At 38.2% G+C, this 72,089-nt stretch overlaps 5 protein-coding genes across 6 annotated transcripts; 3 read left to right on the top strand and 2 right to left on the bottom strand.

Moving 5' to 3' along the window:
* Window positions 1–12,473: 12,473 nt before the first annotated feature.
* Window positions 12,474–13,439, top strand: LOC113505992. Its single transcript, XM_026888858.1, has one exon. The coding sequence runs from the start codon at window positions 12,474–12,476 to the stop codon at window positions 13,437–13,439; it is 966 nt and encodes a 321-aa protein (XP_026744659.1).
* A 16,465-nt stretch (window positions 13,440–29,904) lies between these two features.
* On the bottom strand, window positions 29,905–30,813 carry LOC113505991. Its single transcript, XM_026888857.1, has one exon. The coding sequence runs from the start codon at window positions 30,811–30,813 to the stop codon at window positions 29,905–29,907; it is 909 nt and encodes a 302-aa protein (XP_026744658.1).
* Window positions 30,814–33,401: 2,588 nt separating this feature from the next.
* Window positions 33,402–35,573, top strand: LOC113506111. Its single transcript, XM_026888964.1, has 4 exons — window positions 33,402–33,577; window positions 33,873–34,005; window positions 34,928–35,042; window positions 35,187–35,573. The coding sequence occupies exons 1-4, from the start codon at window positions 33,528–33,530 to the stop codon at window positions 35,519–35,521; spliced, it is 633 nt and encodes a 210-aa protein (XP_026744765.1). The 5' UTR covers window positions 33,402–33,527; the 3' UTR covers window positions 35,522–35,573.
* Window positions 35,574–35,943: 370 nt separating this feature from the next.
* On the bottom strand, window positions 35,944–37,638 carry LOC113506110 (putative nuclease HARBI1). The gene is made up of 5 exons (XM_026888963.1): window positions 37,439–37,638; window positions 37,121–37,311; window positions 36,877–37,012; window positions 36,625–36,766; window positions 35,944–36,490 (listed from the first exon to the last, which is right to left on the bottom strand). The coding sequence occupies exons 2-5, from the start codon at window positions 37,255–37,257 to the stop codon at window positions 36,072–36,074; spliced, it is 834 nt and encodes a 277-aa protein (XP_026744764.1). The 5' UTR covers window positions 37,258–37,311; window positions 37,439–37,638; the 3' UTR covers window positions 35,944–36,071.
* Window positions 37,639–39,576: 1,938 nt separating this feature from the next.
* Window positions 39,577–45,823, top strand: LOC113506050. 2 transcript variants are annotated; one of them, XM_026888908.1, is made up of 2 exons: window positions 39,577–40,995; window positions 45,443–45,823. In XM_026888908.1, the coding sequence occupies exons 1-2, from the start codon at window positions 40,669–40,671 to the stop codon at window positions 45,692–45,694; spliced, it is 579 nt and encodes a 192-aa protein (XP_026744709.1). In that variant the 5' UTR covers window positions 39,577–40,668; the 3' UTR covers window positions 45,695–45,823. The 2 variants fall into 2 exon arrangements, with proteins under 2 accessions (XP_026744709.1, XP_026744710.1); XM_026888909.1 differs by having other exon boundaries at window positions 45,242–45,823.
* The last annotated feature ends 26,266 nt before the right edge of the window (window positions 45,824–72,089 follow it).

Genomic DNA, 72,089 nt, shown 5'->3' with positions numbered 1-72,089 from the left:
GGGCCACGAAACATTTCCGACCGTATTTATATGGACATAAATTCGACATTTACACTGACCACAGACCGTTAGTTTGGCTATACCAACTTAAAGAACCTAATAGCAAGTTAACACGTTGGCGTTTGCGCTTGCAAGAGTATGACTTTTGTGTCATATATAAAAATGGGAAACAGAACGTGAACGCAGACGCGTTATCTCGCATTAAACTTAACGCATTAGGAGCCGATGAACCCGACGATAGCTCAATGGTTGTTAACGTAGACGAGAAAGAAAAAAGACTCCAAAGCTATTTGGAAGACGTGACTAAACAAATTACTGACATTTCAAAACGACGAAGTACTGACGACTCTAAGACTATTTCAATATCTGACTCCGAAAGAACGGCGACAGCTAGTCCTATAACGATTTCAGACATAGATACGGTTGAACAACCATCAAATTATCCCATACCATCTGAATCTACTTCTACTCAAACAATTCATTCGGCTAAAGATCTTGAATCTCACGGAATACCTATCCTAAACGAAGCAATAGATACAAAGCCAAACCAGATACTTATTTTTAGCTGGTTCCGTAATGAAACCCAGGTGAAAGATATATCTAGGGACAAACAAAAAGTATTGGAGGTATTTCTGCCCCTACACAACCTTGAACTTATTAAAGAATTTTTATATAAAAGCCGAAAACTAAATACTTCATTTACTTTGAGAATCCTGAACATAGAAAAGATTTCAGTAATATTATTGTTTCGTTATTTAAAAAGGATATGGTTAACTTCTACGAATGTACTGAGCGTGTAGTTTATATTGAGGATGAACAGGAACAAAGAGCTATTGTGGTTAAGCTACATGAAGGCAAGACCTGCCACCGCGGTATTACAGAAACTATCAAACGAATCCGACGTACTTATCATTGGCAAAATATGAACGAAACCGTTTCCGCCATCATAAATTCCTGTGAACAATGTAAAACTTCTAAATACGATAGAAGACCTATCAAACCGGTACTCCAACTAACACAGACGCAAAATGCACCATTTCAAGAAATCTTTATCGATTTGTTTACGATAGAATCCAAATACTATTTGACCTTAATTGACGCCTTCAGTAAATTGGGACAAGCCATAGAAATTCCTTCACGGTCAACACCAGAAGTGGTTAGAGCACTTATGAAATACTTTTCCTTTTACGGTATTCCTCAGAAAATAAGTTCAGATCCTGGAACTGAGTTCAACAACGAATTGCTAAAAGAACTGACAGATTTATATAAAATTAAATTACACATAGGTACACCCAATAACCCGAATTCTATGGGATTGATAGAACGTTTTCACTCCACAATAATAGAACTGTACCGATTGGCAAAATATGAAAGAAAATTTACAGATGCAGCATCTGTAATGACATATTCCGTTATGGCTTACAATAATACTATACACAGCGCTACAGATTTATCACCATTCGAAGTTGTATTTGGTCACACCGAATTAAATTCCACATTTGACTCTGAATTTGACAAAGCCTACAAACAACAATTAATTAAAGACCATAAGAAAAGAACCCAATCACTTTATAAATATCTTTCAGAAAAGTTAAAAACCCAAAAAGAAAACATTAAAAATAAGCGAGGCGGCGAATCAGGACCAGCTTTAGAATCAGGACAAACAATTTTTGCTAAAGCTGTTAACAAAAGACAAGCCAAGGACAAGCCTAGGTTCCAAAAAGCTGTCGTAACTGGACAGATAGAACGCAATATTGTTCCAATAAAACTTAAAGATAGGGACACAAAAGTTCCAATTAAAAATATAAAACGTCCTCCACAGGTGGTGTTTACTCCTGGTGATATGGACAACGACGAACCAGGCTCTTCCAAACCAGCATCCCCCAAACCAGGCCTTTCAAGCAGTAAAGATTAATCAAAACCCTGGTATTCTCCCGGTGAAGTTAGGTCAGGCGTTTATACAGCATGATAAATGGTCAATAGTTAAAATATTCAACCTTACAGGCATCAGTACCGATCTTTCTTTCAATGTCCAAAAATATTCTGAATTCAGTAAAATGATACACCCGAATAAATCATACGCGGATGAGTTCATGAGCCTTAAAACACAGGTAGAGTATATTCGAAATGAGACTCTAGAAAAATTACGAGAATTAATCCCTTCCAAAAGATACAAACGTGGGTTAATAAATCCTTTAGGCTCTATAATCAAAATTATAACAGGAAACCTTGATCATGAAGATGCAGTTAGGTATGACGACATAATTAGTAACATTCAAACCAGAGAACAAGCAATTTCTAATAAATTTACTGTGATATCTGAAATGTTGGATCACTTTCTGAACTCTACCGAAACAATCGACGAAAATACTAAGAAAATTAATACACGAATAAAACTAATTGAAAATCTTCTAAAAGACCTTACTGGAAAAGAAAATCATTCCGTCTATATGACCTTTGTAATTGGATTACTTAATCAATTTATAGTAAACTTTAGAACTATCTATATAAAACTAAGTGAAATAGAAACAGCCTTAGCATTTAGTAAAGCGTCCGTTTACATAAGTCTGTTATTAATTCTGCTGAATTATTAAATTTGTTGAAACATATTGGCAAATATGATAATTTAATGTATTCTGCAAATGAACAAAATTTAATGAATATAGAGGAATCATTGTCTGTAAAATCTTAACGAAATAACGTTTATTATAGAAGTTCCACTTATTGATAATGTTACTTATAATTATTATAAATTGTACTCCCTTCCTATGTCCAACGATTCCAGTAACCATACCTTTATTGTTATTCCTGAATTTCCTTACCTATTAGTAGAAGGTGTTCGATACCGCCCGATCGAGCAACCGTGCCAGGAGATTACAGCTAAAGAATACCTTTGCTCTGAAAATAAACTGGTTCAAAATGCGGAGGATACCTGTATCGAACAACTCATGAAGTATCACCATAACCTCTCACGTTGTTCATCACGCCAGGTAGAGTCTGAAAACCTGAAAATCGAAAGAATTGCCCCAAATAGTTGGATAGTATATTCCAAATATTATAAACTCATATCTCAAACTTTGTGACAATGACGATACAAAGGAGCGTATACGGGGAACATACATTATAACCATAGGAGAGCCAATGCGATGTCTCCATAGGACACTATCCAAATCCAAAGGCGGCGTTCTTACTCCCTACAGACGAGAATATATGCCTAATGCCCATCATTAACTACCTGATTTACGGGAACAAACCTCAGATGCTGTAGATATGGAACCTGTAGACCTAAAAGGGAGTTAAATTGGATGATATTCGACATCTGAACTACATACTGAAGAAAAGTGTAACCAGTGTAAAAAGTGAAACAAGTGAAACAATATAGTGTCGCCATTTACTCGTTGTACGCGATCGTCATTTATTGTCATTAGTTCGTAATTCTGTATAAGTACTCTTCTGTAAATAAAAGCAAAGCTTTGTAAAGAAGCAGGATTGTCATTCTAAAGAAATTGAAAAACAATCTGGCACACCTGGAGGAAAATAGAGTTAATCAGAGACCCTTATTATTAGTGGGTTAACTCCATTATTCTCAGTTTAAGTGATTTAATTGTAATCATATATATTCAGTATGTAACATCTTGTTCAAGGGACTTTACGAAGTTCTCGGGAAAAACGCTGCTTTTCCGATAACTTCCGGTTCCAAGGGGGGAGGAGTTATATTCCTAACCCATCAGTGTAGCAGAGCCTTAAGCTCTCACGCTGCGGTAGAGCCCAACGCAGCACTTTTTCTTATCAGTCGGCCCGCCCGGGGCGACTTGTTATTGTAACTATAGTCCGTAAGATAGTCTTAAGTTTCTATTGTATTAGAATTAATTAATAAATATGTTTTAATTAAGCAGTCTTACACCAAACTCTGTGAGCTCGGGGTCGTAAATAATAAATCTTATTTCGTCTCTTTAAATATTAATTTTTATTTCTATTTTTAAAAAGACAATTTCCCGCTCCCGAAATCTAACTACCTACGAATTGGTTTTGACAATTTATTTCGATAATAACAAACATTGGTTTCGTTCAAAAACAAATAACCACCTGTCAGCATATTATTTTGAATTGTTAAAATCTGATTAACGTTGTTAAATCATCATTGTTTATTAACGATAATTATTCTTGTTAATATTGATTAACTAAGCCAAATGTAAGTCTTGTTAGATTTTGATAATGATAATTTGATTGGTAAACACGTGGCGGAAATGCGCCATTGGACAGAGTTATTGTGGAGGGAATGCCAAAGTGGGGCATCGCCCTATATAAGACCAAGCATTCGTTTGTGCTGGCAGTCTCATCTTCGGATCTGACTCCATTGAGAGCACTAGCTCCCGACAAAACTGTCGGTTTACCCGGTTACAGCTCTGCTGTATATTTTACATAGCTGTATTGCTGCTCCTGAGCCGATACACTTTGTAACCACTTTTGGGTGGCTTTGCCACTGTACGAACAGTGACCTTGTAGGTCTGTTCGGAGACGTACTTGTAGTACGTATTATCCTATGTGTCCTAGCTAGTCTATTTAGATTATTATTTTTAATTTGTGAAGTTGTTAATCACTGTAAATAAATTCTTGGTGTATTGATTTTATCTTGTTTATCCCACGAAAATGGGGACTCCCAACCCTGGTGATACGCCGCTCGGCGGTCCTTGATCCTACATATATATATATGTATGTAACATGTTAAAAAAGGTATAAAATTATCCTATAAGTATGCTGATTAATTATTATTATTTATTATTACTAGCCTGGAATGTCCCACTGCTGGGCAAAGGCCTCCCCACTCTTCTTCCACTTGTCTCTGTCATGAGCCGCGAGTGACCAGTTCGGTAAGAACGAATCCAGGTCATCCCGCCATCTCCGTCTGGGTCTGCCTCGCTGACGTCGGTTTTGTGTCACGGACCATTCAGTGGTAATTTTTGCCCATTGGTTGTTTGGCATACGACAGACGTGACCAGCCCAATTCCACTTCAACGTAGCAGCTTTATGAGTAACGTCTAAAAATTTGGTTGTGGCACGGATCTTAGTATTTCTTATTCTGTCCGTAAGTTTAATGTTAAGAAGACTCCGTTCCATTCCTCTTTGGCAAACCTCGAGTGCGGACCTCTGCTGACAAGTCAAAGACCATGTCTGTGCGCCATACGTGAGGATCGGGAGAATGCAAACGTCCATGAGTCTCTTTTTGAGGGATAGAGGAAGTTTTCCCTTCATAAGATCTTTCATAGACCAATAGCTTTTCCAGGCATTTTCAGTGCGTCTTGCAATTTCTTTCTCTTGTCTTGCCTGGAAGGAAACCATTTGACCTAGGTAGAGATATTCATCGACGTAAGCAATCTCCGCACCATCTAACGATATTTTGTGGTGAATGCTGTTAGTCATCACTTTGGTCTTGACATGTTCATTCGAAGTCCAACCTCGAGACTCGCCTTGCTAAGATCTTCAAGCATTTTATTTAACTCGCTGGCTGAAGAAGAGAAGAGAACAATATCGTCGGCAAATCGAAGGTTGGACAATATCTTTTGGCCAACGATAATGCCTCGCCCTGCCCAGCCTGCTGCCAGCTTCTGAAAGACATCTTCTAACACGGCTGTAAATAGTTTCGGAGACAATGGGTCTCCCTGTTTAACACCTCTATCTATGCGAAATGATGGTCCTGTAATAGAATTTATTTTGATTGCTGCTGTGCTATTTTTGTAAATATTTTTCATTATTTGAACGTAAACTTTATCGATTTCCTGTTTTTCTAATACTTCAAAAATAGAACTGTGTTTAACACTGTCAAAAGCCTTACTGTAGTCAACAAATGCCATGTAAATAGGGAGCCGATATTCTGTATGTTTTTCTATGATTTTATTGATGGAGTGAAGGTGGTCGGTTGTGGAGAGGCCACGACGAAAGCCGGCTTGTTCTGGAGGTTGAAATCTGTCAAGAGGCGCCGAAATGCGGTTTTCGATAGATTTAATAAATGCCTTGTATAAATGCGACACCAAGCTGATAGGGCGATAATTCCCAATATCTGTTTTGTCACCTTTTTTGTGAAGAAGAACAATTTCTGCGTGGCAAAATTTGTTTGGTAGAATTCCAGTCTTAAAAAATATTGTTGAAAAATTTGTAACATGTTGAAGAAGGACGGGCTCACCGATCTTTAAAAAATCTGTGGTTATTCCATCTGCACCGGGACTTTTGCGATATTTCATACTTCGTAGCGCCTCATGTATTTCTGTAGCAGTAAATGGCAAGATGTCTTTGAAGTATGAATTATCTTCGGTATTCTTTGTTGCCTTGCTGTTTGAACAATCGCTGTACAAGTCTTTATAAAATTCAGTACAAATATCTAAAATTTTTCCTCTATCTGTGTGTTTTCTTCCAGAGTGATCTTTCAGACACGTTATTGTTGGACTTCGTTTGTTGGAAATACCCTGCATAGCCGATCTAAGCGATGTATGTTGTTCTAGAGCTGATTGAATGACATGGGTGTTATGCTGTCTTATGTCTTTACGAATACTCCGTTTGATTTTCCGATTGATTGCCTTATATTCGGGAGTATACATTTTAAGTTTAAGCCTATCGTTAATCAACTCTTTTGTATGGGGACTAAGTTTTCTGGTTTTATCTTTACTAGCTTTCATCTTGTAACTAACTTTTTTTATTGTATCCTTAATATGATTATATTGAAGATCGATATCGTCATCATTTGTCTCATTCAATAAACTGAAACTATTTGATAAATCAAAGAGAAACTGTTTTTGATTGGCTAGAAGTACGCTTTTATTTACATGTTTAATAGAGCTGTTAATTATTTTGGCACGTTTAATATTAGTGGGAAATTTTAATGTACTTCGTAGAGGTCTATGGTCGGAGCTAAATTTAAAATTATTAAGAATCTCTACGTTTTTAACTAGTTGTTTCTGGTTTAAGAAGCAAAAATCAATTTCATTTTTTGTTATTTTATCTGGAGATAGCCATGACCATCGACGCTGGGGTTTTTTATAGAAGTAGCTGTTTCCTAGACTTAGACTTTGACCGAAAGCAAATTGTAGAAGTCTCTTGCCGCGGTCGTTTCGTAATCCTAATCCATGAGGCCCCAGTATATTGGTGTTATCATATTCTTGTCTGACACCAACCTTAGCATTGAAATCGCCTTGTACAATCGTCTAAGTGCTTCGGTTCCCATCGTACGCTTTATTTAAAATGTCATAAAAATCTTAAATTTCACTGTCAGAATGAGCTATGGTTGGTGCATAAACTTGAATTACTGTTAGGATGTTGTTCTCAGCTATTTGGAATCTAAGAGCAGCGACTCTGTCAGAATATGACTTAAACTCCAAAATATGGTTCTTCCATTTTTTGGAAATCAAAAATCCTACTCCGTATTTACTTCCTGTCCCTCCACTATAATAAAATATACTATGGTTTCTCTCCAATGTGTCTTCACCGTCTCTTCTTACTTCAGCTAGTCCAATGATATCCCACTTAATGTTATCTATTGCATTTTCTAGTTCGGTTAGGCGTTCTTCAGTTCTAAGTGTTCTTGTGTTTAATGTTAAAACATATAGTGCATCGGAATCCTTTAAACGTGCTTTGGTCGTCTGACAATTCAAATGCACGACAGTTTTACGTCATATCGAGGACCGATATGACGGTATATGCTGATTAAATATAATAAAAATTACACTATGATTTTACCTATTCAATTGAACTAAGTAAAATTACATCTTAGTGGTGAGTCATTAGTTGTTTGTGCAGTAGTATTTAAAGAGCGGGAGCTCAGTGAAACGTTCAGTTGCTGCTCGGCTAGCGAAGAAGTAACATCTAAGGTACGATATTATTCTGATTATTTAATTGTAATTTATGTACTGTAGAATGTATGTATTGGTAACAGTTACTTGGTTGTTTATTTCTTTTTTTTTATCAAGTATAAGTATAAGCCTAATGATAACAGCTATATAAATTGCTAGTGAACATAAATAAATAATGTATTTATTTTATAAATGTGTTTTGCTTATTTACCTAGCTATTTCCAGAGTTGTTTAATGTTAATAATTTATATACCTAATTAAACCAAGAATAAATATACTTTCTATCTATATCAAGGGCGTATCCGGAGGTTGGTTGATGCGTAGGTGATGGTTGATTAGGTGACAGCTGACTGGTTGATGAAAGTTGACAGCTGACAGCCTGATGACAGATGACAGCCAGCTGACAGATGACAGTTCGTTGACAGATGACAGCTAGCTGACAGATGACAGCTTGATGACAGAGGGCGCGTCTTCAATGACGAACACAGGGAGTTATAGCCGTCTCGATTGTTGCTGTCTCTTTCACACACACTCAGAGATGCTTGCTGCGTTCTGCGCGCCTGGTACTTTTGAAAAGTATTGAAATGATTTTCGAATTAAAATTTAATATTTAAATGCTAATTATAAATGCGGTCCGGAGGGAAGGAATACGAGGTCAATCCTTACAACTGATATTGTCATATTTATCATCTAGACAGCAAAAAGTAGGCGTGAACGCCAATGACCTCCCGTTTATGATGGCCAATTTAACCGACATGATTTTGTTCGCGGATGATACCTCTTTCATTTTTAAAGTTGACAGGAAAGCCTTAGACGTCACTAACATAAATAACACTCTCAATTTACTATCGGATTCGTTTGCAACGAATAATCTATTTCTAAACGCGTCCAAAACTAAATGCCTAAAGTTCTCAGTTCCAAATGTTCGGTCTCAATCAGGTTTAAACGTAATGTTAGACGATAAATAACTGGAATGGGTCAATGAAACGGTTTTTCTAGGCATATCAATAGACTCTAAGTTACAGTGGGGTGCTCACATCTCAGCACTGTCTCGAAGGCTAAGCTCGGCTGCTTTTGCGGTCCGAAGCATAAGACAGCTTACTGATGTTCCCACTGCTAAGTTAGTTTATCACGCGTATTTCCATAGTATTATACCATACGGGATTTTACTGTGGGGATCAGCTGCCGATATTGATTCCATTTTCATTTTACAGAAACGCGTGATAAGAGCAATCTACTGCATGGGCCCGCGAGAATCCCTAAGAGAAACTCTTAAAGACATTAAAATTCTAACGCTTCCGTCGGTTTATATTATGGAGAATATAATGTACGTTCGAAAAAACCTTTATAATTTCAATGTAAATAGTGATTTCCATAATTTAAATACGAGAAATTAATAAACTTACGGTTCCAAGATTTTGGTTATCTAAAACCAACACTAAATCGTTCCTAGGGAATTCTATTCGTTTTTATAATAAATTGCCTAATAATATTACTTGTTTACCTTTTAGCAAGTTCAAAATGAGCGTAAAATCGATGCTGATTAATAAAGCTTATTATAAAATTAGTGATTATGTAGATGATAAGCGCGCTTGGTCTTAGTATTGTCTCGGTACATGTGGCCTCCCTGGAGGTTGACTAGATCAATTTTGTCGTACTTGCTATTATTAGTTGCCACGTCTTTATTCCTGCAGGTTTTGACATGCCTTGACATTCCTGTTAAGGATTTCATTAGGACTACATATTATTTCATCATCTCAGCCTATAGCAGTCCACTGCTGGACATAGGCCTCTCCATAAGTTCTCCAGCGCGACCGGTTCATTGCCACCTGCATCTAAAGGGACCCAGCGGTTTTCACCAGGTCGTCGGTCCATCTGGCAGGTGGCCATCCCACGCTGCGCTTGGTGGTGCGTGGTCTCCACTCCGGAACTTTTCTGCCCCATCGGCTGTCCGATCTTCGCGCTATGTGGCCCGCCCATTGCCACTTCAGTTTGCTAATCCTACGGGCCATATCGGCGACTTTCGTTCGTCTACGGATCTCCTCATTTCTGATTCGATCCCGCAGAGAAACGCCGAACATAGCCCTCTCCATAGCTCGCTAAGCGACTTTAAGCCTGTGGAAAAGTCCCTTCGTGAAGCACCACGTCTCAGAGCCGTAATTCATCACTGGTAACACACACTGGTTGTACACCTTTGTTTTAAGGCACTGAGGTACTTTGGACGAGAAAACGTTGTGCAGTTTACCGCACGCTGCCCAGCCGAGTTGGATCCGTCTACTGACTTCTCTCTCGAAGTTGGACTTACCTAACTGGACTACCTGTCCTAGATAAATGAATTCGTCTATAACTTCAAGAGCCGAGTTCTCAACAGTGACTGTGGTGGGTCTAACATGGACGTTGAACATGATTTTCGTTTTTTGCATGTTCATTTTGAGACCAACTTGTTGAGATACTCTATTGAGGTCTCCGAGCATTTGCCCTAGTTCTTCCAGCGATTCTGCCATAACCACGATATCGTCGGCAAACCGAAGGTGAGTGATGTATTCGCCATTTATATTAATGCTTCGTCCTTTCCATTCCCGAAGCTTGAAGGAATCCTCTAGAGCAGCTGTAAACAGTTTCGGAGATATGACATCTCCCTGTCGTACTCCTCTTATTAAAGGGATTTCCTTCGTGCAATGCTCCTGTACTCGGACTAACATGGTGGCGTTACTATACAAACACTTCAACACTTCGACGTACCGATAGTCAATACGGCACCGCTGGAGAGACCTAAGGACCGCCCAAGTTTCGACGGAATCGAAGGCTTTAATGATAGTCCACAAACGCCAAGCATAGTGGCCGATTATACTCTTCGGTCTTCTGTATAACCTGCCGCAGCCGTGGTCTATGGTACTATAGCCTTAACATAGTACGTATTGTTTGATATATTATGTAAAATATTCATTTTGCTTTTTTTTTGTTATGCTTTAAATATGCCTCGTAAATGCATCAACAGTGTAACCCCAGTAAAATTTATTTTTCTCCATTGTTGGATTTATTATTATAATATATGTTTTTTATCATTTTACAATTTTACGCTGTTCTTGCATAAACATAATATTTGTAAAAATAGTACAATTTTTACAAATATTATGTATACATTTATTTTTTAAAATAGTAACTTATGAAGTTTCTTCCGGTTCTTCTCCATAAGAGTGACACTTTGGAACCGCGCAACGAGAGCCATCACCTTAACGTTTTGAAAGTGCCTGGAAAACGACCTACTTGAAATAAAAAACTTTTGATTTTGATGTCTATGTCTACGTCTTGTCTATATTCATAGTCAGCCAAAATTGACTGGCTTTCTTCAAACTTTCCTATAAAACAAATCAAACATGAGTTTTTTTACATTGGATTACGCCTTACATTAAATGCAATATGTTTCGTAGACTACACACTTTTGGTTCCCATTTTGTTAAAAAATATATATGATGGATGGTCGGCTCCATCACTGTTTAAAAAGGGCGAGGTTAGCGTCGCTGACGTCACGTTTTTTGACTATTTTCCATCTTCAAATCAAAACACTTTATTTACTTCAAACAACTTTTATTTAGTGACGTAACAATCAGTATAAATACAACGGCATAAAAGGAATGGCACAGTGTGACGGAGATGTGTTCCGTCCGGCGCACTGAGCCGCTCTGAGCCCGTCGCCTCTATTTATACCGACCGACGTGCTCGAAGCACATGTCCGAGTTTTTAGGTTATGATTTAAAGTTTATAATTATTTTGATAATCTTTTAAATTAGTTGAACAGATAATTAATTGAAACGGATAATTAATTGAAACAGATGGAATAGAATATTTATTTAATGTTGTTACAGGTATAACAAAAAAATAACAGGTGCCAAAAGGGTGTACATTATTGATATACATAGGTGCAATCACAATGAATTAACAAATTAAATAAAAGTACTTGACTAAAATAAAAATCACTAATAAACACAATAAAGGAACAAAATTTGTTAGAAACAATAGTAAAATTATCTGCTTAATAACATTTCTCTGTTAAAAATCGTTAATGCTATAGTAACATTTACTAACTAGGAACATTTTGAGGCTTTTTTTGAATAATTTATCATTCATTATTGATGTGTTCTCCGCTCGATGCGCCTCGATGTGGACGTGTGCAAGTAATTTGTTGAACTTTTGCTTAAAATTCAAGTAATTAAATTTGTGATTGGTGGATAGTGTCAAATCGTATTCCTTGTCTAGCTTGTGGAGTTTTTATGGACGGACTCCTCCCAGTGGGTGGGACTAGAGAGGGACAGCTCGTATTCCGGTGTTTTCGATTTGAAAAGTGAAACTGTTGTGTTGGGCCAGAGTGCCGTGATTTGATCCTTGGCCCTGAGAATCGACGGTCGGGTGTTGTGCGCACTGAACCAGTTGAACACGTAGCGCGCGTCGCGAAATACCGGTCTGTGTGTTGCAAGCGGCTACGAGTGCTACGACGGGCTACGACCTCACCACGCCCCCTTGCTACGCGTAGCAGCCAGCTTAGCGCCTATAAATTTCTGTGGAGCAACTAATTGCGCCTGCGCAACTAACAAGAAATTAATCCTAGGCGCTTGCAGAAACTGAAGTCACAAGATGTCAAAAATTACTCGTACGCCCCCGCCGACTCCAAAACCTCAGCTGATGCACACACATTCGAAATCGGATCCAGACTTGCCATCCGCGATGGAAGAAACTGCCGAGCAGAGTCGGAATGTAACATCACGACATAAACGCCCACGTATTTTCGGTTCTCCATCAGATGACCATGATCCTTCTAAGGCATTTTTGACCAACTTTAAAAATGAGTTAATGGTAATGCTTGAAGACTGGAAGTTGGAACAACAAAAAACCTTATCTCAATTGGTTACCGATGTCGCTCACTTAAAACTACAATGTTCCAATATACAACATAGCAATAATGAAATCGAGAAAAAGATTGTATCATTGAATCAAGATTACGAGGAGGCTTTGGCCAAGGTATCTCAACTTGAAGAGACACAAAAAGAAAATAGTAATTGCATTAGCAATCTTGAAAAGCAAATTCAAGAACTTCAACTTAAGTGTCGATCGTCGGCAATTGAAATTAGAAACGTACCAGTAATGCCAAATGAAAAAATAAACGACCTTCTTCAGATTGCCTCGTGCTTGGGACAGACTATCCAAATGGATCTTTCTAGTTCCAATATCCGTGATATTTATCGGTTGCCTGGAAAACCTGGCCTCACTCGCTCTATACTAGTTGAATTCTCAACGGTATATTTCAAAAATAACGTTTTAAGTGCAGTGCGCACTTATAACAAAGAGCGCAATATCAGGGATAAGTTGAACACAGAGAACATTGGCATTGCTGGAGAATGCAAACCAATCTACGTTGATGAACATCTCTCTCCAACTACAAAGAGGCTTTTTTACCTTGCTCGAGACTTCGCGAAACGCAACAGCTACGATTTCTGCTGGATATCTAACGGAAAAATCCTAATACGAAAAAGTTGTGATACAAAGGAAGTTCACTTCGTGAAGACAGAACAGTGTTTGTTGAAATTGGAATCCAAGCAATGACTATTCATCCCAAATTTGAACTCGAATATTAGCGTCAGTAGTGATCATTGTAGCTTTTCTCTTTTTTATAAAAAGTTTCTTTTCTATAATAAGTTTTTGAAAATATTTTTTTAAAATGTTCCTGTAACTTATACATTCTTAAAAAACAAGTTCAAACATGTAAATTTCTAAGTGACTTTAGCCAATTACACTTTATAACTGTAATAATTATATATTCTTATAGTGAGATATGTAACGTGACTGATATTTCCGTGTATATGCCACTGCAACGTAAACCTATAGTATTGCTTAATCATTTAAATTGCATCATTCTTTATTATCGCTTAAGGCAGGTTTCGTTGCTCTCTAAAGATAACTGTTACATCAAAAATGACTGATAACATAAATATTATAGCTAATGACATTGATGACTTCAAAGTAGCATATTCCCACATTTGTTCACCAAATGAATGTTCTGAGCTTGTCGAAAATCCTAACACTACTTTAAAAATTATACACATTAATATAAGGAGCATCAATAAGAATTTCGATCAGTTTGTGTGTATGTTATCTATGATAAATTTTAATTTCGATATTATAATCCTTTCAGAATGCTGGTTAAAAGGGGCGGCTTCACCACCTCATCTTGTTAATTACTCTTTTCATGCTACAACGAATCACTTAATACAAAATTATGGTGTTGTGATATATGTAAGAAATGGACTTGAATACACAATATCTGAACCATCTTTTCGGGATGCAAATTGTCTAATATGTACTGTGGGTAATACTGCAATCGTGGGCCTCTATCGGTCACCATCTTATTCGGACCTAAGCAACTTTTATGACAGTTTAGAGACGGTGATGTGTACTTTGAAATCATTTAAAAACGTGGCCATGATTGGGGATCTCAATGTTGACATTAAGGATAACAACAATGTTGATCGAAACTCTAGTGAATACCTTTTATTTACTGCATCTTTAGGATTGCTATCAGCACATGTGTTTCCGACTAGGCTTGGTAACTGTCTCGATCACATTTTAATGAAGACGGACACAACTGTAAATACAATAGTACTTGAGACCCATATTACAGACCATTTACCTGTGATCCTATGTCTGAGGTATCACAATAAAATATACAATAATACTCAAAAATTTATAACGCGCTTAGACTATGCTTCTATTAAGGAAGATATTGACAAATATGATTTCAATTCCATCATGAATGAAACTGATGCAAATAAAGCTGCTGATAAATTGATTTCGGACATTCAAAATGTGGTTTCTAAGTACACAACACAGAAAAAAACCAGTAGGCGCACGCGCATTTTGAAACCATGGATCACTGAAGGAATGCTTCGTCGTATCAGGAACCGAGATAAAATGCATCTTAATGTTAAAAAAAATATCAATAACAACATTCTTCTCATAACATATAAAAGATACCGCAATTTTTGTAATACCCTTCTTAGAAAATTAAAACGTGAGTATGAAAAAAATCAATTTTGTAAAGCTCAGAATAATCCAAAAGCAATGTGGGACGTTATAAATTCTATCTCAGGCAGGAAATGTCAGTCACCGTCAGCAACAGAACTCTTGCGACTAGAAACTAGTGCGAAACTCTCTGCGAACCGGGTCAATCAATATTTAGTTAATATTGGAAAAGACCTGGCTTCCAAGCTAGTTCCTCCTGATTCTTCGACCGCTAACAACTTAGGAGTGATAGCTTCACAATGCAACTCACTTGGAATTGAATCGGTTAGCGAAGATCAAGTGTCAGCGATCATTGCATCGCTTCGGAGTAACTGTGCAACTGGCTGGGATAATATCCCAGCTTTAGTGCTTAAACTTTCACAGAAAGTCTTGGTAACACCCATTACACACTTATGCAACCTTTCAATATCTACCGGTGTGTTCCCAAACAGCTTAAAAAAAGCTTTGGTTACTCCGGTGTTTAAGGGTGGGGACAGAAAGCTTGTGAGGAACTATAGACCTATTTCTGTCTTGAGTGCCTTATCCAAAATCCTAGAAAGAATACTCAATAATTGTTTAACAAAGTATCTCAAAAAATTTTCCATAATATCCGATAACCAATTTGGGTTTCGATCTGGCATATCGACTGAAGATGCAGTAACAAACTTCAGTAATGCAGTAGTTGATTGTTTAGATAAAGGATACAAATGCTATGGTATATTTTTAGATATATCGAAAGCGTTTGATACGGTTTTTGCACCAATACTTTTATCTAAACTAGAGCTTATCGGGGTTCGCGGTCCATCTCTAGATATATTTAGGGACTACCTATCCAATCGCTCTCAGGTAGTTAAAATTGATGATGTTATTAGTGAGGAAGAACAAATCGAATACGGAGTCCCACAGGGAAGTATCCTCGGCCCTACACTATTCATAATCTATGTCAACGACTTGTGCAAGATGAAGCTTGATAGTTGCAATATTTTTACATACGCCGATGATACAGCCTTATTAGTCTATGCGAAGACCTGGTTAGAAGCCAAATCCTTAGCTGAGGCTAACCTGAGAAAAATAATGATATGGATGTCTTCAAACTTACTTACTCTAAACATAGACAAAACTAAATTCATACGTTTCTATCTCCCAAATTCTCCTACACCACCAATTGAAACCACAACAATCACGGCTCACTATTGCAACAAAACCTCAGCAACGATCTGTTCTTGTCCGCCTTTAGCAAATGTTCCCTGCATTAGATATCTCGGTGTTATGATTGACGAAAGATTAAATTGGCGCACTCAAATTGAAACTCTTACCGGGCGTGTTAGAAGATTACTTTATATCTTTAAAAATCTTCGTCATTCTGCCGATCTATCAGTTATGCACACAGTCTATGTTGCCCTGTGTCAATCTATTCTCAGTTATTGCATTCCTGCATGGGGTGGTACTTATAAAACTCTGTTTCTACAATTAGAAAGGGCCCAGAGATACCTTCTCAAAGTTATACACTGCAAACCTCGTCGCTACTCAACTACAGATCTGTATAAGGAATGCCAGTTATTGACTGTTAGACAATTATTCGTCCTTCGCACCATACTGCGGCGACATTCACAACTACCCCTTAGTAATCAAATTTTACAAAAAAGACGGGGTGCTCTTGTATGTTCTCCTGTTGGATGTAGGACCAGTTTCGCATTACGTCAATATAACGCACTGAGTTCTAGAATTTATAACAAAATTAATAATAAAATCTCACTGTATAAATTAAATAAACATAACTTGAAGATTAAATTAACCCATTGGCTTAAGTCTTTAAATTATAATGAAACAGAGGAACTCATAGTATTTGTAAAGTAAAATATAAGTACCTAAATAGATCTACTGTAAGTAATCAATATTGCACAAAACTTTTAATGATATTGAAATTGTAATAGCATTAGAGAGGAGAGCCGCCGATTCCCGAAATACGAGCTAGTCTCAGTTTGGGAATCAGTGTGCTATTTTTAATTACCCCACTGTACAATTAATATGCTTATCTTTGTGTTGTGTTGATTTGCTTATTGTACTTTTGAAGGAAATAAATTATTAATTATTATTATTATTATTGGTTTTGGTATCTTATTGTAAACGATTGGTGCCATACAAAAGACACTTTTATGTAGTAAGGCCGTGTTAGACATCTTTACACATAATTTTTGGCTATCTCGCCTGTTTCTATTATTTACTTCAGAGAGCCTCTTAAACAAATTTGGATTAGATTTAACAAAGACCGAGATTTCAGAGATATACAGAAGGCAAAGTTAAAATATGGTGCTTAATAAAGAGTGGTCTACGTAGAGTCAATGGACTGCATTTGAAACATTGACCTGATACATTTTTTTTGCATTTTAAAAATTACATCTTTATTGGTCGAATTTGCCCAGAAGATGATACCATATCGTAAAATTGAGATGAAACTACCATGGTAAGCTGTTATCAGAGCTTCTGTGTTTAAAACTGGCACAAGTTTTGATAAAAGGTAGGCTGTTTTGCCTAGCTTTTCGCTTAGGTTATCTAAGTGCGCTTTCCAGTCTAGTCGTTGGTCAACAGTTAAACCGAGAAATTTTGATGACTCTACACGACATAGACTGTTGTTTTTGTAATTAACGATTAGGTTAGGAGGCACGATTCGTTGGCTGAAGTGCATTAATTTAGTTTTCGAGCGGTTAATTTTTAAATTATTATTGTCTAACCAAGTGATAATGGACTTAAGTTGTTCAATGCAATACGATTGAACACGTTTTGCTGACCCAGCAATCGAATACAGTCGCACTAAGTGCGCAGCGATAGCCAGTGCAGTTTCGGACAGCAAACCGGGCGCATTCGTAGCATATCATTAGCCATCTAGCTCATTTAGCGTAGCGTTTAATATAGCATTCTATCAATAAATCTCTCAAAGATATTCCAGCGTTTAATTCAATCGTAGCTAGTCATACCACTTAGGTCGCGACCCCCACATTTTGGTCCTTCGAGCCGGATACAAGGACTTCGCGGTCGGAAAATTCGTTAATTCGGGTCTAACGGCAGTGAAGTGGACTTGTGTCTGAACAGTGACTATTGACAAGCAGTGTTTATTATCTTAGCAGTGAACTTTGTGGTAGACTCCAGCAGCAGCAAGTATTGAATTTCAATAGTCAGTACTGAAAACAGCAGCGAGCCTACAGCTCAAAATATCAGCATCAGCAATCACTGACGGGAGGCGCAACCTTCGTCAGTCCAGCAGCGAATAATCAAGTAAGATCGTTCAATTATAATATTTTTGTAGCACTCGCACGAAAATGGAGCAAGTTCTGTACCTCAGTCAGACCGAGATTGCAGAGAGCATTAAAAAACTTATTATCAACTTTAAAAAGGATAGCGTAGAGCGTAAGACCTTTGATTATTGTAAGCGTAAACTTGAATTACTCGAAGCATACTGGACTGAATTCCAGAAAAATCACGAGAAGCTAATTCCTTACGAAGTAACGAACCATAAGTACTTCGTCAATTCAGAGTTTGAGCGTAGCCAGGACCTTTATTTGACAGCTAAACAACTAATCGGTCAATGTCAAGAAGAGTCCATCCAGCAAGGTAAGCGGTCGCCATATCCTCAACCAGAGCAGCAAGAAGCAGCCGGCACTTCTCTCACCCAGCCGGAGGCACCAGCTATAGCAGCAACCCCATCGTTTCAATCGAGGGGATCATCGAGCAAGCTTGACGACATGCTCCATAAGCAGTCGATAAATTTCAAAGCTTTTATTCGAGCCGTCGGAAATATAGACATAGAGTCACTAACCGACAAATGGGAATTTGAAGACTCCCTTCAGATTCTACAAAATCGCTGGAATGCAATTGATAATCTTCATTGGGAAATTGTCGGGGAGTCGGAAGAAAATCCCGCTTACGAGTCCCACTTTAGCAAGCATGAAAAAACCTTTAACAGCATGAAGAAAGCTATCAACTCGAAGATGTGGTCTACGTCACATCGCGAGAAATCCACTCCGAAAATGGACATCCCAGTATTTACGGGCAGCTATAACCAATGGGTGTCATTTAAGGATTTGTTTAATGAAGCTATCCACAAAAATACCTCATTATCAAACGCTCAAAAGATGCAATTCCTAAAAGGAAAAGTCAAAGGTGAAGCAGAGCGTTTGATACAACACCTGCCTATCAGCTCAGATAATTACATTATCTGTTGGGAGATTCTTAATCATCGATATGATAATAAAAGGCGTATATTTACATCTCACGCGAATGTATTTTTGAATCTTCCTAATATACAGCAGCAATCGTTTTCAGCCATCAAAAAATTGCATGACGTCACGTTAGAGAGCCTTCACGCCATTAAGAACTTAGGTGCCGACATTAGCACATGGGACCCTCTACTTGTGCATATTTTGTCGTTGGATAGTGAATCTTATTCGGAATATATAGAGTCGTTAAAAAGCCCGCGCGAGCTACCAGTATTACAAGATTTTTTGACTTTTCTAGAGAATAAGTTCACCAGCTTAGAAACAGCGCGTCGGCGACAAGATAGCGCACCAAAGTCGCAATCATCTTATCAACAGGATGGTGTATCCACATCATTTTCAAATAACAAGAAAAATAATTATTATAAATCAAACGATTATAATTGGAAGCAAGCAAAACCAGTTGCGAAATCGTTACACGTGTCAGCAACCAAGTGTCCACTTTGTTTTGATGAACATAATTTGTCCTATTGCGAAAAATTCCTTGCTATGTCAAAGGAAATGAAACTTAAAACTGTTAACAATCATCAACTTTGTATTAATTGCCTATTTAATCATAATGGAAATAACTGCTATTCGACAAAAAGATGTCGCAAATGTCATGGAAATCACCATACAGTATTGCATGAATGTTTTACTCAGCAGAAACCAAACTTTACGTCCGGTCCGACTAAGCAACAATCAAATTACAAAAAACAAGAGGAAAATAAACCTCAAAATAATAGCAATGGTGTTCATGCATCGCAACGAGAGGTTTCTGAAATTCTTTTAGCAACAGCTTTAGTGAGGGTGACGTCAGCAGACAGCACACAGCTAGTTTTAAGAGCACTTATTGACCAAGGGTCACAACTATCATTAATTAGCGAAAGAGCAGCACAGCAACTTGGATTAGAGCGACGGCAATTTAATGGATGTGTATATGGAATCGGTAATATGGACAACAAGAAAATAACTGCAAGGGCATGCTAAGCATTACATGTCAATCAATGTATACCAGCTTTCAATTTAATACTGACGTTTTAATTATGACTAATCTCATTAAAAACCTGCCAAATCAGTCGTTTGAAAAGCCTTGTTGGTCACATTTAGAGCACATCAACTTGGCAGATCCGGAGTTCAATAGGAGTCGCCCAGTAGACTTACTACTCGGGGCCGACGTTTACGCACTTATCATGTTAAGCGGTATGATAAGGGGTTCAGACACATCTGCGCCTCTAGCTCAGCAAACTCAGCTTGGATGGTTATTGTGCGGTGGCGTTAAAACTTTTCATTGCAACGTCGTCCTAAACAATATAGCGGATATTCATGAATTTTGGCAGATTGAGGATATTCAAGAGCAAAGTGAAATGTCATCTGAAGACCAGGAATGTTTGGAATATTACATGTCAACAACCAAACGTTTAGACAGCGGTCATTACGAAGTTAGAATACCTCTGAAACAACAAGCAAGCGAAAAGTTAGGATCATCCAAGGAGATGTCTTTAGCACAGTTTCGAAACCTGGAAAGAAAATTTAGCAAACAAGAACAATTAGCACAGCAATATAAGCAATTTATAAGCGAATATGAGCAATTAGGTCATATGAAATTAGCAACTTCCAGCAGTAAGCTACTTGAATGTTTCTTACCTCATCATTCGGTTCAGCGGGCAGACTCTTGTACCACCAAGCTACGTGTTGTATTTAACGCGTCTGCAAAAACATCTTCAGGACATAGTCTCAATGATCTTATGCATAAAGGGCCTAATTTGCAAAAGGACCTGCAAGGTTTATTGTTGAAATGGAGGGTATACCGTTATGCGTTCACGGCAGACATTGAGAAGATGTTTCGTCAGATTTATGTCAGTCCAGCAGATCAAAAACTTCAGCAGATCGTGTGGCGATCACATCCCGGGCAGCCAATCAGAGCATATCAATTAACTACAGTCACCTACGGTACAAAGGCTGCACCGTTTTTAGCAATGATGACGCTGCGTCAATTAGCAACGGATGAACAGCATAATTTCCCTCAAGCAGCAAAAAGCTTAAGAGAAGACTTTTACACTGATGATCTCGTTTCCGGTACCCATACTATTGAAGAAGGAATATGCAATATAGCAGAGCTAAACATGTGTCTTAGCAGCGGAGGATTCGTGTTGAGAAAGTGGTCAGCAAATGAAAAAAGGTTATTGGAAAAGATTAACTCATCTCAGCAAACTTTACCAACAACATCGTTCATTTTTAAAACCGAAAACACAGGGAAAACTTTGGGATTACGTTGGGACCCCACCACGGATGAATTCAGTTTTCAATATACCCTGTCAGCAGAAACAGCAAAGCTTACGAAAAGAGTGCTCCTCTCAGAAATATCCAAGTTATTTGACCCGTTAGGTTGGTTAGCGCCACTAACTACTAAGATGAAATTATTATTTCAAAAGATTTGGCTAGACACAAAAATTCAATGGGGTGATGAAATTCCAGATGACATAAAAAGCGAGTGGGTCAAATTAACTGAAGATTTAGCTTATATAAATCGGATCAGAATCCCTCGTTGGCTGCAAAGCAAGCTTGACACGGTAATTCAAATCCACGGATTTTGTGACGCATCCACAAAAGCGTATGCCTGTGTTGTGTATGCCAGAATCGTTTCAGCGAAGGAAGTGTCAGTGGTACTAATCGCAGCGAAAACAAGATTAATACCGAAAAGCAAGACCGTATCGTTACCGCGACTAGAACTCTGCGCTGCAGAGCTGTTATCAAGACTCATATCAAAAATTACTAGCTGTATACACAACATACAATACGAAGTGTATGCCTGGAGTGACTCAAAGGTCACCCTTAGCTGGATACAGGGTAGCCCAGAACGTTGGAAGCCCTTTGTATCAAACAGAGTAAGGAAAATTTGCAGCATAATATCACCGGACGATTGGCGTCACGTATCAACAAAAGAAAATCCAGCAGACTCAGCCAGTAGAGGATTATCAATGTCACAGTTGAGTGAAAATTTGTTGTGGTGGCGAGGCCCAGCTTGGTTATCAACACCCAACTTTAAGCCTAAGCAAGACAAAGCTGAGTATACGACTGAAGAAGAGCTCAGGTTACAGACAGCAACTGTTCAGCAATATAGCCCGCAAAACAGCATAATTGAAGATTTACTAAATCGTCTCAGCTCATTCTTAAAAATAAATCGTATTATAGCATGGTTATTGCGTGCATTTGCACCGAAATCTAAACAATCGCCGTCGTATCTCACGTTACAAGAACTAAGAAAAGCGAAATTAATCATAATTAAATACGTGCAACGCGCGGAATTTATATCGGATATTGAAAATTTATTGCACAAGAAAAGGCTTACTTCAGACAGCAAGCTATTGAATCTCAATCCTTTTCTGGACAACAACGGCATATTGAGAGTCGGCGGACGTCTGAAAAATGCAAACATCAGTGCAGAGATGAAATATCCTATAATAATACCATACAGCGGGCGGTTAACAGAGCTTCTTATACAGCAAGCACATGAACTTACCTTTCATGGAGGAGCTCGACTTACCTTGTCTTTATTAAGACATAACTATTGGGTTATCAAAGGTACTCGAGCCACCAAAAAGCAGCTTCGTAATTGCGTGACGTGTAAAAAACAAGAGCCGAGAAAACTGCACCAAATAATGGGAGATCTACCTGATGTTCGATCTAACCCAGCACCACCTTTTTATAACACTGGAGTTGACTTCACCGGGTCGATACGAGTGAAATCCAATAAAGGTAGAGGCATAAAAACATCTAAAGGATATATCGCCTTGTTTATTTGCATGGTTACGAAAGCGATCCATATAGAGTTAGTTTCGGATCTAAGCAGCGCATCTTTCATAGCAGCATTACGTCGTATGGCGGCACGGAGAGGATCTCCGAAGCACATTTACTCAGATAATGGCACAAACTTTGTAGGCACCAACAAGATTCTCCAAGAGGAGCAGCAGCAGTTAGAGCAAATTTATAACGACAGCTTTTATAGAGAAATAGCCGAGATGAGTATAGAGTGGCACTGGAACTGTCCTTCTTGGCCAAGTGCGGGGGGAATCTGGGAGCGCTCAATAAGGAGCCTGAAGCAACATTTAAAAAGAGTAATAGGTGATCAAGCCTTGACCTTCGAAGAATACAGTACTATACTCTCTCAAATTGAAGCGAGCCTTAATTCAAGGCCATTGTGTCCTTTATCTGACGATATTGAAGATATCGATTTTCTCACGCCAGCACATTTTTTAACAAGCCGCGCTGGTCTAACTATTATTGAAACGCCACAGGATGCAAGAACACGATGGTATTTATCACAGAAAATATTTAAGGATATATGGAAGCGTTGGAAAACGGAGTATCTATGCCAATTATCTGTACGAAGCAAGTGGTTTAAAGCACAGAAGAATTTAGAAATAGAAGATATGGTCACAATACATGATGACAACTTCCCGGCTGGAAAATGGCCTGTTGGTCGTGTGGTGGAAGTCCACCCTGGGAGGGACGGAGTTGTTCGAGTAGTAACTTTAAAAACAAAAAATGGGTATATAAAGCGTCCTATCTTAAAGCTATCTATTTTACCTATAGCAAAAGAAGAAGCAAGTAAGCAAAAGCAACAGAAAAGCAAAACAGTAAAACAGCAAAGCATTGAAGCAGAATCGGGATTAGACAAGAGCGAAGATAAACCGTCAAATACTTGTCCCAGAATCTTTAGCATAGCACTAGCATTACTATTTTTCATGACCATATTAACACCCACTGAAGCGTCTTACAAATTTACATCATTTGAAAACAATCAGTCATTGTATTTTGATCCTCTGGGTCAAATGCATCTTATCCGCGATGAGTGGAAAATCGTGACTTACTACAATATGTCTCCATACTGGCAGGGAGACAAAGCTATAACAATGTTTACAAATTATCTCGAGCAAACCTGCGGGAAAATACAAGAGCAGAGTCATTGTCAAATCATCATTTTACAAATACAACATGAGTACAACGAACTACATTATTACAACCAGCTGTTGCTAGATCAGCATTTTAGAGCGCGCTCGCGAACCCGACGCGGGCTTATCAATGCTGTAGGTTCTATAGCAAACACATTGTTCGGAGTACTCGATCAGGATTTCGCGGAAAAATACAAGCGTGACATTGACCTCGTGCGTAGTAATATAGGTCATCTAAGTCAGTTATATAAGAATCAAACATCAGTAATAGAAGCGGAGTATAATATTTTGAAGAGAACAGAAGATACTATTGAAAAGCAACACAAGATGATAAACAAGCATTTGAATTATCTAGATAGCGTCACCAATACATTGCAGAAATAAATTGATGTGATGTCTATTCAGCAAGAATTTACTTTAGCAGCGGTAGCTACGATCAGTATGATTCAAAACTTAAAGCGAATGCAAGATTCTTCTCTTGATACCTTGACTGACATATATCGTGGTCAGATCAATTTGCATCTTTTGCCACCGAAACAGTTACGTGAAGAACTACAAATTGTGTCGGGTCAAATCTCAAAAGAATTATCTCTGCCAATCGATGACATCCAGCTTAATCTTCCCAAGATCTACAAACTATTGAAAATCAAAGCAAGGATGAGTGAGGAGTATTTCATATTCGAGATTACCTTACCACTAATCAGCAGAGATACATTCCAGCTATATCATGTAATTGCTGTACCTGTTCAAATTAATAAAAGCATGATCAGTGTCAAGCCAGCATCAGACTACGTCGCGATCAACCTTAGAAGAGATTCTTACCTATCAGCGAGCATTAGCGATCTTCAAGGTTGTGAATATCAAGACCAATCTTACCTTTGTCGTTTGCAGGGACCTATCAAGAACCTCGATCACGATGAAAGATTCTGTGAAACAGAGAAACCTTCGAGCTGTAGATTGACCAAATCTAGCTGTCAAAACAAATGGGTTCAGCTACACGATTTTTCTACCTATTTGTATTTCTGTTGCGATGTAAACTCTTTGAGAGTTATATGCGACGATGTAATAGAATCACATCAAGTCAGCAAGGCCGGACTTATTTACCTTAGTAAGCAATGCATTGTAAAAGGTCGGGATGTTACACTTTATTCTTACCAGCAATTAGAGAATACGCTTACACTTCAACCAAATATACTCGTAGGAAAGCTAACGCCTATACATCATTTGGTCAAAGATATTTCGCTCCCTATCCAAAATCTTGATGAAGCTAACTTTGAAAAGGTACAGATGAATGAGTCTCTAAAGCATCTCGGTGAACAAATTAAGTCTATGAAAGAATCAGCTCAGCAGACAGAGATCCTGACGACACATGATATACATCATTATGCTTTGTCGTATGGGTTATTAGCAGCAGCCATCGCAGTGTTCCTGTGGTTCCTGAGGAGGCGAGGACGACGAGCCCTTAGCTCGCCCGAACAACAGCGTGACGAGAGTGTACCTACCAGTGTGAGTGTGTGCATAAACCAATCTGACCAGAACCAAAGCTCTAGTGTAAGTGCGCGAGATCTACCCCAACCCGAGATGGGGTCAAGTGTGAGTGATAGTGTTCGCGGACATAGCTTTACCAAACGGTGGTCTAGCATACGTTTAAAAAAGCGAGACATATCGACGTCTCCTATCGCGAAAAGACAATCGGTATTTACTATTGAAGACTCAACCGTTTGAGCATATAGTTTTTAGTCGCTAGCTTGTAAGATTTTATTGTTCTTTCACCTTGTGAATCACTTACCATCCAGCATTGTTTTAACCTTCATTAGCATTTAGTTCATCACACTCACGTAACTTCCTTTCTTTGTACTAGCTAATCTCATCTCTCCCCCTTGGGAGTATGTTCAATGCAATACGATTGAACACGTTTTGCTGACCCAGCAATCGAATACAGTCGCACTAAGTGCGCAGCGATAGCCCGTGCAGTTTCGGACAGCAAACCGGGCGCATTCGTAGCATATCATTAGCCATCTAGCTCATTTAGCGTAGCGTTTAATATAGCATTCTATCAATAAATCTCTCAAAGATATTCCAGCGTTTAATTCAATCGTAGCTAGTCATACCACTTAGGTCGCGACCCCCACATAAGTGTTTTATTTATTTCAGCCTCATATGTGGATTTATTTGTACAATCGATAGTCACGGTACTATCATCGGCAACAAACACATAAGGTGCGGGGTAACTTTTGGTAGATCGTTTATATACAATATAAATAATAGGGGTCCCAGGACGCTACCTTGTGGTACCCCGTACATCATAGTACGTTTGTTAGACCTATAAACTATTTCCTTTTATGTTTTTATATCAATTTTGACAACTTCGGTAAATTGTTTCGGTAACAGCTGAAGGACATTACCTCGAATCCCATAAGCGTTTAACTTATCAAGTAATATGTCATAATTAACATAATCAAACGCCTGTGTCATGTCACAGTAAATTGCAGTAACCGGTATCTTTTTATCTACTTTATTATATTTCATAACTTTATCCAAAAAAACATATACAGCCATATTGATATTTTTATTTTTACGCAAACCGTTTTGGGTGTCACTTAATATATTTTTCCTTTCTAAATATTTGTATATTTCCTGATAAATGAACTTTTCAAAATTTTTGAAAAATATTGGGATTAATGCTATTGGCCTATATGACTCCATGCTTTCTTTTCTCTTTCTTCAAAAGTGGTTTTACAATGGAAGTTTTAAGACTATCAAGATGGACACCAGATGATATACATAAATTTAAAATATGACATAGAGGTTCACTTATACATTCGGCTACGTATTTAATGACTTTAGTAGAAATTCCGTCATATCTTACACTATTAGTATTTTTGAGCTTACTTATTATTTGTGTGATATCGAGAGGAGAACAGGGTGCCATGAACATGGAGTTATTTTGATGTTCGATATTAGCTGTCGTGCGAACGCCACAGCCTGGTATTGGTGTAATTTTGTCTACAAAAAAGTCATTAAACGCTCTGGCTATTTCTGTAGGACTTGTGATAACAATGATTGTGTTTTATATAGCTTATATCTCTAGGTTTCTTAAGTTTGGATTGATTTATAATTGACCAAGTCGTTTTTGTTTTATTTGATGAAATTTTAATTTTATTGCAATTTTGTGCTCGCTGCGTTGATTTAATAATATGTTTAAATCTATTACTATACTTTTTAAGTTCTGCTTTGTTATTCTCGTTTCTTTGTAATCTACACAATTTAATTCCTCGGGAAATCCAAGACGGCTTTCTTTTAAAATTTACTTTAATATTTATGAAAAGAAAGCATAGGTTATACAAAAGGGAAAAAATATCTAAGAACGCATTGTATGCTGTATTTGGGTCATCTATTTTGTAAACATCTGAAAACGAAATATATAAACTACTTCTGAACTACATTTCTTTCCAAAATTATGTGCCATGCGTAAAAGTTGTCTATACACGTTTTAGTTTTAAGTCGCGTGGGTTGTTTAACTTGTAATGTAAGGTTGAAGTTCAGCAATATATGTATATATTACATGCTAATTCTAAAGTTACATTATTGTTTTTTAAGGTGTCAATATTAAAATCACCACATAATATTACCTTACCCTTATAATATTTATGCACATTGTTTTGATTTGTGTTAATTTTCTTTTCTTCTAGATTGTATGTGTAGGTAGGTGTTTAATGAGGGTCTCTTCAATGATAGTTATATTTTTCTTCTGGTTCACAACATTATTTTATTTCTCGAATATTAGATACATCTGTGCAAGTATAGGTAACTCCGTGATATAGATATATTAAAATTAAAGGAATAAAAACTCAAGCTAGTACGACGCCAACAATGGTAATAATTGCACACGAGCGGCGAGCGCTCCCCGCCCCCGGGCGCGCCGCCGCTGCTCGGATCTCTAGTTTTAATTGAAATCAGAGATGGCGTTGCTTGTCTGAACATACCGGCCGCCTTGGAAGGATCCTCTTCTTCCAATTGCTTCCAGGGTACAACACGATTTAATTAGAGTCTTCAAGAAGAGGGCAAATTTTGGAACAAGCTCGTTGAATGATGCCCGTGGATGTGCGTAGCTCGGCAACCCGAGTAATACCATCTTTTCCTGGGAGAAGTCGAATCACTCTTCCCATCTTCCATTTAAGCGGTGGAAGGTTGTCTTCCTTTATCAAAACGAGAGCATTAGAGGCGATGTTATCTTTGTTGACCATCCACTTAGTGCGGCGCTGGAGCTCCGACACGTATTCTTTTGACCAGCGCGTCCAAAAATGCTGTCGTAGTTGCTCCAGTCGCTTGTAGCGTTCCAAACGGGTTGCTGGAATCTGATTGATGTCCTCAGAGGTAGGAGCAGTCAACGGCCGGCCAATGAGGAAATGAGCTGGAGTGAGTGGTAGGTAGTCGTTGGGATCAGTGGATAGAGGAGACATGGGTCGAGAATTCAGGACAGCTTCGATTTGCGTTAACACCGTGCTGAACTCTTCGAATGTTAATTTGGCATCGCCAACGACCCGCCTTAAATGGTGCTTGCACGACTTAACGCCCGCCTCCCACAAACCACCAAAATGAGGAGCGTAAGGCGGAATGAAGTGAAAGTTAATGTTATGACTACTAGCAAAATCTAAAACGTCTTTAGTGTTCTGAAATACAGCTGAAAGCTCTCTCTCAGCGCCAACGAAATTCTTTCCATTATCTGAAAATATTTGATAAGGTTTCCCGCGACGCGATATAAACCGTTTGAGTGCCAATATATAATCTTGTGAAGACAATGAACTGACCAACTCCAAATGCACGGCGCGGGTAGTAAAGCATACAAATAGATAAATGTATGCCTTGATTAACCGTGAACCTCTGCCCTTCCTATTTAAAATATATATAGGTCCGGCGTAATCCGCGCCGGATTTCATGAAAGGATAAGTAGGGACTAACCGTTCTGACGGCAAGTTGCCCATAAGTGGAGTTAATGTCTTCCCCTTAATACGCTTGCACGTAATGCATTGATGTACTATTTGTTTAGCTAAATTCCGAGCTCCAAGCACCCACCAGCTGTCACGCATAGTGGACACCAGGAGTTGTGGTCCAGCATGGAGCAACCTTTTGTGTTCGTATAAACACAAAAGGTATGTGAACCGATGTTTATGGCATAACACGATGGGGTGCCTTTTCTCATAATTGAATTGAGAATTGTGTAATCTGCCACCTACCCGAATTATTTTATTTGTGTCTAAAAATATATTTAAGCCTGCTATTTTATTAAAACGTTTACCACGCTTTTCCTTAACAGGTAAGCTTCTTATAAGGTTACGATATTCATCATAAAACGATTGTTGTTGAACTAGACGTACTAACATTTGTAATGAGTCGCTAATCTCACCGGCTGTTAACGAACCGGTTTTGCGTGGGTGCCTGCTGCACGAGGTGCGCGCGTTATGTATAAAACGTAAGACATATAATAATAATAATAAATTTATTTATTTTCAGGCAACATGGCCCATAGATATATACCTTACAGACTAACATATATATAAAGTATACAGTATTGGTTAGTAAATAAAAATCTTAAAACTATATTAGTAACACTTCCTAGCACTAGGTGTTTGTGCGTTCGGTCGGGATTTGTCCGCGGAAGCGACGGAAAACCACTCCTTGCGGCCAAAAGTTATCGTCCATGACGAGGTGCAGGAAGCAGTTAGGGACGCGCACCACGAACGCCTTGAAATTGACGTTCCGGCGCGACTCCAGCAGCTGCACTCTCGGCGCGTACTGCACTTTTTAGCGCACGTAGTCGGCGATGTCCTCCGCCCGGATGCTGTAGTGTAGGCGAGATATGTACACCGGAGTATTCGGCTGCGCAGCTCGCACCCTTGTTTGGGGCTCAACAGGAGCCTTGCCGCAGCAGTTCTGATTAGTTCGTTTCCGGTGCTTCCTCTTCAGCACCGTTACGAAACCGTCTTCGTCCGCCCGGTTCCTCGGTTGTGGGACCAGAGTGCGTAGGGGAACAGCGGAGGCGCAAACGCTGCCCAGCTGTTTATTTGGTCGTGCAGTTTGCGTGGCGCTACGTGGATGAGGCATGATTGCGGGGGCCGGGGGCTGGGGCATGCGGTCAGCGCCCTTTGCTGACTCGGCTGACGGCGACGACGAAGATAAAACTGCTGACGCGAAGCTCGTAGCCGATGTGTCGAGTAGGCATGCACCTCGACGCGTGTTTACGTTGCTTACACGCGCCGGTGACCCAGTTTTATTCACAGAAGTGCGCAATTCAACGACTTCCTTGCGCAAATCTGTGACATCTTTCTGGGATGCCTCCAGCTTCCTGTGCACATCTGCAAGACTTGCCTTTAGGGAGACGATGTCCTTCAAAAGGCACGTTACGTCGACGTGGTCGAAGGTGACAGGAGGTAACTTGTTTAAGTCCTTTGCCACAAACGTCGGCACATCGTCGGGATCGGTCTCCTTCAGCAGCGTGATTACATCTTGCAGACTCTTCTTTGTCCCGTCACGCCTACGGGACACCATCTGGTCGCTCTTGTTCAGCAACTTGAACACAAGCAGCTTAGACGCAGCGATGTCATCCTCGCTGAAATTCGATGAACAGATCTGGATAGCAGACACCTCGTCCATGACATCCAGCTTCTGTTGTAGAAACGCTAGTAGCTCATTTGCTACTAATTTTTCGCTCATTTTGCAGAAATAACTAGCGTCGGCATACGCCGCGCTTGCCGATACAGTTTGCAAAATACACGTCCACCTAGGAGCGCGGTAACATATGTATGCGCCAGTTCGCTGAAGACGATCAAGGCACGAAAATCTATTGAAGTCAACAACAACATTCAATTTTAAATCTGTACTTAATAAATTTATAGTTATAGATTTTACTTCTGGCAGTGGCGTATCAGCTTCGAGATTATTATTAATTAGCCAGCTGTCAGTTGGTTCGTAAAGAAAACCCGGACCGTACCACCATAGACGTATATTGTCTTCTTTTAATTGGTCAAAATAAACACCTCTAGATAACAAGTCAGCCGGGTTATCTTTACTCATGACATGTCGCCAAATAGTATTGTTAGTTAATTCATTAATTTCTACAACTCTGTTTTGTACGAAGGTTTTTAATTGATGTAGAGCCATTCTAAGCCAGCCTTGAACGATTGTGGAATCGGTCCAGAAATATATTTTTTCAAATGTTAAACGAAGAGAATTTATGATTTTGTTATATAACTGCGCTCTAACCAACGCACCACATAGTTCAAGGCGTGGTATACTAATAGTTTTAAGAGGTGCCACCCTTTTGGCACACAACAACCGAACGGCTATCTCGTTATTGTTATAAGAACGTATGTATGCACACGCGCCGTACGCGACCTGCGACGCATCGGTAAATATATGAAGCTCCTTATGCTGCGCGTGTATTATAGTACAACGAGAAACCTTTATCTCAGGTAAGTACTTAACGCTATTCATAAATTGTTGCCATTCATTAGAGATGTTTCTAGAAACCTCGTCGTCCCAATCTAATTTACTGAGCCATAGCTGTTGCAATATTATTTTCGAAGTAGTAATCGCCGGTGCTACTAAACCAAGAGGATCATATACCTATTTGTGAGATGACAGACATGATTAAACGCTTTGTAACGACAACATTGTTGTTGTGTGATTCTAAGTTAGAAGTAAAATACAGCTCATCAGTTTTATTAGACCATCCTATACCCAATGTTTTAGATTGGCAATGCTCAAGTCTCGACAAGCTTCCGGTGCCACGTCATGATTAAACGTCCACTTTCGTAAGGGAAAACAACCGCTTTGTAACATTTTCGATGTTTTATTACAAATGTCTAATAAGGTATTTAACTCGTCATGACCCGTTATCAAATCGTCCACGTAGAAGTCGTCACTGATGACGCGCGCGATGACGTCATCGTCGCATTCTTGAGCCAGATGCTTCAAGCACTGAATACTCAGGTAAGGCGCCGACGTAGTACTGTATGTGACTGTATTTAATCTATAAATTTGAAGTGGCTTATTAGTATTTGTTCGCCATAGAATGAGTTGTAAATTACGTTGATCGTCTTGAATGAGAACCTGTCTGTACATCTTCTCAACATCTGCGCAGGCAACGTAACGATATTGTCTAAAGCGCAGCAATATTGAAAATATGTCATTTTGAATCGCAGGGCCTACGTACTGAAGGTCATTCAATTATTTATTACTCGTGGTGACCGCACTCGCGTCAAAAACGACGCGCAATTTAGTAGTTAAGCTATTTTGACGATAAACACCATGATGAGGCATAATATACAAAGGTTTGGGTAAATTGTTAATGTCTGCTTCTGACAAAGTCATATGACCTAACTTTTCGTATTCATCTAGAACGTCGCAGTACATTGCTTTATATTGAGGTAAACGTTCTAACTTTCGTTCTAGCGCGTGAAACCGTTTCTCTGCCGAAGTATAAGAATCTCCCAAAACGTTGGGAGAACACTTAAGCGGCATTCGAACGTGAAATCGACCGTCGCTATCACGGGTTGTTGTCTCAATAAACAAATTCTCGCATAAACTTTCCTCCTTTGATAACACACGCGAAACATTAACTTCCTCAATTTCCCAAAACTTACGTATTTGAGCATCTAAAGTGTCAGTTTGAGTAAAATTGCATTGAACTACATTCATATTTTTTAAATTATGTGAACGTTTATTATTGATTGGACCGGATATAATCCAACCAAAACTAGTACCTTGTAGGCATGGTCCGGCTTCAAGTTTAATCATTTTATTTTCGTCTATTATTGACCAAAACATATCTGCACCTATTAATATGTCAATTTTAGCCGGTATATTGAACGATGGATCCGCGAGTCGCACATGATCAGTACCCCTAGCACGAACATTTGTAAGTTTCGTATCGTTAACGTATCGAGTTGACGATACGATAACGGAATACAACTAAAGTAGGAAGCACGAAGCACTATCGTAATCGTATCGAGACCTCGATACGATTTCGATAGTGACGTCATACTAACGTAAGTAAGGAGGGACAACATTGAACGAAGGATCGTAAAATTGATTGAACGTTTCGTTCAAAAACTATAACGTATTTTGTTCGTAGTGATTTCACTGCCTTTAAAACTTTAAAACCATTTAAATATTAATGCTTTACAACGAACCATTAATAAAAGTTAATATTAATTTAAAATAAATGGTGTATTTAATTAATATAATACTGAAACTTTGTTTATTTTGAAACTGTGTTCCTAAACGAACGACACGACATTTTGTGCCGCGAAGCTCATTCAAGGACAACTTTGTTTTGAAGTGAAGTGAAGAACTCGTATTACTTTACATCTAAAAGTGTTAACGGGGTTTACAATCGCAGTTACAAAACCACTGAAGTTTAGAAAATGAGAACCAGCCACCCACAATACACAATTATGGTGGAATTCATGGAAAAGTAAGTAAATTTCATTTAATATGTTATTGTAAACATACCAGTTGATAAATGATATTTTAATGGAAAATTTAAATATACATATTATTATGAATCAAAAGGTAGTGTATTTATACAATTGGGTCATAAAAAATGGTAAGCTAAATTGATAGTTCTTTAACAAATTTGAATCAAATTGAAATAAACTTCCATGGGGTATGTATTTAATTTATGATATTTATGTAGGTCTAAAATTAAGTGTATACCAGATAGAATGGGAGACAGTCGTTTAATTCTAAAATTATTTAAATTATTATAGGCATGGAGACTTGTCTAAACCCAGCGGAGGCCCTCGTGGTAGACACTATGTACAGCTAAAATGGAAGGAGCTTTCGGATATGCTCAATAGTGATGGCACAGGCGACTCTAGAACAGAGGAAAAGTGGCGAAAGGTATGTCTCAAATCTTTATCCATGGTTATAGTTTCATCTCACAAGTAGAAATTCATTGCATGCATTTTATGTTGGCGTTGGGCATCCTTCTCTATTATTGGTGTGGTGTTTTTTATTCATATTAAGGTTTGGAGTGATTTCAAAAACAACGTGAAACGAAAGTGGGCCAAAATAAATAGGTCAGCTCATGGTACAGGTGGTGGGCCTGCGCTTCAATTAACATTAACCGACTTAGAAACCAGGGTTATGAATATAATTGGGGTGCAGGCTGCTACTGGAATGCCCATACAAGAAGCTGGCTTCATACAGGTGTGATTAAGAATTTTTCTTTGTAACATTTAAAATGAGTTATTTTCAATTTTTGATGCACATAATTATACAGTCATAAGCAAAGATAATTATGTTTATTTAAATAGTTACTAAAATTATAGTTTTTACCTCAGACTGATATAAGTCAAGTGTTCAACTTTTGGATTGTGTACTCATCATATTGCTCATGACTGGACATATAGTATATTTTCATAGAAATACAATAAGCTTGGTAACCATTGAAGAATTATGTGAATATGATATTCTTAAACGGGACTGAATGTGGTCAAAAGTTTTCTCTATGAGAAGGACCTACCTCTTTATAAATCCCCAGAATAACAAAAAAGGGTCACCACTTAAGCTCTTTTTTGTTAGTATAGTTACACTTAAAATTCTTTTGCAGTGGTGCATGACTTAATCTCATGCTTTTGTTTTTACCACATTATATATTTGAATTATGATGCTTGTTAGTCTCTTGAAGTTTGATGTTATCTGCATTATTGATTATCCTCAAGAGCAGACTTTTGATAAAAAAATAAACATAAGTAGTAGTTAGCACTGCTTTGAAACATATGATGTGTGTTCCCTAATGTATTTTTTTTATGAAAATTAGGTTGATGTTGAGGAGGAAGAGAGCTTGTCAGGTACTCATCTACAAGAAACAAACACAAAAACAAGTGAAGTTATTGTTGATGACATACCTATAAAACTAACACCCGTTGCTGACGGTTGGTATATTTTTAATTTAAATACTTTAGATTACCTTTTGTGTTTGAAATAACTAGTACTAAATGAATTATAATTCAATCATTAAAACTAAAAACTAACACATTAAGTCGAGATAACTACCTAAATGCCCATCATTTTGCCAGATGCTTGGAATACTCCGGGAACAAGTAGCCAACGCTCAATCGCTCCACCTCCACCTCCCGCGCATCCACTACCACCTTCAATAGCTTCAATGGACACACATTGGAAGCCGCCGAAGAAAAAGAAGAAAGCCGACGATGAAATTTTAAAAGTATTTAAGGAGTGTGAGGGGTCCGCAAGGCAGTATGAAAGAGAGCGTGATCGAGTTGCGGAAGAATTAGAAAGAGAGAGGATTAGACAGCGTGATGTAGAGCTGCAGTTGCAAGCTAAATGGCTGGATTTTTTTAAAGAAGCTTTGAAGGTATTGGATGCATATTTGGCGAATAAAAGTGTATAAAATCGGACATTATTTGTTTCGCCAAATATGCAACTAATAGTAAGTTATTTGGTTAGGCTTATTGTTTTGTTTGTTTATTGTTATTAAGTTTTATTTGTGTATGTAGATAAAGATTAGCTTAATAAATAACTTAGACAATATATTATTTTAAGATCTTTTAATTATATTTCATAGAGAAATACTTTTTATTAAATAGTGGAATAGTATCTGGAAATTTTAATTTATCACAAAAGAAAAACCATTTCTACATTCAAAAACCATTTACTAAAACTTGGCTGCAAAACAGCTCTTTATGACCGTCAAAAATTCAAATTAAAATAACAGCACATGTACAGTCTCTTAGCGACGACACCGTTCTATAAAATACAATATAGAGCTTAAAAGTAACAACACGAAAATACAAATAAAAAACAATTAGCTAAGACTTAACACTCTGTGCAATGAGTTTAAAATTACAAATAAAGAAAAAAAATACAGACAGAGTTCTCATACAATTATTCTCTTATGACACATGGTAACACAAAACCTAGAAAAAAAATGGAACATTAAATTAATTATTAACAATGTGTAGTCTATTGATTCTATCCACTAATATTTGTCTTAGTGTTCTACCGCGAATCAAATCATCTCTAGAACCATGATCGCGAAGAGGTTCTTCTGAAGAAACTGCTGATATTCCTAATTCTAAAGAATCTATGACATCTTCTTCAGGATCGGGCACCATAAAATCTATCGCTAAGTTGTGTAGAACGCTACATGCCATAATTATAGTTGCACATCTTTCGGGGGTGTAGTGTAATGTCCGGTCCTTACAAAGGCATCTCCACCTATTTTTAAGTCTACCAAATGTATTTTCTATTACAACTCTGGCTTTCCCATGGATGGTATTATATTTTGCCTCTGGCGTACCTTCAGCAGCATCTGGGATTGGTGTCATCATCCAAGGCCTCTGTGGATATCCAGAATCACCTGGAATTTTTTTTATTTAAAGAATAAGTTATTAAAAATCTATAAATTTTAATTACTGGAACTTGCCTGCTGCCCTAAGTATTTTGCAACATATCTTTTTCTAATTGGTTAATACATTTTTATTTTTTACCTACCTAAAAACCAAACTTGTTCATTATTTTTATTTATGTCCTGGATATATCTATTGGCTTGACTATTTTCCCAAATAAATGCGTCGTGGGTAGCACCTCCATATTTTGCATTAACACTAATAATTCGGCATTCACTGTCACATATCTGAAATGTAAAAATGTGGATGAAGATGCAACTGTACAACATAATTATTGTAATTAATTAATGTTAGGCCATCGGTGCTGAGTGAGGTATATTAAAATTTAATATCTCACCATTTGCACATTCAGTGAGTAGAAATGCTTTCTGCAATAAAATAAATGCTCAATGTCTCTTTTTGGAGTGAATATATGAAAATGAGACCCATCTATGCATCCTATTACTCCAGGGATGCCAAATTTTGTATAAAATCTGTAAATAAAGGATTTTTTGTAATTTAATCTATTATTTAATTTCGCTATTCAATACAGTCCACTCAATTTGTGCAAACTTAGTTATTATAATTTGATTACTACTTACTTGTTTTTTATAATATTACGCTGCTCTAGGGTCGCAGGAAATTTTATAAAGTAATTTAATATTGAGGGGGTTACAAGGGCGTCAGTAACCTGTCTCACATATTTACTAACTGTGGTTTGCCCTAAACATTTAGCCATTCCTACTATTCTTTGGTAGGAGCCTGTAGCATAAAATGATAAAGCACACAGTACCTAGAAATACAAATAATAAATGAATATGTGTTTAAAAAATATTATATCCATTAAATATGTAGAGCGCCCATAAAAATGTACCTATTGGTTAAAATTTTGGGTAAATTCAAGTATTTACTACACTTACTTTATGTTCCAGGCTGATCCTTTTACTTGGTCTTAGACTAGATTTGACCCTTAATTCGCGACATAAATGCAAAAATGCTTCCTTACTGAGACGAAATCTATTTCTAAATTCTGTATCGCTTAGATATTGCACGTTAATATTGGCTATATTTTTTCTGAGGAGAGCTATCCTCGAAATTTCTCTGAAATTACAATAGTAGATTAATAAACCAACTTATTTTCTATTTATCTACATAAAGTATTGTAGTAGATGACTCACCTAGTTTCTCTTCGTACATTTCCACTTTCAACAATCAATCGCGCCGCAAGATAATGGTACAACGTGCTACGTCGATGGGTGCTTCTTGTTAATCTAAGCATTTTTCAGCAAAATTCGGTCACACAATCACTTAATTACTATTTAAATCTTCCAAGAAACTCTGACGAAAGTTTTGTCACTGTCAAATTTAAAGTGAATAAACTTTCGTAAAACTCGCAAGCCAGCCTTCGACAATCACGATACGATACGTCAATTTATACCTTCGTGCTTCCTATCTCCATACAAACGACTCAAGGTTACGATAGTTACGTTACGAATACGATACGAAACTTACTTGACTTATGTTCGTGCTCACAAATTTAGTTCATATTACGCACACTAGAGACGCTGTTTATGTTTCCATACAAAACGCTCACGTTAACGATACGAATACTTTTTCGCAAGATGTTCGTGCTAGGGGTACAGATCACAAATGCTATCAAAAATAATAAACTGCTTTGGAAAACACTTAAAAATATCACTTACACTAACAATTCACGAACCTAGAACTGCTACAAGTTAAATCATCTCCCATAGAATCAGCTAATTTCGTAAATAAATACTTCGCAAATATAGGCAAATATAGGGAACTGGCGCAGAACATGGTATCTGGTACTAACTTTCTTAGCAAGTCCCTAAGCAAATCGCCATCTCTCACGAGCTCAATGGCACTTCTGGAAACTGATGAATCCGAAGTATGTAGTACGCTTATGAATCTACGATCAGATAGTGCCCCTGGATGGGACAACATCCCCACTTGTTTCCTGAAGCTAGCAAGAAATGAAGTTGTACCAATTATCACACACCTTGCCAATCTGTGCTTCCAAAAAGGTGCCTTCCCAGCCCCCTTGAAAAAAATCCATAATTACACCTGTGCATAAGGGTGGTGATAGAGACAATGTCAACAATATTCGACCTATTTCTGTTCTGACAGCGATTTCAAAAATTATAGGAAAATTGATTAATTCTCGCATCTTGCAGTATCTAAATAAGTTTGATATTCTGTCACCTTTGCAATTTGGGTTTAGGCAAAAAAAGTCTACGGAAGATGCTGTTCTGGCACTAAGTTCTCTAGTAATAGAACATCTTGATAAAGGAAACAAATGTTTAGCAGCCTTCCTAGATCTAAAAAAAGCCGTAAAAGACACCGTCTCTATTCCCATTCTTCTGCACAAGCTTGAATCCATCGGAGTTCGTGGATTACCACTGGCACTTTTCAGTGATTATCTCTCTGGTAGAACACAAAAAGTTAGACTTGCGCAATTTGTTGGGGGGGATGCGGATGTATCATACGGCGTACCACAAGGAAGCGTACTAGGACTTACTCTTTTCTTAATCTATATTAACAATCTGTGCAATATGAAGATTAACAATGCCAAAGTATTTTCGTACGCCGATGATACAGTTGTCGTCTTCACAGGGAAAACATGGGATGACGTTAAAAATAGTGCGGAAGCAGGGCTTGCACTAGTTGCAGCTTGGCTAAAAGAAAATCTGCTCACCCTGAATACTAACAAAACCAATTACATTTGTTTTAATATATATAATCAACTCCTACCAGAGAAAGAATTTAACTTAAGAATTCACAAATGCGACATCTCTACACATAGAACATGCTCCAATTACTATCCAACAGGTTGCTTAAGCAAAATATCTGGGAGTGATTATTGACCAGCGTCTTTCTTGGTATCCTCAATTGGAGCAAGTGATGAGTAGAGTAAGAAAACTTATATGGGTATTCAAGGAGCTGAGATATATCATACCAAAAAGCATAAACGTTAACAAAAATAATAAGATACAAAGAAATCTTATAAACGAAATTTATGTGTCCTTGGTCCAATCTATCTGTTGAGTCGTCCCACTCGCTTCAACCGCGTCCACGGCAAGTGGGGGCGACTGTGACGTCGTGGTGCAACGGCTCGCCGCGAATGCGCCGAGTCCAGAGGTAAAAGCTTGCTTATGCGCACCGGCCGCGCGCACGCGTTCTTTAGTTCTTATGCCTAAACCTTAATTCTTACTGTTTAATCGTACTCAATTGTTGTTCTATAAAATCATTATACGTATTCACATGTTATACAGTCCACTCTTATTATTTACTCCACCTGCTGAGCTATCGTCGCAACATATGGTCCTTCTCCCAAGAAAATTTGAACTGGACAAAGAAGACAAAGGACTTTGGTGAACATCGACTACGTCATCGAGTGACTCAGTGATTATTATCAAGTTTCTTCGCTGTGAACATTGTTACGTCGTGATATATCGGCACGGCTTGAGACTTCTCGGCTGTCTTAGCTGACGTCACCCAACTGACACAAGAAGAAACGGAATTTGGGCTACTAATTATTCGTCATCATAACGGACAGCAAATACACGTCTTCAGATTGTCGTCGTGCATTTAGATATCTGACAAGAATACTCCTCGGCGCAGTCATCACCAGTGGTTTGCACCGGAAAACAGTGAGCTCGTTCCAATTCCTTATTTAATCATCTCATCATCTGTCCGTCATCATAATTACATTCATTATCATCCATATCCCACATTACATTCATTTTTTACCTCATTATAATTAAAGAACAGTGTTACATTTTTGCAAGTCATCTCAACATTATTTCATCCCATTTTACCATTTATTTCAACTGTTTCATCTCTTCATTCATTCATTTCACTATAAGTTAATCATATCCATTGCAGTGTCGCTTTATATTTCAGCCAAAATCGAATAAGTATTATTTTGTAACGTTAACATTACGCAGCGATTATCAGTGCACAAACGCCTTGCATTTTTAAATAGTAATACATATTCTGCTACAATCTTGCTCGTGCATTTTATCTTGCAACTCGTTGCTATTATTTTATTAGAAGGGTTTAACTTGCTGTTAGTTTATATATTTCCTTAGTGCTTTATTACAAAGATCTATCGCCTTCTCTTAAAATGTCTGACATTAAAAGCCTTATTAAGAAACGTGCTTCAATTAAAGCAAAGCTTACGCAATTCTCTTCATACTTAAACATTGCTAAGTCATGTGAACAGTTGAGCGAAGTTCAGATTGTTGAGGTTGAGTATAGACTTAATACTATCGAAAATCTATATGATAAATACGACGTGTTACAGACCGACATGGAAGAGATGGTGGACGACCCTAGCGAGCAATATGCGGAGCGTGAGGAGTTCGAAAAGCAGTACTACAGCTTGGTGGCTGCAGCACGTCAGCTGATCAGCAATGCTCGCAAGCAAGCTTCAGGGAACTCCATAGCCGAGGTTGATGTTTCTTGTTCTAAGCGCACACACAAACATAATTCTATCCGTTTACCTAAAATTGATCTTCCCAAGTTTTCCGGCGGCTGTCATGACTGGTTGGAGTTTAGAGACACTTTCATTTCTATAATACACAATAACGACAGCATAGATAACATAAATAAATTACATTATCTTCGTGCCTCCTTAAAGGGTAGTGCTTCCTTAATTATTGACAATCTTGACTTTAGGTCTAATAACTACGACGCTGCCTGGAGGTTGCTCTGTGATAGGTATGATAATAAAAGGTTGTTAGTTAACAACCACGTTCAATCACTTTTTAATGTGCAGTCCATCAGCAAGGAATCAAGTAAGTCATTAAGACATATTGTTGACACCACAAATAAAAATTTAAGAGCGTTATCTACATTGGGTCAACCTGTTGAGTACTGGGACACACTGATCATTTATATAATGACGTGTAAACTTGACCAGGTGACAAACCGAGAGTGGGAGGAGCATAGGAACTCATTGTCAGAACCTCCAACATTGGCTGTATTTATTGAATTCATTCGTAACAGGGCTGATTTATTAGAAACGCTTGAGGAATCCAAGTCATTGTTTACTAAAGGCGAAGGTGTACATGTCAACAATATTAAACAATATAAACATTCTACGGGCTCAATTGAAACTTCTCGCAGTCCTTTATCATGTCCAATGTGTCAAAAAGATCACTTCATTTTTCAATGCGATAAATTCAAAAGCTTGCCTGTACAATCACGTATCAGTAAAGCTCAAACTTCCAATGTATGCTTAAATTGTCTTCGACCAGGTCATAATATTTATAAATGTAAGATGGGTCACTGCAAGTATTGCCGTGAGAAGCACAATACATTGTTGCACTTTGATCGCGATACCGTTGTTCCTAACCAAACCACTGGTACCTTAACTTCTGTCAATCACCTTTCTACATCTCGAGTTGTCTTGCTCTCCACAGCGCTGGTGAATGTGTCGGATGCCGAAGGCAACGCTTACACCGCGCGAATCCTGCTGGATAACGGGAGTACGACTAACCTTATATCACAGGAGTTGGCTTGTAAACTTAATATTTTCACCTATACAGTCGAGTCTAAGGTAAGAGGCATTAATGATCAATCCTCTTGTTGTACACAAGGTTGTTCAATTTCATTAAAGTCGATCAATGGTGACTATGAAATCGATATTAATTGCTACGTCATGTCCAAAATTTCATCGTCTGTACCAAATACATATATTGATGTGCACAATATAGGTATACCGACCAATATAGTTCTGGCTGACCCTCAGTTTTACGTTCCATCTCCGATAGATATTCTTGTGGGTGCTGAAGTCTTTTGGAACGTTTTGGGTACTAATCGTATAGAGTTAGGTAAATCCATGCCTACTTTATTTGAGTCCAAGTTGGGTTGGCTGTTATCAGGAGTCATCAAGCAATCAAATTCGTCCTCCCATTTATGTTTGCTGGCTGATAATTTACAGGCAGACTTAGACCGTTTTTGGAAGCTAGACTCAGTTTCATCAAAACATACACTCACGCGTGAAGAGCGTTCTTGTGAGGAATTATTTTTGAAGTCCACTTACCGTGACGCGGATGGACGCTTCGTAGTTAGCATTCCACTTAAGGAATCCCCTGACGTTTTGGGTGATTCCTTCAACATGGCTAAGCGCCGCTTCTTGTCTCTTGAACGCCGGTTAGCTAGAGATTCTAGTCTTAAGCAGTTATACGTTAATTTTATGAATGAATACATTAACTTAGGACACATGTCTGAATATAATCCGTCTAACTCATCGTTTTCTAATTATCTGCCTCATCACGGTGTTTTAAAGGAATCGAGTTCTACCACCAAGCTCAGAGTCGTCTTCGATGCATCAGCGACCACATCATCAGGCAAATCTTTTAACCAAATTCAGATGGTAGGTGCTCAGTTACAAGACGATTTATTAACAATCTTACTCAGATTTCGACAACATCAGATTGTTGTATGTGCAGACATCGAGAAGATGTACAGGCAGACAAGGCTCGATGACGTATTTCGGCCTTTACAATTGATTCTTTGGAGGGCGGAGCCTTCTCATCTGTTAAAAACATATTCCTTAAATACGGTGACCTATGGCACCGCATCGGCGCCTTTCCTGGCAACTAGATGCTTATTACGACTAGCTGAAGAATGCAGCGATTTGTCAACGCAGTTTACAATAGCGCATGATTATTATGTTGATGACTACCTTTCAGGCGGGTCATCTGTTGTGGAGGTGTTGGAAAAGTGTCATAAAGTCATCGCAGCTCTTCAGACTGCTAAGTACAATCTGCGCAAGTGGCGGTCTAATTCATCTGAAGTGCTAAAAGGTCTTTGCCAAGATCATATTAGTAATAGTGATTTCGTCGATCTCAGTGATAGTGAGACGTCTAAAACATTAGGACTGAACTGGAGGTGCTCATCAGATATCTTTTCTTTTTCTGTGTCAAATGCAACTTCCAGTAACATTGCCACAAAACGTAAAATTTTGTCTGTCATTGCTCAGATTTTTGATCCCATTGGCTTAGTTGTTCCCTGCATAGTGGAAGCCAAGATCATCATGCAGCAACTGTGGCTTGCAAGGTGTTCCTGGGATGAGCCTGTTCCCGAACATATTCAGCATTCATGGGACAGCTTTCAAAATAGCTTACCTTTTTTAAATGATTTCAGGATACCTCGGTGGATCACGTGTAAACTATCATCGTCTGTGCAGTTGCATGTGTTCACCGACGCATCTGAAAGGGCGTATGGTGCTTGTTTGTATGTCCGCAGCGTATCGCTTAGTGGTGAGGTTCATGTACACCTTCTTACTGCTAAAAGCAAGGTAGCGCCGGTCAAATCAACGACCATCCCCCGACTCGAACTCTGTGCTGCGTTGTTGGGTTCGAGATTATACATGAAGGTACGTCAGTCACTTACACTACATATTGACGACGTCTATTTCTGGTGTGATTCCACCATAGTCTTGGGTTGGTTGTCTGCCTCATCTACGCAACTTAAGACCTTCGTTCGCCATCGTGTCTCTGAAATTCAGGAAACTGCGGAGGGTAGAACTTGGCGTTACGTTCCGTCACAAAAAATTTACAACATGTTCAGATTTTAATAAAATACAGCGTTTTACAGCATACTTACTTAAATTTATTTATTTTAAAATTAAAAAACAAACAGTTTGTCCTGGTCCACTTACATCTAAAGAATTGAATAGTGCATTACATATCATATTAAGATTTTGCCAACAGGAGTCGTTTCCTGAAGAGTACGAACTTCTTTCAGCAGGGAAAGACTTACCAGTAAAAAACAAATTGTTGTCACTTTCTCCATTCTTTGATAAATCTTCTAATTTAATTTGTGTTGGAGGCAGGTTAAGCAATTCTTTTTATGATTTTAATATTAAACACCCTATTCTCATAGCAAGTAAACATATTATCTGTAAATTGTTATTTGACATGTATCACCTACGACTTTTACATCCTGGACCTCAATTGCTTCTTACAACCATTCGTCACCATTATTATCCCATTGGTGGGAAATCCTTAGCGAAAAGGGTGACTCATCAATGCGTGAAGTGTTGCAAAATTAAGGCCAGTACCGTACAGCCTATCATGGGCAACCTTCCTGAGCATCGTCTGCACTTAGAATTCCCATTTCTAGATTCCGGTGTTGACTACGCTGGGCCCATCATGATAGCTGACCGTAAGGGTAGAGGATGCAGACTTATCAAGTGCTTTATATGTGTGTTTGTGTGTTTGGCCACGAGAGCCGTCCATCTTGAACTTGTATCCGACTTAACAAAGGAGGCTTTTCTGGCTGCCATGAACCGCTTTATTGCTCGCAGGGGGAAGCCACGCAACATCTTCTCCGACAATGGCACGACATTCGTTGGTGCTTTCAACGAGCTGGCTAGCCTGCTCTCACAAGACTTAGGGTTAAGTGTTATTGATCCTGGTATCAACTTCTCGTTTATACCCGCTTACACTCCACACTTTGGTGGCTTGTGGGAATCCGCGGTTAAGTCAACGAAACACCATCTTAGACGCATCCTTGGCTTAACGAATTTAACGTTTGAAGAGATGGCAACATGTTTAATTCAAGTAGAAGCTATTTTAAATTCCAGGCCCTTAACTCCACTTTCCGATGACCTTTCCAACCTTATTCCCTTGACGCCTGCCCACTTCCTTATTGGACGATCGCTCATCTTGTTGCCTCACCCACAGGTCCAGAACGCTAACGTGAATAACTTGCAGCGGTTCCGTCGCATCGAATGTTTAAAGCAACATTTCTGGTCACGCTTCTCACATGAGTACATTTTGTGGCTCCAACAACGAACCAAATGGCTCCGATCGTCAGGGGAACTTACAGAAGGAACCCTTGTCGTCATTAAGGATAAAGGCTCACCTCCTCTGTTATGGCTTTAGGACGGATCGTTAAGGTGCTTCCTGGTAGAGACGGCATTGCGCGAGTCGCCGACATCCGCACACGTAAGGGTGTCATTCGGCGTGCGTTCAACACAATTTGCCCGTTACCCGTCGCCACTGCTGTTGAAGACACTTCAACGGGGGGAGTATGTTGAGTCGTCCCACTCGCTTCAACCGCGTCCACGGCAAGTGGGGGCGACTGTGACGTCGTGGTGCAACGGCTCGCCGCGAATGCGCCGAGTCCAGAGGTAAAAGCTTGCTTATGCGCACCGGCCGCGCGCACGCGTTCTTTAGTTCTTATGCCTAAACCTTAATTCTTACTGTTTAATCGTACTCAATTGTTGTTCTATAAAATCATTATACGTATTCACATGTTATACAGTCCACTCTTATTATTTACTCCACCTGCTGAGCTATCGTCGCAACACTATCTTAGTGTATTGCATAACTGCATGGGGTGGAGCAGCGAAATCTAGATTTCTAGAGCTAGAACGCGCTCAAAGATCAATACTTAAAGTGATGTACTTTAAAAAAAGAATATTTTCCACTGACAAGCTCTATGACTTATGTAATCTGCTGACAGTTAGGAAGTTGTATATTCTACTTGTCATTCTCAAAACGCACAAAGAAACACCATATGATTCTAGAATCCTAAAGAAAAGAAATAAACATCGCATATTAAAAGTTCCAAAAACTAAAACAGAATTTGCCAGTAGACAATTTAAAAAACGTTCAGCCTCTTTATACAATAAAATTAACAAACAAATGTATATTTATGATAAAAAACAATACCAATGCAAAAAAAAGCTAGTAACATAGCTACATAACTTAAACTATAATGATACAGAAGCACTTCTGCAATGTGTGAATTAATAATAAATATTTAACGTTGTGCTCGTTTACTTAGAGCACTCGCCCATACTCACTCTTTCTCTCCCATACTCTCACACACACACACACACACACACACACACACACACACACACACAAACACACACACACACACACACACACACACACACACACACACACACACACACACACACACACAAACACATACACCACACTTTTTAGTTATTCTTTTTAGATTTCATATAATATTGTATATAGCTCAAGACTATTAAGTAGGGAAGAGCGGAGCCTTCAACTACAGGCATTTTCCATGCCTAAATGGAGACTCCTCGACAAGCAATGTAAACCAAATATGATATGAAATAAACTTTAATTTAATTTAATTCGTACTGATTATCTTAGTTGATGATAAAAAAATAATAATCGCGCCTAGGGGTATTTTACGTCGGGTACATGAACTAGGATGCTTTTGTAAGACGACTAAAAAATCACCGTGTATAATTCCAAAACATAGTGTTGATGATACATATGCTTTGAACGCTACTAATACTATAGATTCATTTACTATTTTAGATAAATTGTAAAATGCATATGAATATTGGTTGAATTTTTTACAAATATTATCAATGTGACATTTCCAAGTTAAGTTACTATCCAGGTGTAATCCCAGGAATCTAGCATTATTGGTTTCAGCTATTGATTTGTCTAAATAAGTTATTTTGAGATCTACTTATTAGTACGCTGATAAAATGACATAATTTTGGTCTTGTCTAAATTTATTTTCAATTAATTTGATACTAGCTTGTGCCCGCGACTTCGTCCGCGTGGAATAGTGACTTCCGGCAGAAAAGTATAGATAGCTGTGTCCGCGACTCCGTCAGCGTGTAACTCCTTGTGTATTAAGTTAATGTATTGGTAATATTTATTATTATTATTTATATTGGTAATATTGTTTAGATCACGTTCACATAAGGCTTAACCCTTTATAAGACACAGAACTTAAAAATATTTATAGCTTTTAAACTTTATAATCATGTGTTAAGGTTCAAATTCTGGTGGCAATATAAGTACCACTGCCTTATAAAGGTAAGGTAAAGGTACCTATAAAACGAAAATACTTTAGTGCAAAGCTTCCGGGTAAACTATATTGAAAGTTGACCCGTCCGGCACGTGAACATAAAGACTTTTAGAACTGCTAACACGGGAAAGAGCAACATACAACTGACCATGTGAGAAACAACTGACACTGAGATCTACTCCAGCAACACGAAAAGTCTGCCCTTGAGCCTTGTTAATTGTCATTGCATAACACACCGATACTGGGAATTGCGTCCTTTTAAATTGGAATGGAAAATTATTTGGTATTAAGGGTATTCTGGGAATAAAGACGGTTTCTCCTGCACCGCAACCTGTTAAAATTTGAGCCTCGATTATATTTTGTTGCAACTGGGTTACTTTTAGTCGAGTTCCATTGCAAAGTTGTGGTGGTTTTAAATTTCGGAGCATAATAATCGGTATCCCAATTTTTAAACAAATTTCATGAGAGGGAAGTCCGGGCATATTTAAAGAATTTAAAAATTCTATCGGGTAATTAGTGGCTTCTTGTTCATCGACCATTCTATTTATTGATCTACATATAAACTTTGCTTTCCCCCTGTATATTCGACAGTATTTTGTTATTGATCTCAGATGCCTGGTCATTGCGAGGAGTTAAAATAGATCTTTCGCATAGCCAAGAATTGTCCCTATTTAATATATTTGTTACGTCACCGTAAACCGACGATATAAGATGTGGTTGAGATTGCACCATACAACATAATTCAGGCGTCAGTATAAGTTTTCCTTGGTGTAGTTGTGGATAGGTACCTTCACCAATCTTTAATAATGTGTCAGAAAATTGACTATCATCCGGGTTATCTCCAGTTCTCACTCGCATATTTATAGTCAAATGCACCGATTGTATATCTCGCCATAAATAAGAGCTTTTCAGGCAAGCCCTAACCTCATCAGCTCGGGTTCCCCGTGGTATTACCGGTAAGGTTTGTCGGAAATCACCACAAAATAAAACCGTGATACCGCCCATTGGTCGATCATTTTGTCTTATATCCCTTAAAGTTCTGTCTACCGCTTCTACTCCTTTTCGATGGGCCATCGTACATTCATCCCATATGATTAAACCACACTCGCGTAATACCTTAGCTTTGTCGCTATTTCTTGAAATACTACAGGTTGGATTTTCCGTGCGATCTAAATCAATTGGTATTTTAAACATACTGTGAGCAGTTTTACCTCCTGGTAGCAATGTTGCAGCTATCCCTGATGAAGCTACGGCAAGCGCAATTTTACGCTGATTTCGAACATAAGCCAATATTAATTTAGTCAAAAAGGTTTTTCCAGTTCCTCCAGGTGCATCTAAAAACCATATTGTTCCCAAATTATTTTGAACACTATTGCACACGCGGTCATAAACTGAACGTTGTTCTGCAGTCATCATTGGGACACCGTTTTCTAATGTTGTCAGCAGTTCCGTTAAATTGTAACCAATCTCTGCGGAATATTCCCTATTAGTTACCTCTCCGACTGAGGTTGGTGTTGGCAAACCATATTCACAGAGTGATTTACCGCCTACTGCTGTTAAGTCATCCTGAAGAGCCAATAAACACTGATTTATAGCAAGATCACGGACGTTATCATTAGTTGTGCCTTCATCATTGTGAGATATATTCCTAAGAAAGTCTTCTGCAAGTTTTTCTTTATATTTTTCCCATAATTGTATAGCATCTGACAAATTACAAAATGTGAGTAATGTTACAAATAAATGGCGTAACCGTCGTGGATTATCACTAACACAGGATTCTGCTAAAGCGTCATCCCAATGCTGATCATTTTCAAGCAAATGACGCGCTTGGCAAGCTGCTTGATAAGTGGGATAAACAACATCGTCTACTTTTCTCAAATCTATAAATGAGGTTGGTCCTCGCACGGTATGTAATAATAATCGCAAATAGAAACACTCAGCGTTGTTAGGATGAACGGTGTACACTCTACCAAGAACATGTTCTTTAAAAATACCTGACTCGCCATCTACAGGCCTGCCACGGCGTCTTCGATTAAAGACACCCCGTTGCTTATCGTAGGTATAATACGATGGAACTTCCTCATACAAAAGAGATTTTGCAAAATCATCAGTTTGGCAAAGTCGAAAGAATGCTAATAAACTTGTTTGTCTAGGGTTCTCTAACCGTTCTGTGACATTTTCGGCGTTGAAATATATACGTTGGCCGCCTTCAAGATGAACATCCAGATGAGTCACAGGTGGATATCTTTCGTGAATGTTGAAACTTAAGATCCGCCACACAGCTTCTGAAGAACTTATATATCTGCCTGACTGAAATCTTGTAACTTCATCATGTTCATTTCTCAAAGCAAATGTAGCTTGGTCACTGCCCTTATTAATATACTTACAAATATATTTTATTGACTCTACACTATTACACATTTCAACATTTATGTGAGCTTGAAATGCTCTGGACAACACAGGAGAATACGGAACGACCCACCTATTATCTAAAGTAACTTGTTGTCCAGACACTCGCTTTTCAACAGTAAAACCATCATTATCTCTTGAACGGCGACGATATAATGGGTATCCATCATGTCCTGTTACAGTGCCATCCACTAAGGCTTTTGGATATCTTTTAGTGCAACGACCGTCTTGCATGCAAGGAGAATTCCCGTTAAACGAACCACATGGACCATGTATCATATGAGTTTTAACAATGTCGTATAACACGGGATCTGCAATCGGACTTGGAATTTCAGCACTGATTAAACTGTCTACATCATTAGGTCGAACCTTATCTTTTAACCAAAGCAGGATATGTGCGTGAGGTAAGCCGCGTTTTTGCCATTCAATACTATACATATAACACAATACTTCTCCAAAAATTTTATCTTTGGTAAGTAGATCTATCATTGATTTTAATTTTAAATGAAAAACTCTTGCTATGATATCATGGCGGTCATGCGGTGCTTGACCCTCAAGAAGCTCCCGAGTAATTTCATCCCACTTAGGATTGGTAGTTACAGTAATAAATAAGTCGGGACGTCCATATTTTCTTACGTAACAAAAAGCATCTTGAGTACGTTCGTGCATGTATCGTGGACCACCAGTAAAAGAAGAGGGCAAAATAACTAAACGACCCATATTCACCGTATCGTTATCTTGCTGCATGGCGTCGCGAAGGTGCACGTATTCTTCAACGCGCAGCTGCCTTTGATTAGATCGTATATAAACTAATCTTTCGGTTTCAATTTTTGCGTACATGTCAACAATAAACTGATTGAAGAAGCCACGAAAACGTTGAAAGTATACAAACCTATTCCGTCTTACTTGCAAGTGGTAACAGTAAAATTGAAGGCATGAAATCTTTTTATTATAATTAGGTGCGCCTGTACGCGGATCAGTTTGGTATAAAGCAAAATTATAACCATCTTCCCCTCGACAGTATATCAAAGGATATTGCAAACTGTCGTAAGCCCTGTGGGTTTCATAAATACGTTGCAAACGATTATCTCTGGAACGGATAACGATATCACGCCTATCACATTCCTGGTCGACCAATACCACAGCAACTTCATTCGTGGATGGAGCATTATAACGCCCAGGGTGTTCCTGAGTTGGACGCCTATCGGCATTTATAACAATTTTATAATTGTTATCATCATCTCGAGGAAGAGCTTCTAATGCCGATTTAAAACTGCACACATACGAATTAACCTGATGCAACATGTTCTGAAGTTGTGATATGAGTTCAGTATTTAAATTCGGGAAATATTGATTTCTTATATTCGACTGTTCGTTGTAGTCGGATACAAAATATATTCGAAGAAACTTAGGTTGGTTTTCAGGCAAAAGGGACCCTATCAAATGGTAAACCTGACCTTGTATCTTAAAAGTAGGCATGAAATGACCTTCTGAGATTTGTTGAGCGCCAAAGGATGTCATTTGAAATGCACTATTATAAGTGCGAATATTATCTAAAAACTGTTTAGATTGTATATGTTCCCCTAAAAGTAGTGATTTCAAAGGTTCCGGTGGGTCTTCGAGTGAAGGCAAATTTATTTTACCTGTAGAACAACAGAAACCAGCTGACTCCTTACTCCACTTTGAAGCATTACAAAAACGACATACCACGTTCATATCGCCTATTACAGAAGATGATCCATAATCAATTGTGAGGTTATAAGCAAACCCACTTTTATATTTGTCGGACCAAGCCACCGAATTTCTAGATTGATCTTCTATGTGTACATCTAAGTTATTAAGGCTATGTCGAAATCTGTCTGCAGTAAGACGGGCCTCTCGCTGTTCGTCCGTTTCAAGAGACCGAATATTTTCGATTCTTAATCTTTCATTAGACAAACTTACTGATCGTTCTTGTCTCAAAGAATTATAATATTCGCGTACCGACTCTAGTCGTTGTTCATGCTCATGTGCGTCTTCGAGAGATCGAATAACATTATGGTGCACCCTATCATTTGTCAAACGGTCTTCATATTGAGTTAAAGTTTCAGATTCTCGAGATAAAATATGACGTTCGCGGTCAGCTGTGAGACGCAATTCCCTCTCAGTGTAGGTTTCTGACTCGCGAGACAATATATGACGTTCGCGGTCAGCTGTGAGACGCAATTCTTTCTCAGTGTAGGTTTCTGACTCGCGAGACAATATATGACGTTCGCGGTCAGCTGTGAGACGCAATTCCCTCTCAGTGTAGGTTTCTGACTCGCGAGACAATATATGACGTTCGCGGTCAGCTGTGAGACGCAATTCCCTCTCAGTGTAGGTTTCTGACTCGCGAGACAATATATGACGTTCGCGGTCAGCTGTGAGACGCAATTCTCTGTCAGTGAAGGTTTCTGACTCGCGAGACAATATATGACGTTCGCGGTCAGCTGTGAGACGCAATTCCCTCTCAGTGTAGGTTTCTGACTCGCGAGACAATGTATGCCGTTCGCGGTCAGCAGTGAGACGCAATTCTCGTTGTGACGCAGTTTCAGCATCTCGGGATAACACATGTTGTTCTCGGTCAATGGTAAGCCTCAGCTCTCGTTGAGAAGAGCTTTGAGACGCCCGTGATGTAGCTCGTCTCGCTCTGTCAGCTGCTAATCGCATCTCTCTCTCTGGAGAGCTTTCATTGGCTCGAGAGGTTGAGGCACTAACTCTCATAGAGTTTAACCGATGTGCTCTTTTCTCTGCCGATTCTTGAGAACGCGCATTTCTCATCCTTTTAGCATCTCTCGAATTTCGAGATAAAGATGGTCGTTTTTTAGGTGGCATTGTGTATTTTTAATCGACGGTAACTGAAGCTACCTTACACTTACAATTATATATAGTTATTATGTAATAATTACGAAAATAAACTATTAATATAATAAAACACTACCAATTACGAAAATAAACTATTAATACAATTAAACACTACCAAAATAACTAATATAATAATAACGAAAATAAACTATTAATATAATTAAACACTACCAATTACGAAAATAAACTATTAATTTAATTAAACACTACCAATTACGAAAATAAACTATTAATTTAATTAAACACTACCAAATTACGAAAATAAACTATTAATACAATTAAACACTACCAAAATAAATAATATAAAAATTACGAAAATAAACTATTAATATAATTAAACACTACCAATTACGAAAATAAACTATTAATACAATTAAACACTACCAAAATAACTAATAGGTGTACCTACTACTAATACTATTAATCTAATACCTATTATATAAACTAACAACAAAACAATTCTAAAAATAAACTATTCAAAGACTAAAAGTCGTGCTGATAAGCACGGTTTGCAAATAACAATTATTGATTGTCAATAAGGTCGAACAGTCTGAACGTCTATTCGCATCAACAGCCAAATATTGTATGACGCTCGAGCGCGGACCCCCCGCCTTTTTATACCTCCCGCCACGACGCGCGTCGAGCGCGGCAACCGATACACAAAAATAATCCTTATAGCATGACTCTGTATTCACGCGCGATTTCTTATTATTTCATGTATAACTTTGGTGTTTCTACACCGATTTACATGATTCTTTTTTTATTGAATAGGTAATAATGTTAACTTTTTTAATTGGGGATGAGTGATAGTGTTGTAAACGTTAGAGTAGACAAATACAATCAGAAATCTCCGAATTGCTAAGCTATCGGGAGTTTCACGTGTTATTGTGAGTCAACCATAAAAGTTAGACATATGCTGTCGAGGAATATTTTTTATATAATTTTAGGGAGAATATTTCCGTCATACATGATTTCTATGTAGCTTTAACCTATAAGCCTGCACACGTGACGGAAGCTTAAAAAATGGAGTAACTTACCCCGTTTTCCCAATATTTCCCTTCACTGCTCTGCTCCTATTGGTCGTAGCGTAATGAAAAGTATACTATAACCTGCCCAAGAGTATGAAGAATAATTGTGCCAAATTTCGTTAAAATCCGTCGAGTAGTTTTTGTTTCTATAACGAATATACAGACAGACAGACAGACAGACAAAAATTTTACTGATTGCATTTTTGGCATCAGTAGCGATCCCTAACCACCCCTTGATAGTTATTTTTTAAATATATTTTATGTACAGAATTGACCTCTCTACAGATTTATTATAAGTAGTATAGATATAGATAGATATAGATAGAAGATGAGAGCTTAGAACGGCTAAGATTGTTAAAAACTGGATTAGAAGACGAGGAGTTTCATAAAGGTGAACGGCAGTTTTGTATGGGCGCTTCGTACAGCTAAAATATTCGTGTTTTGGGATAGTTTTTGTTTTAATAGTTAGTTTATATGACACACAAGCTTTGTTTTAATTCTTAGATTTTTAGAGCTTGGGACGTAAAAGTTATAACCAGTTTTCTTTTTTTGAGGTTATGTACTAGTTTACCAATGTAGATTTATTGCATATAGGTACAAAAACATTGTACAAAGTATATAAATAATACATTCCTTTTGTTGTTATCTTTTAGTGTTCACTTACGTAGGTAGATTGAGATGAGGATTGTACCTACTCATCACACCTGCAGCTTGCGTTAAGAGATACTCATATCCAACAGCGAACGGTAATAATGATAAGGATAAAGTACCGGGATGGTAGGCGCTCTTTGGGGGAGGCTTACGTTCAGCAGTGGACGGCAATAGGCTGAGATGAGATGGGATGAGAAGGATAATCGTCTGATAGGGCTTTGATTAGTTTTGAGGTAAATAAAACAATCCTTTTTTTGTTTAAACAATAGAATTTATTTTATCATCATCAATTATTTCTTTGTATAACTGAATCTAAAAAAGGGGCAGGTCGAGTAAGACCCTCATGGCGAGCATAGCTGAGGTACCAAATAATACTCCTGACATGTGAGCAGCTTCCCACTGTTGCGAGAAATATAATGCGAGTAACTAGCTTGCTGCCAGCATGAATGGCAAACATGGTCAGCAGGTGTTATCTGGAAATAATAAATTGATTTAGAGTCCTGTTCAACATGAATTTTATGTAATTTCCTTTTCAGAGGTCATACTATCAGAGTTACCTATACTGTCTTATTCTAACCTTTTTAGACAAATAAGTAATATGTATGTGAATAAAAATAGCGGATGTACATAGTTTAGTGTTTTATAGCGTGGTTTAAATGGTAAGGACTACTTATTAACACGTTATACCTATCTGAGTAACGTACCTGCGTTTAGTTTACATTTTATTTCGTTTAGTTATACAAATATTTTTATTGACATAATTCATTAATCCCAAGTTCTAAAAATAATACACTTACATAAAAATAAATGGCTTAGTTGCCTTAATAAGTGGTATAAATTCTATAACAGAACAACAATAAATGTATGCTGTACGAAATCTGCCGTTCACCTGTGATAAATTAAACAAAGATTTTCTTAACTTGTATGACAATATTTTAGATTTATGTAGTAATTCCTTAGAGTTGAAAATGGCAAAATTTGATTTAAAAATCGCCTTAAGTTTATTGCCAGTTTTAAATGACTATGGTACAAATACGAAACAACTTATTGACGGAATAGAGTACTATCAAACTGAACTAGACTTGGAAGGACAAACTAAATTAGTCAATTTTGTTTTAAAAAGCAGACTGTCACAATCTGCAAAACTTAAACTTAATACAAAATATGACAGCGTTAATGAGTTAATCAAGGCTATGAAAACAAACTTGTTGCCTAAAAAATCAGCAACAGCCCTGCAACAGACATTGTTAAATTTAAAACAAAATGATATTTCTATTGATGACTATGGTAAGCAGATAACTGATTTATTTGTTGACTTGACGATTTCCCAATCCGAAGGCAATGAAAGTAACTTCGGTATATTGAAGCCTATAAACGATAAATTAGCCATAAAAAGTTTTGCCGACGGATTGAGAAATGGTCGACTAAGCAATATTATAACAGCACGGCAATTTACATCTTTAAGTGAAGCTATACAATCAGCTATCGACGAGGATGTTTCTACAGTGTCTACTTCAGGTGATATTTTGTTTATGCGTCGTAATAATAGCTCCCAACAATATAGGAATTACAGAGGTAACTGGGTGTCACGAGGACGAGGACATCCACCTCCACCGGCGGACCAGACGGGTGATCGGACATGGCCAACAACTCGGCGTGGATGGCGATCCCGCGGCCGTGGTTCATCGAACCGTGGAGCTAGAGGCAAAATTTTCTTTAACCAAGCTGATAATCAGGAACAACAGCATATGTTTATTTTGACAGACACAAACCCACCAGAAAATCAGTCGGAAAGTAATAATGACGATGTTTAGAGCATTAAGGATGTGTTTTGGTTTAAAGGGGTATTTAGAAAAAATAGACGTGTATCTCTCGCGAAAGTTTAATTTCAACTAACTAGCTTGACAATAAGTGGACTGTAAGTTTTAATATAGTAATGGCTAGTTATAGATAGACTCCTATAGGATCATGAGTACTTACTAACTTAAACATTCCGACCCCAAAGAACGCAGTTCTTTATTATGAAGTTATATACCATCAAATACTTACTTTAGTAAAACTTAATTTTAATTTACCATTAGTTACTTCTAACTTGCAATGATACAGTAAATTTTATAAAAATACACTATTAACTGATTCTTATTATCTAGTACTTAAAAACAACGACAACGTTATTATATTACTGCAATAATAAGCTTTACTAGTTACTAGGTACATTATATTATCAAGATAAGAGGGCCGAAATTGTAGTTTACATTTGTTATAAATATTTAAGCTTCGAATGTTTATAAAATGTTTGGTCTATTTGATCGAATGTTTAGTCAACCACGAAAGGTGAGCACTTGGTTTATTTATACGTAAACATTTTATAAGCATTATTTCAAACATAAATATAACGCAAGCGTTCACACTCTGTAAATTATAAGTTCGTTATTAATCTCAATAGTTAAGTACCTACATACTATGTTAATTTTACAGAGTAATGATCACTAACTCTAAGCTTATTTAGTTAAGAAACATATCTTACTCACAGGCCGTTTTACAACACTATTCTTACATTTAATAGATACAATTCGAGTATGATTATCTGGACCAACATGTTTATGAATTACTCTTCCTAATATCCATTTACAAGGTGGGATATTATCATCTTTTAAAACAACTATGTCATCGATTTCTGGCTCAAGTTGCTTTGTATTCCATTTGTATATTTTATTAAGATGAAGTAAGTATTCTTTATACCATCTTTTCCAAAAATCGTTGACCATTTTTTGTACTAATCTCCAACGTTCAAGATTAGCGATATTTTCACAAGGTGTATAACTTTCATCCGATAGATTTAATAAAGATTCGCCAATCAGGAAGTGCCCGGGTGTCAGAGGGAGAGGGTCGTTGGGGTTATCACTTAAAACCGAAATAGGTTGTGAGTTTAAACAACATTCAATCTGTGCTAACACCGTAGAAAGTTCCTTGTAAGTGAGTGTACTGTTACCCATTACCTTTGTGAGATGTGTCTTAGTACTGCGTACCCCAGCCTCCCACAAATCCCCAAATTAGGCGCATGTGGAGGAATAAAGTGCCATGTAGTGCGCTTTAAAGTTAACAACTTTGCTATCCCACTAGGAAAAGAGGACTTGGCCTTATCAAACATCTCTTTAAGCTGTTTGTCTGCTCCTACAAAATTAGTGCCGTTATCACTGTAGAGATCTTGACAGTGACCTCGTCTGGCTGTGAAACGTCTGAAAGCAGCTATAAACCCTTTAGTGGTCAGATCTGTGACTGCCTCCAGGTGTATAGCGCGGGTTACCATACAAATGAACGGACAAATATAACCTTTGTAGGATTTAGCTCCTCTGCCTTCCTCGACTATTCTAATATAAACTGCTGCAGCGTATTCTGCCTGCGAAGCATCTGCGAAGACGTGCAGCTCGATTGTAGATGTGTTGGAACATTGTAACCACCTCGGTATGGAAACACTTTTAATGTGAGCTAGATTATCTCTGAACTGGAGCCATTCTGACGTCAGCCCTTCGCTTATGGTGTCGTCCCATCCTAGTCCCATTTTCCATAACTTCTGTATCATAAATTTTGCTATGACAACAACAGGAGCTATCCAGCCCAGAGGATCATATAATTTAGCAACATCGGAAAGAACACGTCGTTTAGTAATCGGCTCCTTTTTTATTTATTTATTTATTTATCATTTATGTACACAAACCGTATAAAAGTATCACAAATATAGAAAGAGGTGTACAAAGGTACTGCTTATTTCTTTGAGAAATCTCTTCCAGCAGACCTGCGAAAGGATAAATAAGTTAGAAAAATAGACAATAGTGTACAAGCATTGGAAAAACAGAAAGAGGTGAATATGACAAATACAATTTTAACAAAAGAAGAAAAGATAATAAAAAGAGACAAACTAAAATAAGATTACAATTACATAAATAAATACATATATACATTATAAATATGACACAACAGAAATTAAGATGACAGGTAGTGATCCTTTACTCGTCTCTTAAATATGGAAATAGATGAAGAATTCCGTATGTCAGGCGGCAGAGAGTTCCATAATCGAACTGCGTGCACGGTGAAGGAGTAGGAGTAGAAGTCCGTGCTGTGGGGATGGAACTTGAGGAGGGTTTTGAGGTGGGATCGGCACGGAGCGTCGCGAGGCTTGACGTATGAGAAACGCTCTCGTAGATACGATGGGTAATGTGGATTATGAAGGATGTTAAAAAGGAGACATAATATCCGAGTGTTCCGGCGAAGGCGGATAGGAAGCCACTTGAGATCCTTGCGAAAGTTGGAGACGTGGTCGTACTTACGTAGCCCGAAAACAAAACGTATGCACAAGTTTTGCAAGCGCTCAAGCTTGTTTAATAGCTCCTCAGTAGCGTCTAAAAAGCAGGCATCAGCGTAATCAATAATCGGCTGAATCAGGGCTTGAGCCAGCGAAATTTTACATTTCAAGGGAAGGAAAAACTGGAGGCTCTTAAGCGAGTGGAAGGAGTGATACACTTTGCGGCTAACCTCGTTAATATGAGATCGCCACGAAAGGTTCGAGTCGATTATAACGCCTAGGTCTTTGGCTGTGTCGGAGTATGGGATAGCTATACCGTCGAGGTATAAAATAGGGATGCAATGGGCGTCGAGTAAACTACGCTGATGTCGACTGCCGATGATTAATGCCTGAGTCTTATCTGGGTTCAGTCGTAGTCCGAAGGACTTCGCCCATGAACTAATGCGGTCTAAGTCAAGGTTTATGGCAGATATAGCAGCATCAGCATCAGCTAGTGCGAAATGGCGATACACTTGCAAATCGTCTGCGTAAAGATGGAAGTTAGAAGTAATTGAACGTGTGCAAGAGTTAATGAAGATAGAAAATAATAGAGGAGAGAGGACGCCACCCTGGGGCACCCCCGCAACGAGATTACACCAATCAGAAAAAGAATCATCATGGCGAACGCACTGCGAACGGCCCCGAAGATAGGAGGAGAACCAATCTACGGAAGAGGAAGAAAAGTTGAGAGATTGTAGTACACCCAAGAGTACATCATAGTCCACTGAATTAAATGCGCTACTGAAGTCGAGGAGAACAAGTACTGTTAGGCACTTGTTCTCCATAGCAAGGCGAATGTCATCAGTGACATTAATCAGGGCAGTGACAGTACTGTGGCCCGGGCGGAAACCAGATTGGAAAGGAGAAAGAAGAGAGTTATGAGTTAAGAAGGCAGATACTTGGCGATGTACAATGTGCTCGAGGACTTTGGATAGGAAAGGAAGGATTGAGATTGGTCTAAATTGGGAGACAGTAGTAGCGTTGGATGATTTTGCCAAAGGAATAATAAAAGCTTTTTTCCAAAGAGACGGAAAGGTGCGGGAGGAGATTGATAAATTAAAAATGTAAGTAAGGATAGGGAGTAATTCTTCTAGGATAGGTGTAATCATCCTCGAGCAGATATTGTCAAAGCCAACAGCAGAAGAAGATATAGCAAGGACAGATGTTTTTACATCCGAGAAGGAGACAGTGTTAAGATTGAAATGAGGACAGCTCGGTATTGGTGAACGAGACAGCTCCAGCAAAGTGGAGGACTTTTCAGTTGACCCCAGAGTAGTTGGAGACAAGGCGAAATGGCGATTGAGGCCTTTGTTTCTGGTAAGTTGGGGGAATACACAAAATTGTCTGTCTCTCGATTCCAATTAACTCCTAGGACTTTAACTAAACTATTCACTTTAAGGGGCAGCTCATGATCATCTCTTTTATTTATACCCATATATTTGAGTACGTTTTCATTATTACTGCTCCACTTTTGTAACTCGAAGCCTCCTAAGTTCAGTAGTTTGTTCATGTCCTTGTAAATACTAATAGCTTCATCTTCCGTCTCGCTTCCTGTCAATAAATCGTCCATATAAAAATCAGTTTTTGTTATTTTACTTGCAACTGGAAATTTTGTTTTCTCATCATCTGCCAATCTCTGTAATGTTTTCACAGCACGATACGGTGCGCATGCGGTACCAAAAGTCAATTTCACTAGTTTATAATGTTTAACTTGCTCACTCGTCGTTGGTCTCCATAGTAACCTTTGATAATCTGTATCTTCTTCTGCTACTCGCACCATTCTATACATTTTTATAATATCTGCCGTCATGCAGACTCTATGTGTCCTCCATCTCATCAGTATGTGACGTAAATCCTGTTGCAGCTTAGGACCCACAAGCATATTGTCGTTCAAAGAAACATGGTTAGTACCATAACACGAAGCATCAAAGACTACTCGAAGTTTTGTTGTATCCTTATCTGCTCTTATAACGCCATGGTGAGGTAAATACACTGCTTTAGAATTATTGATATCCTTAGGCTCCACTTCAATCATGTGATTTAAATCAATGTATTCTTCCAAAACCTTGCTGTATTCTTCATGATATTTACTATTTTTAGCGAATTTCTTCTCTAGTAACTCAAACCTTTTTGCAGCTATTTCCTTTAATCCATTAGGTTTACCTTCTGGGTGATGGTCCTTGAATGGTAATCTTACCACATATCTTCCTTCCATGTCTCTGGTCGTTGTAGCTTCGTAATACTCTTCACATCTTTCTTCTTCCTTTGACAATCTTTTTTGTATTATGTTTGGCTCGTTCTCTAGCTCCCAAAATAACAGCATTTCATCTTCTTTCAGCTAAACATGCAAACTCGAAAAATTCTTCAGTGCTGAATTGCAATCTTGTGACATCCTTCCTGATAAAACCCAACCTAACATTGTGTTTTGTGCTAAAAGATTACTTAAAGGATGTTTGATAACGCCGTCTAACAAGACGTCGCTGTACACCTCGGCTCCAAGGAGAATGTCTATTCTCCCTAGTGTTGCAAATCCTGGGTCAGCTAGCTCTAAATCTTTCAACTCTGACCACTCAGAAATACCTAGATTAATGGTGGGTAGTATTGTTGTTAGTGAACATACATATGCCTCCACACTCACTGACGCATTGGGATTGCGACATGATTTGACGCACAGTATAACTTTATGTTTGATTTTTGTTTGTCTCTCTCCCACACCTGACATCCAACCACTCACTGATTTACGATTAAGATTCAACAATTGTACTGTTGCCTCTGTAACAAACGAAGCTTGTGACTCTTGGTCTAACAAAGCTCTCACAACGTATTTGCAACCATTCCTAGTATTTACTAAAACATTAGCAGTAGCTAATAGGACACTGTTTGATTGTATATGTTCACTAGAAAAGTTGGTTACAATTTGCTCATTATTAGATACATAATTAGACGTACCTGTAGATTTGTCGTTCGCTATACCTGAACTTGAAGTTTCACCTTGCTTTGGTTTCTCGATGTATTGTCCTCTCTCGAAATGCAGAAGGGTGTGATGACGCCGTCCACATTTTCTGCAACACGACGACTGTCGACACTTGCTCACGGAGTGTGAAGGCGCCAAGCAATTGAAGCATAGTTTCTTCGTCTGCACAAATTCTTGCCGTTGTTTTGGTGCTTTTTCTCCAAATTTCTCACAAGAATAGATGTAATGTTCACCATCACACAAGGCACATTTTGCTTCGGGCCCTTTTCCGCCGCTGCTGCTGGAAACTTTTGAATGTAAAACCTTAGGTTTCGCTACTGATTTGGGTTGCACTGTTTTAATTTTAGTACTCTCTATCATATCTAAAGCTCTGAACCTCGCTTCTAGAAATGCTTTCAATTCCGACCAACAGGGTATGTCGTTATTACAGGTTATACTAATTTGTTGTTCCCACAGTTTTATTGTTTCAGCATCCAACTTCGACACAACTAAATAGTTAATTACCATATCCCAGGTATCAGTCTGCACACCCATGTTTTTCAAAGCTTTCAAACAAGTCGAAGTTGTGTCTACTAGTTGTTTGATTAAACTAGCCGATTCCAATTGCACAGGTTTTTGCGTAAACAAAGTCTTGCTGTTAAATCTCGTATTATTGTAACGTTTTATTAATTGGTTCCAAGCTTCCTTATAGTTTGTATCCGTTATAGAAAAGTTTCGTAATAGTACCTCAGGTTCTCCAGATAAATTGCTTTTTAGGTAATGCAGCTTCTGTACTCGTGACAGATGTCCATTGTCATGGATTAGAGTACGGAACAGGTCGTAAAACGGTTGCCACTCCTCGTACTTCCCGGTGAATGTAGGTATCCGTATATTTGGCAACCTTATTCCGCGATTCTTGAACTCTGGTACGTCGACGTCGCTTGCTGCGGAGGATTGAGATAAGGCGGGATGAAATTTTGATTCTTCCAAAAACGGCTGAAGGGCTTCTCGTAAAGTTGATCTATAGTTGATGTATATTTCTTCAAATTGCTCGTAAATGTTTTTCTCAAAATAAGCGCCTTCTCTGTCCGCATCAGTAGTTTTCATAATAATACACTTATGACCCTCCTTGAATTCATTCCTCAGTTCTTCCAATATGTCCAATCTTGTTTGTAAATAAGGACGTTTTATTCTGTCTTTCGGTGACTTCTTATAATTCTTTTCGCTGTTTTTCAAGTTTTCCAGTAACTCATTCTGGTAGATAATTAAATCCTCCATTGTTATATGTGTTTCGCAATGTTTAATCGCAAACTATCACCATAAGCACGACAATTTCACTGTAGTTTTATAAGTTCGTAACACTGAATAAAGTCTATGTATTTCTTTTCACTAATAAGTCTTTAAACCACTTCTCAGAAAAATATCCATATCCCTCTGGGATGTTATTGTTATAACGCACGGCGATCGCTCGCACTTGGGTCGGCCGATCACTTGAATCCGGCTCGAAGGACCATATGTTAAGAGCAATAAGGATGTGTTTTGATAGTAACTGTCGTGAGAATGATTCATTATTAAATGATGTAACGGTTTACTCACGAGTATTTATCGGGGTAGCCCGACTAGTTTCGGACCCAACCGGAGTCCTTAATCATGAGCAGACGCGGCGGGATCGCGAGTCGAACTGACGTCAGCGGCCGCGCATCTCGCTGCATAGCGCCGCGCTCGCGCCGTGAGCGGCGGAGGGGTCGGCGACGCCGGTGTCGCGGGTGGGGGGTCCGCCGTCGTCATCGTCATCATCCGTGCTCCCGTACCGGCTGAGTCGGTGCATACCGTGCTGACCGCGTCGCACTCCAGACTTAACGTCGCTGTTTACCAACGTACCAGTAGATGAAGTCATTCAAATAATAACTACCCTTTTAGGCGGATCTACAATACCTACTGGCTATGTTGAGAGCATCGCTTTCTGTTTGAAAAGCGGATATTTTCTGTGGCGTGGGGACTATTATCTCCAAATTGACGGAGTGGCCATGGGCTCGCCTCTCGCGCCCGTTGTAGCAAACATTTTTATGGAGTGGTTCGAAGAAAAAGCACTGGAGTCCGCCAGTGTTAAACCGCGATATTGGTGGCGATATGTTGATGACGTTTTTGCTGTCGTCACCCGGGACGCATTGAAGGATCCGACGTCACACCTTAACCAAGTGCATGCGAAGATAGAGGTCACCATGGAGGAGGAGAGCGAAGGGAAGTTACCGTTCCTGGATGTGCTGGTCATCCGAGAGCCGAACGGACGCGTGACTCACACCGTCTACCGGAAACCGACGCACACAGACCGGTACCTACGAGCCGACTCTCATCACCACCACTCACACCTATCTTCGGTGCCTCGTACGCTGCTGAACCGAGCACTTGCTCTATGCGACCACAAATACGTTGATGCGGAACTTAGGCATGTGCGTGACGTATTAGAGTGCAACGGTTATCAGTGGCGCCAGTGCAGACGTCTCCTGGGAATTACGGGCGAAGTTCGCAAGCGTCCGGCGGAGGCTCAACGCACTCCTGCGTACTTACCATACGTACAAGGAGTCACTGACAAGATAGGTCGCTTGTTACGCCGAAGATATAGCATCAAGACGATCTATCGACCGCCAAGACAACTGCGACAGATGGTCCGCACTCCCAAGGACAAGGATCCTTTAAGCGTTCCGGGAGTATACAAAATACCGTGCGACTGCGGCCTGAGCTACATTGGGGAAACCCGGCGCAATGTAGCAACCAGACTTGGCGAACACATACGCAGCATGAAGAGTATGGACACCGAGAAGTCGGCAGTGGCTGAACACGTCTGTAATGCGGGGACGGCTCACTACATAAGATTCGACAAAGCCTCCGTACTAGCGAGGGAAAAATACTTCGTGCCGCGGAAAGTACGGGAGGCTATAGAAATCAGCCGTCACCCGAATTTTAACAGAGATTGTGGATGGACACTGCCACCAGCGTGGAAACCAGCACTGAATGCTGCGTCACTTCAAACGACGCTAAGTCTGGAGTGCGACGCGGTCAGCACGGTATGCACCGACTCAGCCGGTACGGGAGCACGGATGATGACGATGACGACGGCGGACCCCCCACCCGCGACACCGGCGTCGCCGACCCATATACTGTTATAAGAGATTTATCACCTAATGTAGAGGTAAACATAAATGGTAAAAGTGATGTAATTCATAAAAATAGAACGAAATTGTATTTCTATCTCTAATTATCTATAACTAGCTGTTGCCCGCGACTTCGTTCCCGTGGGTAGAAGATATAAGTTATGATTTATACCTGCCCTGTTTTTTCACATTTTCCATTGTACCTATCTTCGCTCCTATTGGTCGCAGCGTGATGGTTTATAGAGTAAAGCCTTCCTCGATTAATGGTCTATTCAACACAAAAATAATTTTTCAATTTGGACCAGTAGTTCCTGAGATTAGCGCGTTCAAACAAACAAACAAACTCTTCAGCTTTATATATTAGTATAGATTATGCATAGTAACAATACCAAAGCTAACCGATGATATCATCGACATTACGATTATGGCTTGTAAGATGATATGAATCCCATAGCTGCACGGATAGATTATGCCAACTACTAAACGTACTTATTGTTTATTAAACATTAGTAATTAATGGAACATCTGCTGTAATCTTAGATGTAAGAATAATATTACTATGTTATCAGTATAATAAATATTTTAAATGATATGAATAATTTCAAAAGAATATTTTGTGTGTTTTGTTAGGACTATTATTCATTATAGGTTAATTTTATATTTAACCAAATAGACCGTGATTTTTTAGTCGTCTTACAAAAGCAGCCCAGTTCATGTATCCAATGACTAGAACACGTTCATTATAAAAAAATAGGTATTTATGAGATTTGAAAAAAAATTAAATGCAATTTTTATTCAATATTATGATGCAATTCGTAGTTTTTTAGAAACACAGCTCTGTTACGAGCGCGGTCCGAGCCTTGTAACAATGGTGAGGAGCGCGGGCGGCTGCAATTTTATTATTTTTAAGAGTATATTTCAGATTTCTCTTGTTTAATTTTCTTTGTACTTATTATCTTAGTTGATGAGAAAAAAATAATAATCGTGCCTAGGGGTATTTTACGTCGGATACACGGATACTCAGTCATATGCATTATATATATAAAAAAAATTGTAATAGATTTTTTTTAATTGCCTTGGGAGGTGTGGCGTAGTATGTAAGTACTTATAACTACATGTATGTAATCAATATATTACCCGTGTATTACCAGAAATAAGGTTGTTCTACAAATAAAGTATTTTCATTTTGATTTTTTGGAATAGAATTAAATGTTGAGAAATGCAATAGTGCACACTCATACTGTCCATTTAGTTGTAACGTATTAGGATAGTACGTGGACAAGGTAGATGAGTTTCCGGTTATCGATAAAGTGAGTGACATCGTGCAAATTATTGAAATGAAACAAAAAAAACATTTTAATTTTATACATATTTATTCCAAAATTTCCATAGATATTCTAAACATAAGTGACTACAATTCACTGTATTAAAATAATAATTTTAATATCTTGTTTAGTACAACTACACAAGATACTATAGGTACTATACTACAATAAACAGTACAATTCTTAAAATATTGTTTTATTACTTACTTTATTGCACATAAATACACACACTTGGACAATATGTTCTTGGACAGTTCATGTACAAAGGCGAGCTTAACCCAGAGTTGGGTTCTCTTACAGCAAACCTTAGAGTGATAGAGAGATTTGATGTAGAAGGAAATCAAAACAGCGCAACAGTATTTGAAGAAGAAAAAAAAGAAAAATGTAATAAATATAATTAATTATACTAATTTAAAACTACTTCATAGACATAATAAATACATACATACAATGTAAAGATATATACCTATAATAAATAAATACATACATAAGTAAATACAGGTCATGTTGAAAGGAAATATTCCTTGATTCGTCTCTTGAAAACATCCAACGATGGGCTTTCACGAATAGTGTGAGGCACAGAGTTCCAAAGCCTCACAGCGCGCACGGTGAACGATCTATCATAACGACTCGAAGTATGAGGAGGGACACGCAAGAGAAGAGAAGAAGAAGAACGACAAGGTTTGCCTCTGGGGACTAGGAATTGGAAACGTTCCCGAAGGTAGGTTGGAGAGAGGGGATTGTAAAGAAGAGAGAAGAGAAAAGTGAGAATGTGAGAATCTCGACGCTTTCGAATAGGCAACCACCCCAATCGGCTCCGAAATTCCGATACGTGATCGAATTTCCGGAGGCCGAAAATGAAGCGGATGCACAAATTCTGCAGACGTTCGAGTTTATCAAGAAGTTCCTCAGTCGCATCAAGGAAGCAAACATCGGCGTAGTCCAATAAGGGAAGAAGAAGTGACTTAGCAAGAGTAATTTTAGTTTGAAACGGCAGGAATTCATATTGCATTAATTCTAATGGAGGTTTCAAGTCCCCATAACTATCAAAGTATTCACAATAGTCAGCTATTTTAACATAAGCTACCCAATTCGTTCCTTCATTTAAAGTTATCCAAGTTAACAATACCACATTCAATCTGTTTTGGCTTTCTTGGCAATTGATCCTTCATGTATACTCCTCGAAAGTGTGGGATGTCTCGTGCATGTTCTTGGATGTCTATATTAGACGATTAGGTAGCTTCTTTATTAGTTTTTTGGATGTTCAACGAATAATCCATGACCATTTTTATGCGGTTTAATGTATAAACCTTTACCTAATGCTAAAGCCTCCATAGTCTTATTATCTTCTAGTCTTTTCCTTCGTAAAAGCACCGGCCGGGCACAGATTAAAATTGAAACTGAAGCGGATTTGGAAAAGTTAAAAAATGTCAAATGACTAGTTTCTAAGTATATTTTTTGGACTTTCTGTAAAGGAAGTGTTTCACACATAGTAACTTTTGCATGCGCTCTTTTTTATTTTTATGTTTATTTGCCACTAATATATAATTACTACAACTCTAGTTTAAATTGCACGCAATACATTTATACACTATCATATTACATCAATTCGCTTACTTATGAATGCTATATTTTTCTTATTTCTCTTAACTCACGTAAAACATTTTCCAGCCCAAAACTACTAAAATATTTTGATTTATTGTCCTCTTTTATAGACGAATATATTTCCTTTTTATTTAAAATTCAATAGTCAAGGTGATTTACCTGATGATCTGGATAATTACAACGTCTCAAAAAGTTTCGAGTGCAACTTAGAGGACTGTAGTCGACTGATGCCCAATACTGTATCCGGTCTTACTATACTTACACAGAACATAAGAAGTATTAATTCGAATTTACCAGGATTTGAAGTTTTACTGACTCGAATTAAACTAGATTTAGATATACTTATATTAACCGAATGTTGGTTATCTTGTGCGCCCATCATTCCGAGCCTACAAGGTTACCAGGTATTTTCTACGAAAAATAACGTGTTACAAAATGACGGTGTAGTTGTGTACAGTAGGGAAGGACTTGCGATCACGGTGGAAGAACCTTCCATTGCAGAAGCTAATGGCCTACTGATTAGGATAGGAAGCGATATTGCCATCATCGCTATATACCGATCCCCTTCCTATACAAATCTAGACCATTTTTGTAACTCTTTGAATAATACTTTGGAACAAATAAAACAGTTTAAAACTATCGCTGTAATAGGGGATATAAATATTGCTATAAATTCGGACAAACCCCACCGTAATATAGATCAATACTTGACGCTGGCGGCCTATCACTCACTGCTACCAGCCCACTCCTATGTCACTCGGGAAGCCAGTGGAACTTGTCTTGATCATGTGTTATTAAAAACAAAATATCTGGCAACTACGTTAGTTGTTCATACCACACTGACTGATCACAAACCGGTGTTGTTATCCCTATACAAAAAACAAACACGTAATTATTCTGTAAAAACTATAAATAAAATAAATTTCGAACAAGTTAAACTTGACATAGCTAAAATTGACTTTACTCCCATATACGAATCTTCAGATCCAGATTATTCTTTAAATTACTTTATTGATTCTGTGACAACGGCTATAGACAAGAATACTCAATCAATATCCTTAGCAGGGCGAAAGAAAATTATAAAGCCGTGGATAACTCCGGGTTTGATGCGTTGCATGCGAAACAGGGACCGTTTACATTACAAACTTAAGAAATCTCCTAATAACGAAATCCTCAGAATCACGTATACACGCTACAGAAATTACTGTAATTTAATATTAAGGAAAGTTAAAAGAGCATATGAAAAAGATCAAATATCTAATGCAGGAAATGATAATAAAAAAATATGGCAGGCAATCAAATTAATTACAAACACCGCTAAAACAAACCCGGCTCCAATCGATTTATTAAAATTGGCTCCTACTCCACAAGAGTCTGTACAGTTAGTTAACAGTTACTTCGTCAATGTTGGCAAAAAATTGGCAGAAAATATTTCCAGGAGTAGCAGGCTCACTAATAACGCTTCCAATATTTTTTCTAGGACATCATATTCTTTTGTACTGACGGAAATTGAGCATAATGAAGTCATTAATATAATTTCAAGTCTAAAAAACGATTGCGCTGTTGGATGGGATAGGATCTCGAACAGATTCCTCAAACAGTTTAGGGACTTTTTAGTAGCCCCTTTGACATTTTTATTTAATCATTGTTTTAGCGAGGGAGTTTTCCCAAATAAACTCAAGAAGTCTTTAATTGTTCCCATTCACAAGGGTGGTGACAGGGATCGTGTCACTAACTACAGGCCAATTTCCCTGCTCTCTTCTATTGCCAAAATTCTAGAAAAACTTATTAATACTAGGTTAGTAAATTATTTGGAATCCCACAATCTGCTATCTAAAAATCAGTATGGCTTTCGTCGCTCTAAGTCCACCTCTGATGCAGTCCATGCTGTCACGGAATATATAGCTATAAATTTAGATGACAGAAGAAAGTGCTTGGCTATTTTTCTGGACTTGGCCAAAGCTTTTGACGCGGTCTCTGTCCCCATGCTTCTGAATAAGCTCGAATCGTTTGGAATTAGAGACAAACAGTTGGATTTGTTTACAAGCTATCTGACAAATCGATGTCAGGCTACAATAATAGGAAATTACGTAAGCGCCGATTTGCCAGTAACTTTTGGATTTCCGCAAGGTAGCGTTTTAGGGCCTACTTTATTCTTGATGTATATTAATGATCTGTGCCAAAAAAATATCACCCAGGGTCAAGTTATATCGTACGCAGACGATACGGTAATCTTACTTTCAGCAAATACCTGGAAAGAGACATACGAAGCTGCTCAAAATGCACTTAACGTTATAACTACATGGCTCGCCGATAATGTCTTGACGTTAAATGCTGATAAGACGAAGTACATGACTTTTACCATTCGTAACCAAAGTAGATTTTCAGATGAACATGTTTTGGTAGCTCATAGTTGCGTGGAACCTAATTCTAATACCCAGAACTGTTGTTGCCCCAAAGTAAAACAAACTGAGCATATTAAATATCTCGGTTTAATTTTAGATAAAAATTTAAATTTTGCTAAATATATTGAGGTTTTAACTGGACGAATCCGCAAGCTTATAATAGTTTTTAAAACATTAAGATATGTAGCTGAACCCAAACTTGTAAAACAAGTGTATTTCGCACTATGCCAGTCGTTGCTTTCGTATTGTATCACTGTTTGGGGTGGTGCTCCGGCTACAATTATAAAACGCCTCGAAATCGCACAACGTGCTGTACTAAAGGTAAGCACTTTTCGCCCGTTCTTGTACCCTACAGCACTACTTTATAAAGACTGTGCAGTGCTTACAGTCAGACAATTGTTTATTTCGTCCCTAATATTGAAGCAACATCACGAATTGCCTTTTAATCCCCAAAACAATACGCAACGACGCAAAAATAGAGTATGTGAATATACAAAACAGTTTCACACAGCTTTCATCAGGAAGTTCTTTTGTGCGTTAGGTCCTTATTTGTATAATAAGATCAATAATATCCTTACAATCTATCCACTAAATAAAAACAAATGCAAAAAAACTGTTGAAGCTTGGTTACTAACTTTGCAATACAAAGATACTGAGGAGCTTTTGGCGGTTTTACGGTAATTTAAACGTACAAAGATAATCAATTAATAATTTAATAATAACAAATAATAATATATAAGGCAGAGAAATAGAAAAAAAATATATATATATACATAATAATATAAAATAAATATAAAATAAATACATTAAAATACGTAGTAAATAACAACAAGCTGGACAAGTCATTGTTTCGCGGGAATCAGTGTTCATAAGTCTGATATGTAAACAATACACACCCTCTCACATACACACACGTTCACTACACCCATATACAAAGAGAGGCACTCTTACACACCATTTATTTCACATTTATTTCTAGTTTGATGTTTTTGTGTAAAATAGTGATAAGCTAGTTTAAATTCTGATGCTACGGGGAGTGGCGCCGTTTTGCTGAAATACAGGTCCTAACCTAGTTCGGCAGCGGATGCTATTATATATCTGAACCATTGTTTTCTTCTAGCTAATAATTAAGACAAACTTTGTAATATTTTTTGGGAAATAAATTATTTTATTATTATTATTATTATTATTATTATATTATATTATTATAACGTTCTGTTTCTCGCAAATTTTGCAATACCCACTGCACCACCAGCCAAAGTACCCAAAGCTGATATGCCAGCAAAAATTGGAATTAAAGGCAAAATACCTCCAGTCTTTGGTATGGGTATGATTCGTGGAACCCGAATTTTCTGCATTTTTGGAAATATCTTTTTTGCTGCTAAGTAAGCAGCATTAATTAAAGCTTTGCTATCTTTGTGTATAATTTTCTTAATTTTTGATTTTATTTTTGATACAAAATTATGAAACGTTTTAACACCTGCACCGGAATTTAGTTTGGGTTTCATAATTTTGCTTACCAGCCATGAACTAAGTTTTTCACCTTTCCCGGCATCCTTTGATTTAAGTCTTTGTTTTGCCATATTCATTAGTTGTAAATCAGCTTTGTGGCGATGTGATAAGTCTGTGTGGTTAGCGTATGCAATGTCGTGGTGCATACAAGCTTCATCCAACTTATTAATAACTCGGTCACCGCGTAATAAGCGTTTATGGAGTTTTGTTCCTGGTCCGCAATAATTATAGCCAGGCAACTGAAGCTCGAATGGTAATTGTTCTATTAAACTATTTACTACTCCACCACCTTGCATTGTACAAAGCGCAATGGATAAATAATAACAAAGAATTGATTTGTATACTTATTATTATTTTATTTTTTTGGTGTGGCAACACTGTTGGCCTGTCGTCTTAAAAACGGCTCCGTGTAATTTTATTCTTAAAATATAGTTTTTATCTCTAAATAGCTA

Source organism: Trichoplusia ni, chromosome 28, assembly GCF_003590095.1.
Source record: "Trichoplusia ni isolate ovarian cell line Hi5 chromosome 28, tn1, whole genome shotgun sequence".
NCBI classification, from domain to species: domain Eukaryota; kingdom Metazoa; phylum Arthropoda; class Insecta; order Lepidoptera; family Noctuidae; genus Trichoplusia; species Trichoplusia ni.
Note: the sequence above shows the minus strand (reverse complement) of the source record. Positions and strands in the feature narration are given on the sequence as shown.

What these genes read in the sequence shown, in the direction of transcription:
- LOC113506050 (XM_026888908.1), top strand. Translation starts at nt 40,669, where the DNA reads ATGTCTGACATTAAAAGCCTTATTAAGAAACGTGCTTCAATTAAAGCA. An exon ending in CAGGGAACTCCATAGCCGAG is followed by an intron (nt 40,996 to 45,442) that starts GTTGATGTTTCT and finishes TTATGGCTTTAG; the next exon opens with GACGGATCGTTAAGGTGCTT.
- LOC113505991 (XM_026888857.1), bottom strand. Translation starts at nt 30,813, where the DNA reads ATGAGCGAAAAATTAGTAGCAAATGAGCTACTAGCGTTTCTACAACAG.
- LOC113506111 (XM_026888964.1), top strand. Translation starts at nt 33,528, where the DNA reads ATGAGAACCAGCCACCCACAATACACAATTATGGTGGAATTCATGGAA. An exon ending in ATGGTGGAATTCATGGAAAA is followed by an intron (nt 33,578 to 33,872) that starts GTAAGTAAATTT and finishes AAATTATTATAG; the next exon opens with GCATGGAGACTTGTCTAAAC. An exon ending in ACTAACACCCGTTGCTGACG is followed by an intron (nt 35,043 to 35,186) that starts GTTGGTATATTT and finishes TCATTTTGCCAG; the next exon opens with ATGCTTGGAATACTCCGGGA.
- LOC113505992 (XM_026888858.1), top strand. Translation starts at nt 12,474, where the DNA reads ATGTCAAAAATTACTCGTACGCCCCCGCCGACTCCAAAACCTCAGCTG.
- LOC113506110 (XM_026888963.1), bottom strand. Translation starts at nt 37,257, where the DNA reads ATGGCTAAATGTTTAGGGCAAACCACAGTTAGTAAATATGTGAGACAG. An exon ending in CGTAATATTATAAAAAACAA is followed by an intron (nt 37,013 to 37,120) that starts GTAAGTAGTAAT and finishes CTTTATTTACAG; the next exon opens with ATTTTATACAAAATTTGGCA. An exon ending in TGAACAAGTTTGGTTTTTAG is followed by an intron (nt 36,491 to 36,624) that starts GTAGGTAAAAAA and finishes AAAAAATTCCAG; the next exon opens with GTGATTCTGGATATCCACAG.